At 45.2% G+C, this 72089-nt stretch overlaps 4 protein-coding genes across 4 annotated transcripts; 3 read left to right on the top strand and 1 right to left on the bottom strand.

The window, feature by feature from the left end:
* The first annotated feature begins 35097 nt into the window (after positions 1 to 35097).
* Positions 35098 to 37997, top strand: LOC127321223 (uncharacterized). The gene is made up of 3 exons (XM_051350262.2): positions 35098 to 36828; positions 37405 to 37495; positions 37618 to 37997. The coding sequence occupies exons 1-3, from the start codon at positions 35098 to 35100 to the stop codon at positions 37815 to 37817; spliced, it is 2022 nt and encodes a 673-aa protein (XP_051206222.1). The 3' UTR covers positions 37818 to 37997.
* A 666-nt stretch (positions 37998 to 38663) lies between these two features.
* LOC127321221 (uncharacterized) lies at positions 38664 to 40055 on the top strand. Its single transcript, XM_051350260.2, has 2 exons — positions 38664 to 39776; positions 39954 to 40055. Exon 1 carries the CDS (start codon positions 38740 to 38742, stop codon positions 39748 to 39750), a length of 1011 nt encoding a protein of 336 aa, XP_051206220.1. The 5' UTR covers positions 38664 to 38739; the 3' UTR covers positions 39751 to 39776; positions 39954 to 40055.
* On the bottom strand, positions 39791 to 41748 carry LOC127321220 (F-box protein At3g56470). Its single transcript, XM_051350258.2, has 2 exons — positions 41270 to 41748; positions 39791 to 41172 (listed from the first exon to the last, which is right to left on the bottom strand). The coding sequence occupies exons 1-2, from the start codon at positions 41517 to 41519 to the stop codon at positions 39950 to 39952; spliced, it is 1473 nt and encodes a 490-aa protein (XP_051206218.1). The 5' UTR covers positions 41520 to 41748; the 3' UTR covers positions 39791 to 39949.
* A 6363-nt stretch (positions 41749 to 48111) lies between these two features.
* LOC127321207 (uncharacterized) lies at positions 48112 to 48690 on the top strand. Its single transcript, XM_051350246.2, has 2 exons — positions 48112 to 48299; positions 48388 to 48690. The coding sequence occupies exons 1-2, from the start codon at positions 48138 to 48140 to the stop codon at positions 48433 to 48435; spliced, it is 210 nt and encodes a 69-aa protein (XP_051206206.1). The 5' UTR covers positions 48112 to 48137; the 3' UTR covers positions 48436 to 48690.
* The last annotated feature ends 23399 nt before the right edge of the window (positions 48691 to 72089 follow it).

Below are 72089 nucleotides of genomic sequence, written 5' to 3'. Positions count from 1 at the left end.
TTATCAGGTTCCTCTAGTGAAACTATATTTTTATTCCATCACATCTTATGTACTTTGCTTGGAGCGTCGGTTTGTTTTGTTTTTGTTTTGTTTGAATAAAATGGATCCTAGCATTCATTGTGTGGGAGAGAGACACGCTCCGCTATTGCATATGGAAAAATATGTCCTTAGGCTTTACTCATAGTATTCATGGCGAAGTTTCTTCTTCGTTAAATTGTTATATGGTTGGAATTGGAAAATGATACATGTAGTAATTGCTATAATGTCTTGGATAATGTGATACTTGGCAATTGTTGTGCTCATGTTTAAGCTCTTGCATCATATACTTTGCACCCATTAATGAAGAAATACATAGAGCATGCTAAAATTTGGTTTGCATAATTGGTCTCTCTAAGGTCTAGATAATTTCTAGTATTGAGTTTGAACAACAAGGAAGACGGTGTAGAGTCTTATAATGTTTACAATGTGTCTTTTATGTGAGTTTTGCTGCACCGGTTCATCCTTGTGTTTGTTTCAAATAAACCTTTCTAGCCTAAACCTTGTATCGAGAGGGAATACTTCTCATGCATCCAAATCCTTGAGCCAACCACTATGCCATTTGTGTCCACCATACCTACCTACTACATGGTATTTCTCCGCCATTGCAAAGTAAATTGCTTGAGTGCTACCTTTAAAATTTATATCCTCTACCTTTGCAATATATAGCTCATGGGACAAATAGCCTAAAAACTATTGTGGTATTGAATATGTACTTATGCACTTTATCTCTTATTAAGTTGCTTGTTGTGCGATAACCATGTTCCTGGGGACGCCATCAACTACTCTTTGTTGAATATCATGTGAGTTGCTATGCATGTTCGTCTTGTCTGAAGTAAGGGAGATTTACCACTAAAATGGTTAGAGCATTGCATAATGTTAGAGAAGAACATTGGGCCGCTAACTAAAGCCATGATCCATGGTGGAAGTTTCAGTTTTGGACAAATATCCTCAATCTCATATGAGAAAATTAATAATTGTTGAATGCTTATGCATATAAGAGGAGTCCATTATCTGTTGTCTATGTTGTCCCGGTATGGATGTCTAAGTTTAGAATAATCAATAGCGAGAAATCCGATGCGAGCTTTCTCCTTAGACCTTTGTACAGGCGGCATAGAGGTACCCCTTTGTGACACTTGGTTAAAACATATGCATTGCGATGATAATCCAGGTAATCCGAGCTAATTAGGGCAAGGTGCGGGCACTATTAGTATACTATGCATGAGGCTTGCAACTTGTAAGATATAATTTACATAACACATATGCTTTATTACTACTGTTGACAAAATTGTTTCTTGTTTTCAAAATCAAAGCTCTATCACAAATATAGCAATCGATGCTTTCCTCTTTGAAGGACCTTTCTTTTACTTTTATGTTGAGTCAGTTCACCTATCTCTCTCCACCTCAAGAAGCAAACACTTGTGTGAACTGTGCATTGATTCCTACATGCTTGCATATTGCACTTGTTATATTACTTTACATTGACAATATCCATGAGATATACATGTTATAAGTTGAAAGCAACCGCTGAAACTTCATCTTCCTTTGTGTTGCTTCAATGCCTCTACTATGAATTATTGCTTTATGAGTTAACTTTTATGCAAGACTTATTGATGCTTGTCTTGAAGTACTATTCATGAAAAGTCTTTGCTATATGATTCATTTGTTTACTCATGTCATTTACATTGTTTGGATCGCTGCATTCATTACATATGCTTACAATAGTATGATCAAGGTTATGATGGCATGTCACTCCAGAAATTATCTTTGTTATCGTTTACCTGCTCGGGACGAGCAGAAACTAAGCTTGGGGATGCTGATACGTCTCCGACGTATCGATAATTTCTTATGTTCCATGCCACATTATTGATGATATCTACATGTTTTATGCATACTTTATGTCATATTTATGCATTTTCCGGCACTAACCTATTAACGAGATGCCGAAGAGCCAGTTGCTGTTTTCTGCTGTTTTTGGTTTCAGAAATCCTAGTAAGGAAATATTCTCGGAATTGGACGAAATCAACGCCCAGGGGCCTATTTTGCCACGAAGCTTCCAGAAGACCGAAGAGGAGACGAAGTGGGGCCACGAGGTGGCCAGACACCAAGGCGGCGTGGCCCAGGTCTTGGCCGCGCCGGCCTGGCGTCTGGGCCCCTCGTGTGGCCCCCTGACCTGCCCTTCCGCCTACTTATAGCCTTCGCCGCGAAACCCCCAGTACCGAGAGCCACGATACGGAAAACCTTCCAGAGACGCCGCCGCCGCCAATCCCATCTCGGGGGATTCAGGAGATCGCCTCCGGCACCCTGCCGGAGAGGGGATTCATCTCCCGGAGGACTCTACACCGCCATGGTCGCCTCCGGAGTGATGAGTGAGTAGTTCACCCCTGGACTATGGGTCCATAGCAGTAGCTAGATGGTTGTCTTCTCCTCATTATGCTTCATTGTCGGATCTTGTGAGCTGCCTAACATGATCAAGATCATCTATCTGTAATACTATATGTTGTGTTTGTTGGGATCCGATGGATAGAGAATACTATGTTATGTTGATTATCAATTTATATCTATGTGTTGTTTATGATCTTGCATGCTCTCCGTTATTAGTAGAGGCTCTGGCCAAGTTTTTACTCTTAACTCCAAGAGGGAGTATTTATGCTCGATAGTGGGTTCATGCCTCCGTGAATCTGGGGGAGTGACAGAAACCTCTAAGGTTATGGATGTGCTGTTGCCACTAGGGATAAAACATTGATGCTATGTCCGAGGATGTAGTTATTGATTACATTACGCACCATACTTAATGCAATTGTCTGTTGTTTGCAACTTAATACTGGAAGGGGTTCGGATGATAACCTGAAGGTGGACTTTTTAGGCATAGATGCATGCTGGATAGCGGTCTATGTGCTTTGTTGTAATGCCCAATTAAATCTCACAATACTCATCATATCATATATGTGCATGGTCATGCCCTCTCTATTTGTCAATTGCCCAACTGTAATTTGTTCACCCAACATGCTATTTATCTTATGGGAGAGACACCACTAGTGAACTGTGGACCCCGGTCCATTCTTTTACATCGAATACAATCTACTGCAATACTTGTTCTACTGTTCTCTGCAAACAATCATCATCCACACTATACATCTAATCCTTTGTTCTGACAAGCCGGTGAGATTGACAACCTCACTGTTTCGTTGGGGCAAAGTACTTGGGTTGTGTTGTGCAGGTTCCACGTTGGCGCCGGAATCCCTGGTGTTGCGCCGCACTACATCTCGCCGCCATCAACCTTCAACGTGCTTCTTGGCTCCTACTGGTTCGATAAACCTTGGTTTCTTACTGAGGGAAAACTTGCCGCTGTACGCATCACACCTTCCTCTTGGGGTTCCCAATGGACTCGTGCTGTACGCGTATCAAACTTCCACATCTCGAACAATACCAATTGGAGAGATAGTTTCTCTATTAGCCAGCCGAATAACCACATCTATATCTTCAAGTTCACAAGAACCAATTTCGTGCATAATCTCCGTGTAAAGCTCATAAGGAATAGCACTAATACTTGCACCAATATCTCATAAACCATAATAACAATGATCACCAATTCTAACAGATAGCATAGGAACACTAGCTTGCTTGGACTTATTAGGATGTGAAACAATGTTAGAGGCATCTTCACAGAAAATAATATGACCATCCTCCAAATTTTCAGTCACAAGATCTTTAACTATTGCAACAGCAGGTTCAACTTTTATTTGTTCTTCAGGTTCTATAGGTTTCTTTTCACTTTTATAAACCGCACTATTTATAACAGAGTACTCCTTCATTTTAGCAGGGAAAGGAGTTTTTTCAATATAAGCTTCAGGAATAACATGATCAACAGTTTCAACTACAACACATTTATTTATAGATGAATCAATTTTATCTTTATACGGTTCATGATACTTATCAAACTTCTTCTTAGGCAATTCATAATGAGAAGCAAAAGCTTTATAAAGATTTGCAGCAACTTGAGAATCAAGACCATAAGTAGCACTCATATTACGAAATTTATCAGTATCCATAAAAGCTTCAATGCATTTATAATCATAATTTATACCTGATTCTCTATCTTTGTCGTTCTCCCATCCTTCAGTATTCTCCTGGATCCGATTAAGAAGGTCCCTTTTAAACTCTTCCTTGTTGCGCGTGAATGATCCAGAACAAGAAGTATCCAGCAAGGTCTTGTCTTCAAAAGAAAGTCTTGCATAGAAATTATCAATAATAATATTACCAGGAAGCTCATGAATGGGGCATTTGAGCATTAAAGACTTCAATCTCCCCCACGCTTGGGCAATACTCTCTCCTTCATGAGGCCAAAAATTATATATGCGATTCCGATCTTTGTGAATCTCACTTGGAGGATAGAACTTAGAATAAAACCGGGGCACAATATCATTCCATTCAAGAGAATCCCCATTATCCAGTAATTTATACCAATGCGCCGCTTTACCAGACAGCGATATAGAGAATAGTTTCTTCCTCACTTCATCCATAGCAATACCTGCACACTTGAATAAACCGCATAATTCATGTAAGAACAGTAAATGATCTCCAGGATGGACGGTTCCATCCCCTGTATAACGGTTATTGATGACCCACAAGTATAGGGGATCGCAGCAGTCTTCGCGGGTAGTATAACCCAATTTATTGATTCGACACAAGGGGAGACAAAGAACACTTGGAAGCCTTAACAGCGGAGTTGTCAATTCAGCTGCACCTGGAAACAGACTTGCTCGCAAGAGTTTATCAGTAGTAACCGTTTTATAGCAGTAGCAGTAGTGAAATAACAGCAGCAGAGTAACAAAGACAGCAGTAGTGATTATAGTAAACAGCAGGATTAAAATACTGTAGGCACGGGGACGGATGACGGGCGTTGCATGGATGAGAGAAACTCATGTAACAATCATAGCAGGGCATTTGCAGATAATAATAATACGGTGTCCAAGTACAAAGCAATCAATAGGCATGTGTTCCAATTATAGTCGTACGTGCTCGCAATGAGAAACTTGCACAACATCTTTTGTCCTACCAGCCGGTGGCAGCCGGGCCTCAAGGGAAACTACTGGATATTAAGGTACTCCTTTTAATAGAGTACCGGAGCAAAGCATTAACACTCCGTGAACACATGTGATCCTCACATCACTACCATCCCCTCCGGTTGTCCCGATTTCTGTCACTTCGGGGCCATTGGTTCCGGACAGCGACATGTGTATACAACTTGCAGGTAAGATCATAAAACAATGAATATCATGAAGGAGATATGCCCTAGAGGCAATAATAAAGTGGTTATTATTTATATCTTTATGTTTATGATAAATGTTTATATATCATGCTAGAATTGTATTAACCGACACATTAGTACATGTGTGATATGTAGACAAACAAGAAGTCCCTAGTATGCCTCTTAAACTAGCTTGTTGATTAATGGATGATTAGTTTCATAATCATGAACATTGGATGTTATTAATAACAAGGTTATGTCATTGTGTGAATGATGTAATGGACACACCCAATTAAGCGTAGCATAAGATCTCGTCATTAAGTTATTTGCTATAAGCTTTCGATACATAGTTACCTAGTCCTTATGACCATGAGATCATGTAAATCACTTATACCGGAAAGGTACTTTGATTACACCAAACACCACTGCGTAAATGGGTGGCTATAAAGGTGGATTAAGTATCCGGAAAGTATGAGTTGAGGCATATGGATCAACAGTGGGATTTGTCCATCCCGATGACGGATAGATATACTCTGGGCCCTCTCGGTGGAATGTCGTCTAATGTCTTGCAAGCATATGAATGAGTTCATAAGAGACCACATACCACGGTACGAGTAAAGAGTACTTGTCAGGAGACGAGGTTGAACAAGGTATAGAGTGATACCGAAGATCAAACCTCGGACAAGTAAAATATCGCGAGACAAAGGGAATTGGTAATATATGTGTATGGTTCATTCGATCACTAAAGTCATCGTTGAATATGTGGGAGCCATTATGGATCTCCAGATCCCGCTATTGGTTATTGGTCGGAGTGAGTACTCAACCATGTCCGCATAGTTCTCGAACCGTAGGGTGACACACTTAAAGTTGGATGTTGAAATGGTAGTTCTTGAATTATGGAATGAAGTTCGAATATTTGTTCGGAGTCCCGGATGAGATCCCGGACATCACGAGGAGTTCCGGAATGGTCCGGAGAATAAGATTCATATATAGGATGTCATTTTATGTGAAATAAAATGTCGCGGAAGGTTCTATGGAAGGTTCTAGAAGGTTCTAGAAAAGTCCGGAAGAAACCACCAAGGAAGGTGGAGTCCACAAGGGACTCCACCTCCATGGCCGGCCAGCCCTAGTGGGGGTGGAGTCCCAAGTGGACTCCACCATAGGGGGCCGGCCACCCCCCCCACATGGGAGGTGGGAATCCCACCTTTGGGTGGGAGTCCTAGTTGGGCTAGGTTTGCCCCCTCCTATGGAAGGTTTTGGTTTCGGGTCTTATTCGAAGACTTGGACACCAACACTTGGGATCCACCTATATAATGAGGGGCCAAGGGAGGGGGCCGGCCACCCCAAGACCATAGCTTGGCCGCCCCCCTTGAGTGGCCGGCCACCCCCTCCCAAACCCTAGCTTTGCTCCTCCACTTCATATTGTCCGGTTTGCTTAGCGAAGCTCCGCCGGACTTCTACACCGCCACCGACACCACGCCGTCGTGCTGTCGGGCTGCCCGCTGGAACGGGGAGGTGGACGTCGTCTTCATCAACAACCGAACGTGTGACCGAGTACGGAGGTGCTGCCCGTTCGTGGCGCCGGAACCGATCGTGATCAAGATCTTCTACGCGCTTTTGCAAGCGGCAAGTGATCGTCTACCGCAGCAACAAGAGCCTCATCTTGTAGGCTTTGGAATCTCTTCAAGGGTGAGACTCGATACCCCCTCGTTGCTACCGTCTTCTAGATTGCATCTTGGCTTGGATTGCGTGTTCGCGGTAGGAAAATTTTTGTTTTCTATGCAACGTTATCCTACAGTGGTATCAGAGCCGTGTCTATGCATAGATGGTTGCACGAGTAGAACACAATGGTTTGTGGGCGTTGATGCTCTTGTTATCTTTAGTTTGAGTACTTTGCATCTTTATGGCATAGTGGGATGAAGCGGCTCGGACTAACTTTACATGACCGCGTTCATGAGACTTGTTCCTCGTTCGACATGCAACTTGTATTGCATAAGAGGCTTTGCGGGTGTCTGTCTCTCCTACTATAGTAAAGATTCAATTTACTCTTCTATTGAAAACATTAGTATCAACGTTGTGGTTCATGTTCGTAGGTAGATTAGATCTCTCTCGAAAACCCTAAACCACGTAAAATATGCAAACCAAATTAGAGACGTCTAACTTGTTTTTGCAGGGTTTGGTGATGTGATATGGCCATGATATGATGATGAATATGTATGAGATGATCATTATTGTATTGTGGCAACCGGCAGGAGCCTTATGGTTGTCTTTAAATTTCATGTTGAGTAGTATTTCAAAGTAGTTGTAATAGTTGCTACATGGAGGACAAACATGAAGACGGTGCCATTGACCTTGGTGCTACGCCGACGATGATGGAGATCATGCCCGAAGATGATGGAGATCATATCCGTGCTTTGGAGATGAAGATCAAAGGCACAAGAACAAAAGGGCCATATCATATCACATATGAACGGCATGTGATGTTAATCCTTTTTATGCATCTTATTTTGCTTAGATCGCGACGGTAGCATTATAAGATGATCCTCACTAAAATCTCAAGATAATAAAGTGTTCATCCTTAGTAGCACCGTTATTAAGTCTTATCGTTTGAAGCATCTCGTGATGATCGGGTGTGATAGATTCGATAAGTACATACAACGGGTGCAAGACAGCTTTGCACATGCGGATACTAAGGTGGCCTTGACGAGCCTAGCATGTACGAGACATGGTCTCGGAACACGTGATACCGAAAGGTAGAGCATGAATCATATGGTTGATATGATGAACACTATGAGTGTTCGCCATTGAAATCACACCTTTTCTCGTGATGATCGGGTTTAGGTGCGGTGGATTTGGTTCGTGTGATCACTAAGACAATGCGAGGGATATTGTTTTGAGTGGGAGTTCACCTAGGGTTTTAATTATGTTGAATTAAAATTTGAACTCAATTTGTCATAAACATAGTCTAAACTATTGCAAATATATGTTGTAGAGATGGCGTCCTCAATCAATTTTAATCAGTTCCTAGAGAAAGAGAAACTTAAGAGCAACGGTAGCAACTTCACCGACTGGTTCCGTCATGTGAGGATCTTCCTCTACTGGCGGAAATCTGCAATTTGTGCTTGATGCACCGCTAGGTGACCCTCCTATGAGAAGATGAATCCGATGAAGTAAAAGCTGTTTACGCAACTCGGAAAACTCGGTACTCTCAAGTTCGTGTGCCATCTGTGCGATGCGGAATCCGATCTTCAAAAACGTTTTGAGCACCATGATCCTCATGAGTTGATGAATGAGCTGAAAGCTATATTCGAGACTCATGCGGCGATGGAATGCTATGAAGCATCGAAACATTTCTTGGCTGTATGATGGAAGAAGGCAGCTCTGTTAGTGAGCACATGCTCGCCATGACCGGGCATGCGAAGAAACTTCGGTGACTTGGGAATAGTGATTCCTAACTGGGATTAATCGTGTCCTTCAATCACCGCCACCAAGTTACAAGAACTTTGTGATGAACTACAATATGCGAGAACATGAACAAGGAGTTACCCGAACTCTTTGGCATGCTAAAAGCTGCTGAGATTGAGATCAAGAAAGAGCACCAAGTGTTGATGGTCAACAAGACCACCGGTTCAAGAAACAGGGGCAAGTCTAAGGGAAAATTCAAGAAGGGTGGCAAGAAAGCTGCCACGCCTCCTATGAAACCTAAGAACGGCCCTAAGCCCGATCTTGAGTGCTATTACTGCAAGGAGAAGGGACACCGGAAGCGTAATTGCTCCAAGTATCCGGCTGATCTAAAGAGCGGCCTTGTCAAGAAGAAGAAAGAAGGTATATCCGATATACATGTTATAGATGTTTATCTCACTAGTTCTCGTTCTAGTACCTGGGTATTTGATACTGGTTCGGTTGCTCATATTTGTAACTCGAAACAGGAACTAAAGAATAAACGACAACTGCTGAAAGATGAAGTGACGATGCGCGTTGGAAACGGATCCAAGGTCAATATGATCGCAGTCGGGACACTTCCTCTACATCTACCTTCGGGATTAGTTTTAAGCCTAAATAATTGTTATTATGTACTGCGTTGAGCATGAACATTATATCTGGATCTTGTTTAATGCAAGACGGTTATTCATTCAAGTCTGAGAATAATGGTTGTTCTATTTTTATGAATAATATCTTTTATGGTCGAGCACCACAAAAGAATGGCTTATTTCTCGTTAGATCTCGATAGTAGTGATACACATATACATAACATTGATGCTAAGCGAATTAAACTAAATGATAATTCTACTTATATGTGGCACTGTCGTCTTGGTCATATTGGAGTGAAACGCATGAAGAAACTCCATACTGATGGATTACTTGAATCACTTGACTTTGAGTCACTTGATAAATGCGAAGCATGTCTAATGGGAAAAATGACAAAGACTCCATTCTGGTATGATGGAGCGAGCTACCGACTTATTGGAAATCATACATACCGATGTATGTGGACCAATGAGCGTAGCATCGCGCGGTGGTTATCGTTATGTTCTAACCTTCACGAGATGATCTGAGTAGATATGGGTATATCTATTTCATGAAACATAAATCCGAAACTTTCGAGAAGTTTAAGGAATTTCAAAGTGAAGTAGAAAATCAACGTAACAAGAAGATCAAATTTCTACGATCTGATCGTGGAGGTGAATATCTGAGTTATGAGTTTGGCATGCATTTAAAGAAATGCGGAATACTTTCACAATTGACACCGCCGGGAACACCTCAACGAAACGGTGTGTCCGAACGTCGTAATCGAACTCTCTTAGATATGGTTCGTAGTATGATGTCTCTTACTGATTTGCCGTTATCATTTTGGAGTTATGCATTAGAGACAGCCGCATTCACTTTAAATAGAGCACCATCAAAATCCGTAGAAACGACACCGTATGAATTATGGTTTAATAAGAAACCTAAGCCGTCGTTCCTGAAAGTTTGGGGTTGCGAAGCCTATGTAAAGAAGTTACAACGGACAAGCTAGAACCCAAAGCGGAGAAATGCGTCTTCATAGGTTATCCTAAGGAAACTATAGGATACACTTTCTATCACAGATCCGAAGGCAAAATCTTTGTTGCTAAGAACGGAACCTTTCTTGAGAAAGAATTTCTCACTAAAGAAGTGACTGGAAGAAAAGTAGAACTCGATGAGATTGATGAATCTATACTCGTTGATCGAGTAGCGCAAGATGCGGAAGTTGTACTGTACCGCCTACACCGGCAATGAGAGGAAGCTAATGATAATGATCATGAAACTTCGAACGAGGAAACCATCGAACCTCGCAGATCGACAAGGGAACGTGCCACTCCTGATTGGTATGATCCTTGTCTAAATGTCATGATTGTGGATAACAATGATGAGGACCTGCGACGTATGAAGAAGCGATGATGAGCCCGATTCCAACAAATGGCAAGAAGCCATGAAATCCGAAATGGGATCCATGTATGATAACAAAGTATGGACTTTGGTAGACTTACGATAGCCGAAAGGCTGTCGAAAATAAATGGATCTTCAAGAGAAAAACAGATGCTGATGGTAATATTACTGTCTATAAAGCTCGACTTGTCGCAAAGGGTTTCCGACAAATTCAAGGAGTTGACTACGATGAGACTTTCTCACTGTAGCGAAGCTGAAATCTGTGAGGATTTTGTTAGCAATAGCTGCATTTTTCGATTATGAGATTTGGCGAGATGGATGTCAAAACGGCGTTCCTTAATGGAGACATTGAGGAAGAGTTGTATATGGTACAACCCAAAGGTTTTGTCGATCCTAAAAATGCCGACAAAGTATGCAAACTTCAGCGTTCAATCTATGATGAAGCAAGCATCGAGAAGTTGGAACCGACGCTTTGATAAGGTGATCAAAGACTTCGGGTTTATACGGTGTCATGGAGAGGCCTGTATTTACAAGAAAGTGAGTGGGAGCTCTGTAGCATTCCCGATATTATATGTAGATGACATATTATTGATCGGGAATGATATAGAACTATTAAGCGGTGTTAAGGGTTATTTGAATAATAGTTTTTCAATGAAAGACCTTGGTGAAGCATCGTATATATTAGGCATCAAGATTTATAGAGATAGATCAAGGCGTCTAATAGGGCTATCACAGAGTACATATCTGGACAAGATTCTAAAGAAGTTTAGAATGGACGAAAGTAAGAAAGGGTTCTTACCTATGTTACTGTGCAAGGTATTGAGTAAAACTCAAGGACCGGCTACTACAGAAGAAAGAGAAAGGATGTGTAACATCCCCTATGCCTCGGCAGTAGGATCTATCATGTATGCCATGCTATGTACTAGACCGGATATAGCACATCTTTGTTAGTTTGACTAGCAGATATCAAAGTGATCCAGAATGGAACACTGGACAGCGGTCAAGAATATCTGAAGTACTTGAAAAGAACTAAGGATATGTTTCTTTGTTATGGAGGTGACCAAGAGCTCGTTGTAAACGGTTACACCGATGCAAGTTGGAACACCGATCCCGATGACTCTAAGTCACAATCTGGGTACGTGTTTATATTGAATGGTGCTTTGCATAAGCTGGGCAAGCTCGAAGCGATTGCACGGTGGCGAAGTCTTCAACAGAATCGAGTACATAGCGGCCCGGAGGCTTCATCGAAGCGGTATGGATGAAGAGGTTCATTGTAGAGCTCGGTGTGGTGCCGAGTGCATTGGACCCATTAATCATTTCTTGTGATAACATGGGTGCCATCGCCAATGCACAAGAGCCAAGGTCACACAAGAGGCTGAAGCATATCAAGCTGCGTTACCACTCGATTCGCGAGTACATCGAAGATGGAGAAGTAAAGATTTGCAAAGTATACACTGATCTGAATGTAGCAGATCCGTTGACTAAAGCTCTCCCTAGGGCAAAGCATGACCAACACCAGAATGCCATGGGTGTTAGGTATATTACAATGTAATCTAGATTATTGACTCTAGTGCAAGTGGGAGATCGAAGGAGAGATGCCCTAGAGGCAATAATAAAGTGGTTATTATTTATATCTTTATGTTTATGATAAATGTTTATATATCATGCTAGAATTGTATTAACCGACACATTAGTACATGTGTGATATGTAGACAAACAAGAAGTCCCTAGTATGCCTCTTAAACTAGCTTGTTGATTAATGGATGATTAGTTTCATAATCATGAACATTGGATGTTATTAATAACAAGGTTATGTCATTGTGTGAATGATGTAATGGACACACCCAATTAAGCGTAGCATAAGATCTCGTCATTAAGTTATTTGCTATAAGCTTTCGATACATAGTTACCTAGTCCTTATGACCATGAGATCATGTAAATCACTTATACCGGAAAGGTACTTTGATTACACCAAACACCACTGCGTAAATGGGTGGCTATAAAGGTGGATTAAGTATCCGGAAAGTATGAGTTGAGGCATATGGATCAACAGTGGGATTTGTCCATCCCGATGACGGATAGATATACTCTGGGCCCTCTCGGTGGAATGTCGTCTAATGTCTTGCAAGCATATGAATGAGTTCATAAGAGACCACATACCACGGTACGAGTAAAGAGTACTTGTCAGAGACGAGGTTGAACAAGGTATAGAGTGATACGAAGATCAAACCTCGGACAAGTAAAATATCGCGAGACAAAGGGAATTGGTAATATATGTTTATTGTTCATTCGATCACTAAAGTCATATTTGAATATGTGGGAGCCATTATGGATCTAGAGATCCCGCTATTGTTTATTGGTCGGAGTGAGTACTCAACAATGTCCGCATAGTTCTCGAACCGTAGGGTGACACTCTTTAAGTTGGATGTTGAAATGGTAGCTCTTGAATTATGGAATGAAGTTCGAATATTTGTTCGGAGTCCGGATGAGATCCCGGACATCACGAGGAGTTCCGGAATGGTCCGGAGAATAAGATTCATATATAGGATGTCATTTTATGTGAAATAAAATGTCGCGGAAGGTTCTATGGAAGGTTCTAGAAGGTTCTAGAAAAGTCCGGAAGAAACCACCAAGGAAGGTGGAGTCCACAAGGGACTCCACCTCCATGGCCGGCCAGCCCTAGTGGGGGTGGAGTCCCAAGTGGACTCCACCATAGGGGGCCGGCCACCCCCCCCACATGGGAGGTGGGAATCCCACCTTTGGGTGGGAGTCCTAGTTGGGCTAGGTTTGCCCCCTCCTATGGAAGGTTTTGGTTTCGGGTCTTATTCGAAGACTTGGACACCAACACTTGGGATCCACCTATATAATGAGGGGCCAAGGGAGGGGGCCGGCCACCCCAAGACCATAGCTTGGCCGCCCCCCTTGAGTGGCCGGCCACCCCCTCCCAAACCCTAGCTTTGCTCCTCCACTTCATATTGTCCGGTTTGCTTAGCGAAGCTCCGCCGGACTTCTACACCGCCACCGACACCACGCCGTCGTGCTGTCGGATTCAAGAGGAGCTACTACTTCCGCTGCCCGCTGGAACGGGGAGGTGGACGTCGTCTTCATCAACAACCGAACGTGTGACCGAGTACGGAGGTGCTGCCCGTTCGTGGCGCCGGAACCGATCGTGATCAAGATCTTCTACGCGCTTTTGCAAGCGGCAAGTGATCGTCTACCGCAGCAACAAGAGCCTCATCTTGTAGGCTTTGGAATCTCTTCAAGGGTGAGACTCGATACCCCCTCGTTGCTACCGTCTTCTAGATTGCATCTTGGCTTGGATTGCGTGTTCGCGGTAGGAAATTTTTTGTTTTCTATGCAACGTTATCCTACATATCATGATGAAACAATAACATGTTTAGATCTGAGATCATGGCACTCGGGCCCTAGTGACAAGCATTAAGCATAGCAAGTTGCAACAATATCATCAAAGTACCAATTACGGACACTAGGCACTATGCCCTAACAATCTTATGCTATTACATGACCAATCTCATCCAATCCCTACCATCCCCTTCGGCCTACAGCGGGGGAATTACTCACACATGGATGGGGGAAACATGGCTGGTTGATGTAGAGGCGTTGGCGGTGATGATGGCGATGATCTCCTCCAATTCCCCGTCCCGGCGGAGTGCCAGAACGGAGACTTCTGGCTCCCGAGACGGAGTTTCGCGATGTGGCGGCGTTCTGGAGGGTTTCTGGCGACTTCGACTTCTCCCCGTGCGTTTTTAGGTCGAGGCCGATAAGTAGTCCGAAGGAGGGCGTCGGAGGCCGGCCGAGAGGGCCACACCATAGGGCCGCGCGGGCCCCCCCTAGGCCGCGCCGCCTTATGGTGTGGGGCCCTCGGGCCTCCACCTTACTTGACCTTCAGCTCCGTCGCATTCTGGGAAAATAGGGCCTTCTGCATAAATTCCGAGGATTTTCCCGAAAGTTGGATTTCTGCACAAAAACGAGACACCAGAACAGTTCTGCTGAAAACAGCGTTAGTCCGTGTTAGTTGTATCCAAAATACACAAATTAGAGGCAAAACAATAGCAAAAATGTTCGGGAAAGTAGATACGTTTTGGACAAGGTTGAAAGCTAAACATCACATACTTCCTCATGAGCTATGAAACATAAACACAAATTGGGAAGCATTTTGAAGGTTTTAAAGGTAGCACATGAGAATTTACTTGGAATGGTTTGAAATGCCATGCATAGGTATTTATGGTGGACACTTTGGAACAACTTGGTTTTCAGGTGTTTGGAAGCACGAGCAGCGTTCCCGCTCAGTACAAGTGAAGGCTAGCAATAGACTAGGGAGCGACAAATCAAGAGAGCAGTAACTGTTATAATCATGCTTGCGGCAAAATAAATTAACGGAGGCATAAAAGTGATACAAGAACTCTGAAGCAATATAGATCATCGAGGCTTAATTGACTTTTTGTTCAGTCATATGCATGCGTGAGCATGTGCCAAGTCGATATAAATGAATTATTCAGAGGAGGATACCACAATGCCATACCTACTTATGAATAAAACAATGCAAGCAAACATCCATGACATGCTACTCATATTAATAAATTGGAGTTAAACATGAGAGATCATGAACTACTAGACTTTCTCAAATAACATATACCTCACATGAACCAACTAAGCATGCTCACATGGATGAGTATATGTACAAAAATGAAAACAAATAGAGTTCATACCAGCCTCTCACCACAATCCAATTGTCGTAGATCGTCATTATTGCTTTTCACTTGTGTACCTTGGATAATATGAAATGAAAACCACGCTCCAGCCACCGAAGACCATTGAACTCAAGATGAACTTTACAAACCAAAGAAGAACAGCAAATATTTTTGGTGTTTTCGAATTAGAAACAAGAACAAAAGGAAACAAGCAAACAAAGCAAAATCTTTTTGGGTTTTCTTGTAGCAAACTAGCAATAGCAAATAAAGCGAAACAAATGCAAGAAACCAAAGTAAACAAATTATGAAGAGAAACAACAGAAATATTTTTGGTCTTTTTGTGTTTTGGAAAGGAAAAAAAGCAAAAACAAGAAATAAAAACTAAAAGAAACACAGAAAAGCGAGATGGCAGAAATCTGCCAAAACCTGACAGCAGTAAAGAAATCGATTTTTACAAAAATCTTACGTTGCTCAGCTCGAAAAGTGTTCAACTAATAAAAGTTAGATAACAACCTGGGGAACCTGCACAAAAATTGGCAGCTCAAAATAACGTTCTGGCTGTGCGCACGAATTTTTCTAGTAACAGTCCAGAATCTATTTTCAGGCAGCACTTCCCCAAATATCATCTCCCTCTCATTAGAAAACCACTCAAAGAGACTAAACAAGTATGTGCAAGTATCCAGCAACCATAATATGCAAAGAATGAGTGATGCCGGTATACCTCCCCCCAAGCTTAGGCTTTTGGCCTAAGTGGAGTTCAATCCCATCGAGACCATGAGGTAGTATCTCCGTAGTACGACGAAGATGGATCATATTCCGGGCATGTGCTAGAAGAAGCACCCGGATACGTGACGGTGTAGTCGTGGGAGGCCTCGGCGTCCTCGGAGTCATGCTGCTGGTGGAAGTCTTGTATCTTCATATGTTCATCCACCTCCTCCTTAGTGCACGACCATGATTGCCTGTCAATACTGAACAAACCTGGTTGGGGAAGAGGGATTTCCTTCTCATCCCCGTCAGCAAACAACATTCTATAGACCATATTATCTAAAGTAGAATCAGCGGTAACAAAATGATGACTCTTCATAGCAGCAATATCGAGTCTCCTAGGGGTCAATGGCACATCATTAGGATCAAGAGGAAGTCTTAAATATGTTAAAACGCGCAATGCAATAGTTCCTCCAAAAATAGGCCCCCTATTAGACAGGCGGCGAGCAATAAGAGAACCAAGGTGATAAGATGTCCGACCAGTAAGTGCAATATTCAAGAAAGCAAGATGGTAACTAGAAATATTGCTAGTGTTCTCCCTACCAAGAATGCTAGTAGCAATGTAATATGCATGGCGGGGAGTTGAATGTTCCTTATCTTGCCACGCTGAATGGTGCGACAATCATCATCGGTGATCCCTCGATAGAGCTCCAACAAGTCCCGGGGGTTGTCATCAATCCTCCTTGCTGTACCTACAGGGGCAATATCCAATGCACGACAAAAATCTTCCAATTCCATAGTAACAGGATTACCATAGATCTTGAATGCAACTGTTGGCTCGTATTGCGTGTTGTTGAACCTGAAGCTCTCGACGAAAATTTTGGTGAGCATATAGTATTGCTCCCTTTCGTCTTCCACGTAGGTGGTTAAGCCCGCCCTATTGACAAGGGTGAAGAAATCATCCAATATCCCTGCATTTCTCAGAAAATCATAGCATGGAAAAGATGAAGCATTAGGAGTCCCGTTGTCCTCTTCGGGCGCGAAGCTAGGCGCGATGATATCCTCATTGTACGATCGCCTAAGCCGGGTGGCGGCCCTAGAAGGCCTCCCGGTGCTGGTTGTTCCTTTCTTGAACAACTCTCCAAAGTTGAACTTCTTCATCTCTTCTCTGAAATTTTCAACAAGTGATATAAAATTTGATTTGGTGACATATAAATGAGGGAAACTACCATAGGAACTTGCTAGAGTACTAATCATGCATCAAAACTAGTTTCTACCACTTAGAACAAGCATGCAAGCTCACTAAACATGTTACCTACAGCAGCAAAATATTCAAGATATACTCAACCAAACAAAATTCTACTTGGATAATCGGAGGAGTCACATACCGAAGAGCAAATGTGCCAAATCTCAGACAGAAATCTAGGCTGAGCAAAGAGATCGAGAAATCTTGAGTTCTTGAGCAAAACGCGAGTGAGAGGAACCTGGTGCGAGTTTTTTCGGGAGAGAGAAGATGCTGGGAGGAAGAGATGAAATAGTGGGGCAAGGAGGGGCCCACACCACAGGGTGGCGCGCCCCCCCCCTTGGCCGCGCCGGCTGGTGGTGTGGCACCCTGTGGTGCGTCGACTTTACGTGTCTCAATAAACATTGTCCTAAGGATCACTTTCCCCTCCCAAGGATCGATCAAATTATCGACTCCACGGCAGGTTGCGAACGTCTTTCCTTCTTGGATGCATACTCTGGTTATAACCAGATCAGATTAAAAGAAGATGATGAAGCCAAGACAGCGTTTATTACACCTTACGGCGTGTTTTGCTACAAGACAATGCCCTTTGGTCTAAAAAATGCGGGAGCAACATATCAGAGGATGATGCAGAAGTGTTTAGCAACACAGATCGGGAAAAACGTGCAAGTATACATCGATGATGTCGTCATAACATCAAAAAAGGGGACAACGTTGATCGAGGATCTCAAAGAAACTTTTGACAACCTCGACAAATTCTGCCTTAAACTGAACCCGACGAAGTGTTCTTTTGGCGTCCCAGCAGGAGAACTTCTGGGGTTTCTAGTTTCGGCAAGAGGGATTGAAGCAAATCCCGACAAAATACAAGCCATAGTAACAATGAGAAAGCCAACAAAGTTGAAAGAAATACAAGAGACTAAGCCGGGCGAGTCGCAGCTTTGAGCAGGTTCGTCGCCGAGTTAGGAGAAAAAGCGTTACCATTTTATGCGCTGATAAAACAAGGAGATAAATTCCAGTGGAACGAAGAGGCCGACAGAGCTTTCGAGGATCTGAAGCGAAAAATCTCGACACCACCAATCCTGGTGGCTCCAAAGGAAAAGGAACCTCTCCTGCTATATATTGCAGCCACGCCCCAAGTGGTTAGCACGGTATTAGTTGTCGAAAGAGAAGAAGAAGGGAAAATCCATGGAGTGCAGCGACGGTATACTTCGTGAGCGAAGTCTTGTCATCTTCAAAACAAAGGTACCCTCGGTACCAAAAGCAAGCATATGGAGTGTTCACGACAGCACGAAAATTGCGCCACTATTTTTCGGCACACCCGATCATAGTGGTCAATGAAGCTCCCTTGTCAAATATACTGAATAACCCAGAAGCTACGGGTCGTGTCTCCCTTTGGGGAATAGAACTTTCCCCTCGGGACATCACGTATGAAAAAGAAAAGCAATAAAGTCGCAAATACTGCAGGACTTCATCGCGAGAATGGATGGAGTTGCAAAATACAGGACCTCCAGATTTATCGAGAACTTGGACCATGAACTTTGATGGGTCCAAGAGACTAGAAGGAGCTGGCGCAGGAGTAGTACTCATATCACCTGAAGGCGACAAGTTGAAGTACATCCTCCGGATGACGTTCCTTAACGCATCTAACAATGAAGCAGAATATGAGGCTCTCATACACGGGATGAAGATGGCGAAAGCCTGCGGAGCAACTCGATTAAAAATCTTTGGCGACTCACAGTTGGTGGCTCGGCAAGTTATGAACCAATGTGATGCGATCAATGATAGCATGATGGCATACAAGGAGGTGTACAACGAGCTTGAGAAGTTATTCGATGGATGCGAAGTAAATCATATTAGCAGGTTGAGCAACGACGAAGCCGACGTTCTTGCAAACATCGGGTCACGAGTGCCTTCCAGTCCGCTGTGTGTATTACGGGAAGAGATAACAGAGAGATCCACTAAGCCAACAAAGTCAAAAAAGAAGGAGAAGAAACCCTCGGGGGCTGCCAAAGAAAAGCAAGAGGACGAAGAAGATCAGGACTTGGTCATGATGATACAGATACCGTGGATGCAGCCGTACATATCATATATCCTTCGGAAAGAAATACCTGACGATCCAGTTGAAGCAAGGCGAGTAATTCGACGCTCCAAAGCTTTCACGGTGGTCAAGGGAGAATTGTATAAGCGAAGTATTTCGGGCGTCTTGCAAAGGTGCGTCACACCCGAAGAAGGAAGAATAATTACGAAGGATGTACACGAAGGAATATGTGGCCACCACGCAAGTAGTCGAGCTATTGCAGCCAAGGTTTTTCGGGCAGGATTCTACTGGTTGACAGCAATCGAGGACGCCAAGGACATAGTAAGAACTTGCGACGCGTGTCAAAGGTTTGCCGCAAAACCCCACTCTCCAGCAGCAGAGCTAGCACCAATACCATTGTCATGGCCCTTTGCTCAATGGGGACTTGATATGGTGGGTAAGTTACACAAATCCTGGCCAGGAGGAAAGGAGTACATGCTAGTAGCTGTCGATAAGTTTACAAAGTGGATAGAAGCGAAGCCGATAAATTCACCAGATGGAGCATCCGCGATAAAATTCGTAAAAGGCCTCGTCTTCAGATTTGGAGTGCCCCACAGCATCGACACAGACAACGGCAGTTACTTCACATCCCAGGAATGCCGAGAGTATTGCGAAGTGGTGGGTATTAAGCTGAACTTTGCGTCGGTTGCACATCCTCAAACCAATGGGCAAGTCGAGAAAGCCAATGGCATCATCTCGCAATGGTATCAAGAAGCGCTTGTTAGGACCACTGGAAAAAGCTCGACATACCTGGCGGTAAGAACTACCAAGCGTGTTGTGGAGCATCCGAACAACACCAAACACAGCAACGCAGGAAACTCCGTTTTTCCTGGTTCATGGAGCAGAGGCAGTACTACCAATCGAGATAGAGCACAACTCTCCACGTGTCGCTGAATATGATGAAGAAACGTCGAGAAGAGTGCTAGAAGACGACGTCGACGCACTTGATGAAGCTCGAGATGAAGTATTATCTCGGGTAACCAAATATCAACGGGACTTGAAGAATTACCACGATCGACGTTTGCGGCCAAGATCTTTTCAGGTGGGTGACCTAGTTCTTCGGCTCACGCAAAAAGTCATGAAAAACTCGAGTCACCATGGCTTGGCCCTTACATTGTCACGGAAGTAATTGGAGGAGGAGCATACGGAATAAAGGACAAGAAGACGAGAGGTGGAGGAGCCAAACCCTGGAACGTGGCGCAACTTAGGCGTTTCTACGCCTAGAGTCAAAATATAGTCTTTGTAAAGCTTCAATGTACCGAAACGCCCGCGAGTTTTCAGACGCACTCTTTTCCTTTTTCGGGGCACCGAGTGGGGCCGGAGAAGGTTTTTAATGAGGCGGGCTCGCGGTGCTGCAATATAATAAAGATAGTGACAATATAACTTTTCTTCTTTATCGACATGACCAAAGTCTTCGCTCCGACGAATTTCAATATAGTTCATCGACAAAAGGAAAAACTTGCCTTGGTATTCAAATACCTCGTGAGTCAACAAAAATACAAAATAGTACTCAATAAAAAGCTCGGGGGCTCATATTCGCCTTAAATATATAAATGCCTTGGTTCAAAACCTCGCAAGTATACAAATATAGTAAAGAGTCACCGAAACACTCGGGGGCTAAACAAACAGAGAAATATAATGATTGCTTTACAATATAGTCATGGATTGCAAAGAAAAAATATCTACAAGAAGAAAATAACTAGTCTTGATTCAATATGTCATCAAGAGTAACCCTGTTTTCCTCAGGAGCAGCACCAAGAAAATCGGCATAATGGCCATCGGCAAAAAAGTCGGCATCCATCCGAAGTAGGTCCTCAATCATTTCTTCGGCTATAGGCGTAACCTTCGTGTTAATCCTGTCAACACCAACTCTCCGACGTTTTACTTTTTGGTGAACCTTTTCGACAACCTGGGTAAGGTCAAGCTTCGAGTGGCAGATACGGAGCATGATAAGAGCAAATGCGGCGCCGGCTACCGGTTGAGCTCGACAAAATCATGGATCTGCGAGCATCCCCGAACCTTTCCATCAAGTCGGAAGAGTTTTTGGCTGGACGTTCCGAGGAAACATGGAGTTGTAAACCATGGACAAAGTCTTGGTGCAGAAGTCAAGGAAATCGCGAGTTTGAGAGGCGCGATCTTGAAATCGACAATTTGGCGGGTCCTCTGCGGGGTAGCCCAAAACAAAGAACCATGGTCCAGGGAAAGATTAACAAGGAGGGTTGTCCTAGCATTTACCCTCTCCTCCTCGGCAGCGAGATCGGTAAAGGCACCTATCAAAACAAAGAAGTGGAAACCTCTAAGAAACAATAGCATGAAGATAAAGAATATCAGCGGATGAAACAGGCATACCCGACATATCTGCACTGGCTTCATTCATTAATTCGAGCATGAAATTTTCTCGAGTAGTTGCCTTTTCAGCCTCGGAAGCGGCAATTTCCTTAGCAGCCACGGCTTCGTGAGATTGTTGAAGAGCAATTTTTTCGGCTTCAGATGACTTACGAGATTGCTCCATCATCACAAGTGTTTGCTTCTTCGCATACTGAAGTTGCTGCCGAAGTTCATCCAGTTCTTGCGACAAGGTATCGTCGACAGGTGCAGTATCAGCAAAAGCTCTCCTCGCACGAGAAGAAGGCGATACATTGGAAGGAGCGGAAGTTGGAGTATAGTTATCAAATATCAACTGAAATTTAGACAAGACAACATCAAATGACAGATAAGAGTTTTTCATTAATTTCTTGGAATAATTACAAGGGCACTACAGTGGAGCTAAGGAAATGAATGTCGCCAAAACAACTACTTTGGCAACAAAAGCAAAAGAAATAGAAAAGGAAACAAGGAGGCATGCAACTAGACCTCCGGCCTCGAGGAGCTAGGAGTCGAAGCTGGCTTGATCCCAGATACGCCAAGATCTTCTTCGTGTTGGGCTTGGCTGCCTTGATCAGCGACCTCCATCTCGAATGCTCTATCCGTCTGGTGTCGCCAACCTTCATCCAATCAAGCGTCCGTTGGCTGTCGCAACCAGGGCAACAAGATTTCTCGACAAAGAACCTTCATATTCTCTGACGCATCTTCAATCCCAGGTCTTCCGACGAATTGAAAAGCTTGGCAAGGGCAAGGAAAGTTGAAGGTTCCTCTTTCTTCGGGAAGAAGAAGGGGAACAACGCCGACAAACTCGCATTGGCATTGGCCACGCCTTCACGAATTTCGCGCCCATGGAACTCCAGAAGAGAAAGTGCATCAAGGAGAGGGTCATTGACGGGATTCTCCAGATCAAAATCTTGGTTTGTTTGGGCTGCCACACAAGACAAACCATTAGTCAAAAACCAAGAAACAGGAAGTACAATAGAAGGGGTTGATGATATTACTCAGAGTACGCCGACTTTGCGACTTCAGACGCTTGATGATCTCTTGTTCACGCACGCTTTGTGCAGTTTTACGCTCATCTAAGGCAGATTCGGCATCTTTGAGCCTTCTCTGCAGTTCCTCGACACTAGCAGCTTTCACCTTGGCTTCATCAACCTCGGCCTTGGCTTTGCTAGCAGCAAGTTCAGCTTTCTTGCGAGCCGCCTCACTTTGCTCGAGTTTTTGAGCAAGTGCGTCGACACGTTCGTTGGCCTCTGAGAGTTTTACGTCGAGATATGAAAAAGAAAGAAAAGAAAGATCAAAAAATAGCGACAAGCAACAGGAATAGAAAGTCGATTGCAAAATAGCGAGTATAAAAGTCGTTACCTTCGGCTCGGCGGCATATTCACGGTACCCAATAAATTGGGACCCGATGCGGAGAAGATCCTTGATCATAGGCTGTTCAGCGTGAACACAGAAAAGAAACATCGACATGAAAAAGAGAAAAGGTGGAAAAAATAAAATAAGGAAAATATAGATGTCGGCAGGACTTACATCATCTAAGAGCAGAGTCGACGAACTGCCCAACTGAGGGGCAGGATCAACAATCTTTTCAACCCTTGCCCTTTTTGGTGAAGGGACTCGGGGGCTTGATGGCGGAGTAGTGGTGACGACGTCTTGTTGAGGAGGCGACGTTTCTTCTCCTTCAACTAATGTGTCTGAGGCAAGTACAGTACGTGACGTGCTTGTTCGAGGAGCCACGTCAGTAACTGGTACTTCTTCCTCCTCATCACTGATTGATCAAAAAATCGGCAGTATAAAAAGCACGACAAGATAAATATTTCGAGTACAAAAATATAGCGAGATAGGTGACTTACGAGCTGATGAGGGATTCAACATAAGGATCGTAAGCTGCCTTCGGATTAGAAGGACCAGCTTCTTCAGCCTTAGAAGTGCCAGAATCCTCGGCATCATGCCTTTTCCTTTTGTTCTTTGGGGAAACTGCAGGAGGAAGGGATTGCGTCGATTCACTGGCCTCAGATTCAACTTCCTTTTCATGGGAAGCCGCAGATTTGTGGGAACCCGCAACTTCACTTTCAGGAATAGAAGAACCTGGGGTATCTTCGGCAACGATGCCCCGTTCTTCGACTTCTCCATCCTCAGGAAGAGGAGGAAGGGAAGTCATAGTAGGATGGTTCTGCAAGAAAATAGCGACAAAAGAAAAATTAGAGTGACACAAATACAATGAGATACAGGGCAAATTCGGAACAAGATAGAAACTCGAGAAGGCAAAATACCTCGGGGAGAGGATTGGCGGAGCTGTATGGTTCCACGCGACAAGCGGAAGGAATAGGATCCTTTTTTGCCAAGCGGGAAACTCTTCGGATCAACTTCTCCAAGTCCTTTGCAGAAAGATCGTCGGAGATTCTATTGGCGTCATTTTCACCAGAATACGTCCAAAGGGGATTTTTGCGAGCCTGAAGAGGCTGCACTCTAATCCTAAGGAAGTAGGCAGTAATTTGAACACCAGATAGCTCTTTGCCTCGAGTGTTTTGAAGATGACGGATACGAGCCATGAGCGCCTCTGTCGCTTTTTCTCTTCTTCGAAGCTTCGGCATCCCAGGAACGGCGACGCTGAATCCCGGCACTTCCGTCAAAAGGAACTATGTTGTGCTCCACGAAATTGGCGCTTTCTTCGTGGATGTAGAGCCACTTTTTGCGCCATCCTTGGACAGAATCAGGAAACTTGACGTCGAAATAATCGACATCAGTCCGAACACAGATAACAACGCCACCTATGTTATAAGTGACGTTGTGGGAGCCATTACGGCGGAGGCAGAAAATGCGCTTCCACAGAGCCCAATTGGGAGTGATTCCGAGGAAGCATTCGCAAAGTGTGATAAAAATAGAAATGTGAAGGATGGAATTGGGAGTCAACTGGTGCAGTTGAATCCCGTAAACAAAAAGAAGGCCGCGGAGGAAATCGTGGATTGGGGTTGAAAGGCCGCGGATCAGGTGATCAACAAAACTAACCCGATACTCCATTGGAGGCTTGGGGTAGCTTTCTTCGCTAGGAAAGCGGATGGCGTCCTCCTTCGTCATGAGGCCGAGCCTCTTCAGCGTGTTGATGTCTTGATTGGAGATTTTGGATCTCTCCCACTCAAGATCCTCGGCGGCCATCTTGGATTCCGGCGTGCTGTGGCGAGTCAGACGCGTGCGCGGTGGCATCAACGGCAGTGGGCAGAGCAATGTATGTGCGTACGGAAGATTGGAGAGAGTTGGGCGCAGGGGAAGTTTTGCGAAGAGGAACAGGTGAGCGGCGCAAGCGAGGGGATGAACGAAGGTTGAAGAAGGGTTTATATAAGATTCGAGTGAAGCAGTGTGCCGTTGGATGAAGAAATCGTGTGGTGAGGATGGATCTTCTAGACACAAGGGCAAAAGAGTATTTTTACTGAAATAGGCGTTACCGTACGTGCGCCAGGAAAAGCGGAGGACGTGTGTCCACTACTTGCACGACGTGTCAACGTAGTCGAAGCAATGGACCCACAGGGCAGAAAAATCACGACTATTCGAGGAGGATGAAGTAAATTTGATTAAGGGAAGTATGTCGACAAGAAAAACGGCGACAGAAAGAATTATTCAATACCTCGGGAACCTTTGGTCAAATACAAGTTTTTGCCCAAATGCTCGGGGGCTACTCCAGGAAAAAGTAAATTTTCGAGTATGATAAATATAGAAATTGCGGGAGCCTACAACCAAGCACAAGTCCTTGGCTGTAGCCTCGGGGGCTACTCCCATCGAGAACGCTGTTCGCGCACCCTAAAAAAAAAAAAAAAAAAAAAAAAAAAAAAAAGAAAAGAAAAGAGAGAAGAAGAAAGAGATCATATTGGAAAGTAATGAAAATATAGCGACAAGGTGGACTAAAATGTTGAGCCTACAACCAAGCACAAGTTCTTGGTTTTAGCCTCGAGTTACTCCCATCTGGAACGCTGTTCGCGTGCCCGATGAAATTAACAAAAATAGAAAAACAAGAGAGTATATTTCGAGTTATAATTAACTCTACATATACTCCCATCGGGAGAACAATATAAGTCATATATGACTCGATAAAATGTGCCATTCCAACAGCCGGAAAAGCACTCGACAATATATTCTCAGAACGCCGAAGTTGCGATCAATTTCTGAATGCCGCAAATTTGCGAAGGTAAGACCCCAGATCCGTTCTGCTGGGCGTGGCATCGCCAAAGACTGCGCTCTGCTACTTTTATCCGTATCAACAGATACGAAGAAAAATCCTAACGGACGCGTTAGGTACCCGATAAATTTGACTGGGACTCGACAGAATGGTAAGACCTTAAGCGGCACCTGTCGACGTTTACACCAGTATCCCGAGATCATGTCCGGGGACGTGATTTTGAAGTAGGTTTTTGCGGATTGCCACTAGAGCAGTTAACTAGTACCTGATCCGTCAGATGAACTAGCCCCAATTACCAGTATCCCTGTACAATATAGAATTTTATGTGAAGAAATATAAAAGGTTAAAGCTTTCGAGTAAAAATAAACAATGGAGATTTTCCCTGACTCTACGATTCAAGCAAAATCTCGGGGGCTACTGACATAGGCATCCCAAATGGGCCTGCCGAAGATGGTACCCGGGGTTTACTGGAGGCCCAATACCCGAAGAATAAGAAGATTCGGGAGCCCAAGATTTACTAAGGAAAGATAGAGTTGTAATAGGAAGTGTTGTTTGTAATCTGGCGGGATGAGTTAGAAACCGTCCCGGACTCTGTAAACTTGTATAGCACGAATCCCTCGGCTTCACCTCATATATAAGGGGGAGTCGAGGGACAAAGAATCAACCGAATCATTGTCTGCAAACCCTAGTTTTCACAATCGTCGAGTACTTTTCGGCTGAAACCTTCGAGATCTACTTACCCTCTACTTCTAACTAAACCCTAGCCTACAATCCATAGGCATTGACAAGTTAATCCCTTGTCACCAGGTGCCTCGTCGAAAAATAGGACCAACGGTATAATTTTTGTGAATTTTTGAAAACTTTGAAAAATGCACATTTCTGGGTATTAAGTTTATTATTACTGGCCAGGAATTTTTTTGAAATCTCCAATTAACTAAGGAACTTTGCAAATTAAAAGTGCTACAGCAACTAGAGCAAGTGGAGGAAGAAAGAGATGTTGTTTACCTCTTTTATGCATATAAAAAATATTTGTTAACAAGGTTGATCAAGTCTTGCCACCAAATAAATTTTACATAGCATAAGAAGAAATAAACCTCAAATCAATCATGTTACCTTGAATTGTATTGATATGGATCCAATCACGAGAGTTTGATATTCTTCTTTAGGCTCATATATAGGACAATCAATAGTTCCCACTTTGATAGTTCTCACATTAGAAATAGTATTAACTCCACACGCTTTCTCAATCCTCTTGGGAAAATAAATGGTATGCTCCCTATCATCAACATTGAAAGTAACCTTTCCTTTATTGCAATCAATAACAGCCCCTGCGGTGTTAAGAAAAGGTCTCCCAAGAATAATAGACATATTATCATCTTCAGGCATTTCCAACACAACAAAATCAGTTAATATCAAGCAGTTATTAGTAACTTAAACAGGAACATCCTCACATATACCAACAGGAATAGCAGTAGATTTATCAGCCATTTGCAAAGATATATCAGTAGGTATCAACTTATCTAAGTAAAGTCTCTTATAAAGAGAAAAAGGCATAACACTAACACCGGCTCCCAAGTCACATAGAGCAGTTTTAACATAATTATTCCTAGTAGAACAAGGAATAGTAGGTATACCTGGATCGCCCAACTTCTTTGGAACTTTGCCATTGAAAGAGTAATTAGCAAGCATAGTGGAAATTTCCTCATTGGGGATTTTCCTTTTGTTAGTAACAATATCTTTCATATACTTTGAATAAGGTGGCAATTTAATAGCATCGATCAAAGGGATTTGCAAGAATAAAGGTTTCATCCAATCACAAAATTTATTATAGTGTTCTTCTTCCTTTGATTTTAGTTTCTTAGCGGAAAAGGCATTTGCTTTTGAACCCAAGGTTCTCTTTCATTACCATGTTTCTCAAAGAATAAAATCTTCTTTAGTATACTTTTTATTTTTAGCATGCTTTTCAGGTTCTTCTTCAACATCTTCTTTATCAGAAGCATCATTCTTATCATTATCTTTATCATGTTCATTACCACTTTCAGTTTCAGCATCGGAAATAGAAATGCTATTAGGATCATTAACAGGTTCAGAGGATTCTACAACATTCTTATGTTTCTTTTTCTTTTTCTTAGATGGAGCACTAGTTTTAGTTCGTTGAGAATCTTGTTCAACTCTTTTGGGATGTCCCTCAGGATATAAAGGATCCTGAGTAGAAACACCGCCTCTAGTTGTTACTTCATAAGCATGTTTTTCTTTAGAATTATTCCCCAACAAGTCATTTTGCACTTTAGTGAGTTGATCAATTTGAGTTTGAACCATATGAAAATGTTTAACAAGCATCTTAACATCATTGGAGGTTCTCTCTACAATATCATGCAATTCACTAATAGCTCGAGAATTTTCCATTAAATGATTCTCTACTCTCATATTAAAATTTTCTTGCTTAACAATATAATTATCAAACTCATCTAAGCATTGTGCAGGAGGTTTCGAATACGGAATATCTTCCCTAGTAAAGCGTTGGAGGGAGTTTACCTCAATCATGGATGAAGGGGGAATTATCTCACATATATCTTCTATGGGAGGAAGATTCTTCACATCTTCAGATTTAATACCTTTCTCCTTGAGAGACTTCTTGGCTTCCCTCATATCCTCATCATTCAATTTAATTAAACCCCTCTTCTTTAATATTGGCATTGGAGTTGGTTCAGGCGTAGTCCAATCATCATGATTCCGGCCTATTTTAGCCAATAATTCTTCAGCATCGTCTGGAGTTCTTTTCCTGAAAACACAACCAGCACAACTATCCAGGTATGCCCTAGACTCAATGGTTAGTCCACTATAAAATATATCAAGTAAATCATGCTTTTCTAAATCATGGTCAGGCCGAGCTCTAATAAGAGAGCAAAATCTCGCCCAAGCCTCAGGCAATTTCTCTCCATCTTCCTGGTCAAAATTATAAATTCTCTGCAAAGCAATATGTTGAGCACTAGCAGGAAAGTATTTACGGAAGAAAACATCAAGCAATTCTTTTGGACTTTTAATAGAATCAGGTGGCAAACTATTATACCAAGTTTTAGCGTCATCCTTTAATGAGAATGGAAAGATTTTAGCAACAAAGTAAGTACGCTTCTTAACATCATCAGAAAACAAGCTACTTAGAGTAGATAACTCAATCATGTGTTCAACAGCACTTTCTTTTTCAGTACCACAAAAGGGTGTTTTCTCAACAATAGCTATATGAGATAGATCAAGAGAAAAATCATAATCTTTATCCTTAATGTTTATAGGAGATGTGGCAAATTTAGGATCAGGAGACAGTTTATATCTAACAGCATGTTCTGCAAGCAACTTTTTAATTTTTCTTGCATCAGTAGTAGCATTGCATTTTTCAATAAAATCATCATTAAGCTTCACATAATCTTCATCAGGATCATCACTAGAATAATCAAGTTCAGGTGAATTAACAGGTGTAGTAGCATTTTCATTAGGAGTTTCAGTATTTTCAATTTGTCTAGACCTAGCAATTGTAGCATCTAGAAAAGATCCCAATGAACCACTATCATCAAGCACAGCAGAAATATTATCAATATTATGAGAGTTTTCAGATTCAACAGAAGTACCCGCATGTGAAGCATGTGGCGGTGAAACAAGTTTATCAATCACAGATGGTGAATCAAGAGCGTGAGAGGTACTCAGAGTTGTACCTTTTCTTGTAGTGGATGGTAATATGGCGACCTTAGTATCGCGAGGTTTACCCATGATGGAGATTTTGCAGCGAACAATATCAATCCAAGTGAACTTCCAAATAAAGCTATGCTCCCCGGCAACGGCGCCAGAAAACAGTCTTGATGACCCACAAGTATAGGGGATCGCAGCAGTCTTCGCGGGTAGTATAACCCAATTTATTGATTCGACAAAAGGGGAGACAAAGAACACTTGGAAGCCTTAACAGCGGAGTTGTCAATTCAGCTGCACCTGGAAACAGACTTGCTCGCAAGAGTTTATCAAGAGTAACAGTTTTATAGCGATAGTGATAGTGAAATAACAAAGAACAGAGTAACAAAGACAGCAGTAGTGATTATAGTAAACAGCAGGATTAAAATACTGTAGGCACGGGGACGGATGACGGGCGTTGCATGGATGAGAGAAACTCATGTAACAATCATAGCATGGCATTTGCAGATAATAATAATACGGTGTCCAAGTACAAAGCAATCAATAGGCATGTGTTCCAATTATAGTCGTACGTGCTCGCAATGAGAAACTTGCACAACATCTTTTGTCCTACCAGCCGGTGGCAGCCGGGCCTCAAGGGAAACTACTGGATATTAAGGTACTCCTTTTAATAGAGTACCGGAGCAAAGCATTAACACTCCGTGAACACATGTGATCCTCACATCACTACCATCCCCTCCGGTTGTCCCGATTTCTGTCACTTCGGGGCCATTGGTTCCGGACAGCGACATGTGTATACAACTTACAGGTAAGATCATAAAACAATGAATATCATGATGAAACAATAACATGTTCAGATCTGAGATCATGGCACTCGGGCCCTAGTGACAAGCATTAAGCATAGCAAGTTGCAACAATATCATCAAAGTACCAATTACGGACACTAGGCACTATGCCCTAACAATCTTATGCTATTACATGACCAATCTCATCCAATCCCTACCATCCCCTTCGGCCTACAGCGGGGGAATTACTCACACATGGATGGGGGAAACATGACTGGTTGATGTAGAGGCGTTGGCGGTGATGATGGCGATGATCTCCTCCAATTCCCCGTCCCGGCGGAGTGCCAGAACGGAGACTTCTGGCTCCCGAGACGGAGTTTCGCGATGTGGCGGCGTTCTGGAGGGTTTCTGGCGACTTCGACTTCTCCCCGTGCGTTTTTAGGTCGAGGCCGATAAGTAGTCCGAAGGAGGGCGTCGGAGGCCGGCCGAGGGGGCCACACCATAGGGCCGCGCGGCCCCCCCCTAGGCCGCGCCGCCTTATGGTGTGGGGCCCTCGGGCCTCCACCTTACTTGACCTTCTGGCTCCATCAGTATTCTGGGAAAATAGGGCCTTCTGCATAAATTCCGAGGATTTTCCCGAAAGTTGGATTTCTGCACAAAAACGAGACACCAGAACAGTTCTGCTGAAAACAGCGTTAGTCCGTGTTAGTTGTATCCAAAATACACAAATTAGAGGCAAAACAATAGCAAAAGTGTTCGGGAAAGTAGATACGTTTTGGACGTATCAGTTATCCACTACACGTTCAATAATTTTCATAGGTATTTTGTATGGTATTTCTTCCTCACCTGGCGCCTCATCCACTACCTTTGCAGTAGTAGTAGATTTCCCAAATAAAAACTCAAGAGAAGATCTCTCCATAATGAATTATAGCAGCAGGCAGAAATAAAATCAGCACAAACAGTAGAAGTTTCCCTTACCAATTCCACTTACCAATAGCGCTTCACTCCCCGGCAACGGCGCCAGAAAATAGTCTTGATGACCCACAAGTATAGGGGGTGTATCGTAGTATCTTCGATAAGTAAGAATGTCGATCCCAACGAGGAGCAGAAGGTGTTGACAAGCAGTTTCGATGAAGGATTCACTATAAATGCTCACACACAAGTATTCAGGGGTTTTTGATGTAACAGATGAATAAAATACGAGTAAGTAAAGTGCGAGAATAATAATTGCAGCGAGTGGCCCAATCCTTTTTAGCACAAAGGACAAGCCGGTTTGTTTACTTATAATGACCAAACGTTCTCGAGGACACACCGGGTTTTAGTCTAGTGCTTTCGCTACATACGGCTAATTAATCTTCATTGTTTTGATAAGTGTTGTGTGGGTGAACCTATGCTAATGTACCGCCCTTCCTAGGACTAATACATACTTGTGATTATACCCCTTGCAAGCATCCACAACTACAAGAAAGTAATTAAGATAAATCTAACCACAGCCTTAAACTCTGAGATCCTGCTATCCCTCCTGCATCGATATACCAACGGGGGCTCAGGTTTCTGTCACTCCGGCAACCCCGCAATTGGCAAACGAGTACAAGATGCATTCCCCTAGGCCCATAAAGGTGAAGTGTCGTGTAGTCGATGTTCACACGACACCACTAGAAGAATAACACCACAACTTAAATATCATAACATTGAATATTACTCAACCATACTTCACTACTAGCATTTAGACTTCACCCATGTCCTCAAGAACTAAACGAACTACTCACGAGACATCATATGGAACATGATCAGAGGTGATATGATGATGAATAACAATCTGAACATAAACCTTGGTTCAACGGTTTCACTCAATAGCATCAATAACAAGTAGAAATCAACACCGGGAGAGTTTCCCCTATCAAACAATCAAGATCAAACCCAAATTGCTACGGCGGTGGCGATGTGCAGCGGTGGAGACGGCGGTGATGATGATGAAGATGATGATGATGGTGATGGAGATGATGTCCAGCTCGATGACGGTGACGATGGCGTCGATTTCCCCCTCCGGGAGGGAATTTCCCCAACGGATCTCAGCCTGCCGGAGAGCTCTTTTCTCTCTGGTGTTCTCAGCCCCGCAGAGGCGGCTGTGACTCTTCGCGATGTACCTCTGGAGCTTAGGTTTTCGGGACGAAGGCGTACACGAAGAAAAGGAGGCGAGAGGGGGCTGTGGGCCCCCTCCTCACAGGGCGGCGCGGCCAGCCCTTGGGCCGCGCCGACCTATGGGGTGGGCCCACCTCGGGTCCCCTCGGCTCCCCCTTCTGGCTCCCTTCGTCTTCTGGAAAAATAGGATTTTTCATATAATTTCCGTCAACTGTTGATCTTCCGAAATATTGCATTCTGACGGCGCTTTTTCCAGCAGAATCCTGGCTCCGGTGCGCGATCCTCCAATAATCATGAAACATGCAAAATAGATGAAATAACATAAGTATTATCTCCAAATATGAAATATATCAATGAATAACAGCAAATTATGATATAAAATAGTGATGCAAATTGGACGTATCAACCAGCCATCCAGACGAGATAATAGGCGTGGCGCACCTCTCTCCTACATGCGTCATGTATGACAAGTAGGCACGGCGCACCTAAAGCCAATGCGCCACCGCTATGTAGCCGTGGCGCACCACCCTCATGATGCGCCACAAGTAGGACATCTATGTATAACTGTTTTTTTAGTAGTGTCAATTTATTTAGCAGCAACGTGCCAACACAGTGTTCATAGTATTTTCGAAAGTCGTTGGTTCTCAAATTAAACTAAAGGACATCACGTCAAATTCGTAGTACCCATGGTGCATTTTTAACGCGGTTTTCTCCTCATCCCCTGCCTGTATTCGATTCCCTTGATACCTGCACTCAAGTTCAAACAGGTGAACCATTTGGCACAAGTGAGCTCTTCGATCAGCCCCTCAATGATGGGCATTGGGTATCGGTTCTTCATGGTGATGTAATTTAGGTGCCTATAGTCTATACAAAATCTCTAGGTAAGATCTATTTTCATCACCGATAGAACCGGCCAAGTGAAAGGACTACAACTGGGCCTCATAATTCCTTGTTTAAGCATGGCACCGTAGTGCCAGTTCCACTCCTATGGCTTCTTCTGGCAGATTGTCCGCTACAGATGGTACTCTTCTTTCTACAGAAGAATCTAAACCGGTGTCACCACCACCAGTCCATCGAAAGGCCTCCTCATGGAGGTTGAGCCGGCTACCGTTGTCGGCGTCAAAGGGAGCCACATGCTGGCCATCAGAGTCGGCAGCCAATCTTGGGATACGAAGAATGTCCTTCTGCACGCAGCAGCTTCAACACATCCATGCCGTCCCCAACTCGTTTCCCACCACCAGCTTGATCCCTCCCCCGTATGCACCGAGCTGACATGGGAGAAAGAACAACCCTACCTATTGAGAAGAGTCAGAACACATCCAAAACCATGAACCTTATTTATGGAGGTGTCGACGGTGACCTCCTTCCTCGCCCCCGGCTCCAGCCAATGGAGCTACACGGGACAAGGAATAACCACTAAGTCGCCCCGAAAATCCGTATAGAAGATCCAAAGCTCTACCCCAAACTCCGGTTTAAAAGATCCAAATCTCTACTCCCAAATAACGTCCGGCGCCTCTCCCCCACCATAGCTCCATCTCCGACCAGCTATGCTGCGACGAAGGGCTTTGTTAATGAAGGAGCTGGAGTGGAGGGAACCGAGAGTTTCGAAGAACTGAATTGTTATCTGATGCTAAAATTTATTTGCTCGAGTTTCGGAGAAAAACCGCGGCACGAATGTGTAAGACTAGTCACAATGCATAGTATCATATAGAAGTATCATGCGTATGATACTACTACATGTTACTATCTCCACAATGCATGGTATCATATACTAGTATCATAATCTCCATATATTAATTGTTTTGTAGAATCTCAATGCAAATATGTGTACAAGATTTACTTGATATTATTTTTTCTAGTAGTATGTGCTATGATACAGTATCTATCTATGATACTAGTACACTCTCTCTCATCCTTAATTGCACTGCCACATCAGCATTTTGCATGCATGGAATGCATGATACTACCTATGATACTTCCATTGTGGATAGTCTAAAAGGATTTCATAAACATAAATCATGCAGTTTATCGGAAAGTACCATGTGCACATGAGCACAAGTGCTCCTTGGACTTTTGGATTTTTGAAAATTTTCAAAATCTCGCTCTTTTATGTTTTAAAAAATTATGGCATTAAATATGTAGATAGATTTAGACACGAGGAGTGTAGTCAAAAAAATCCCATTAAAAAATACTTTGTATTTTGAAAAATACAAAAAAGACAAATTTCTGACTTGCATCTCCAAAAATATAACGTATTTTTTTACGAGACTTTTTTTTTATTCCAATCCTCGTATACACATCTATCTACATATTTAATGTCATAATTCTTGAAAGCAGAGAAATATGAGAATCTGAAATTTTCAAAAATCTAAAAGTGAAGGGAGCACTGACTCCCATGTGCACAAAATCCTTGTCCCCAGTTTTTATTCTTTTTTCTAATTCAAGAAGACACCTCTCGAGCCATGTGTGCGTGTGTGTACATCGGTACAGAGAGACGGGAAAACCGGGGAGGAAGAAGAAGATGGCAGCAGCAGCGGTCTCCTCCTCCTCGCCGTGCTGCTCCACCACTCCACTCCCTTCTTCTTCCTCGCGCCCTCTCTTCCTCCTCCTCCTCCCGAGGCCCTCCAGCCTCCGCCTCCCCATCCGCTCCCGCCGGCGACCTATCCGCTCCACCAGCACATCCTACAACGGTTGGGCCGACCTCCCCGCCGCCGACCCGGACCCCGCGTTCTTCCGCATCGCCGCCGGCCCCAACGCCCCGCTCCTCCTCCTCCTCCTCCCCGCCGTCGCCGCCCTCTCCCTCTCCCGCCTCCCGCCCATCCCGCTCCTCGCCGCCACCTTCGCCGCCGGCTTCGCCACCGCCAGGCACCTCTCCCCTGCCCCCGCCCCCTCCCACCACCACCGCCTCGCCGCCCTCCTCGCGGATCTCGACGCCCGCCTCCTCTCCTTCAAGGACCGCCTCCTCTCCAGCACCCCCGACGACGACGAGGGGATCGCCCTCCAGTCCCTCGACCGCGCGCGGGATGCGGTCCTGGAGTGCGCGGCCGCCGTGTATGGAGGCACCAACGCCAACGGCGCCGCGCCGGAGGGCGACGCGCTGCGCGATGTGGCCAGGGAGGTCGCCGGCTACTTCGGGACCTGGGCCAAGGACGCCCTGCGGGAGCTCAGCTTCAGCTCTCCGCGCAAGAAACCCGTCGTCCCCAAGGTCGTCGCCCCTGCTGCTGCTACTGCCGTGACCGATTCCAAAGTTGATCCAGACGCTGCCGGTGTAGCTCATGCTCAGCAAGGGGACGGGGATAAACACACGGGGTCGATCCGTGCAGGTGCGAAACGCACCGGCATTGGTGAAGACAAGCAGTTGGGTTCAGCGGTCGTCGGGACCGCAAGGCCGCTCGGCATGCTGCCGTTCGACGGACAGGATGCCGATGATAGGGCGGACGATGCAGGGTTCAGTTCTGAGAGTGGGCAGGGAGACGACCGGTTGGAGAGGCTGGTGTTCAAGCACAGGCACGGGCGCGGTGCACGGAACGACGACCCCTTCGCATTTGAAGACGGCGGTGGGTTTGCAACTGAATCCACCGAGTCCTCTTTGCTCGAGAGGACGCTCGAGATCCGGGACAGGTCCTACCGGTTGAAGATTGAGCGCCGCAACGGCGGCGAGAGCCGAGCAAGTGGAGCACAGAAGAAACCAGCTGATGAATTCACTGCCAGTGCTGATGAACCTGCACTTGCAGAAGATGGGGCCATCAGTTCAGACGCTGAAGAGTTCAGCCGCAACGTGAAGGAGGCTGCGGAGATCCTGAGGAAGGCGAGGGAGTGCATGATGGCCAGGGATGACGAAGAAGCCGCGGACGCGCTGCTGTACAGGTCAGCAAGCCTTCTGTCCACAGCTGTAGCGTTGAGGCCGACGAGCTTGGCAGCGGTGGGTCAGCTAGGGAACACGTACCTCCTCCATGGAGAGCTCAAGCTCAAGATCAGCCGCGAGCTGAGGACGCTGTTGGCCAACAGCGGAGCTTATCTGAGTGGAAGAGAGCGTGTCTCGCGGTCCAGGAAGCTGGACAGAAGGATACTGAACAGAGACAACATTTCGTCGGCGCTGGTTGATGTTTGCGAGGAGTGTGAGAGCCTCCTTGTTGAGGCTGGGAGAAGCTATAGAATGGCTGTGTCAATTGATTCGGGTGATGTCAAGGCGTTGTACAATTGGGGACTGGCGCTTACTTTCCGTGGCCAACTGCTCGCCGACATCGGACCGGTATGAACATCCACATACTTGGATCAACTATGCATGCTCACATAACAAGCTGATGTTGTTTTTTATCACCTAGCTAATAGTTTAAATACTGTATAGCATCTCCTATTGTGTCTATGGTATAAACACTGTTACATAGGGGTTTGTTTTTTTGCCATGAACTGTGACGCAACAGCCCCACAGCAAATTTATTCCAACTCACAAAAAGGTTACAATATTTACATCATTTGCAAGGGAAAGGGGAAAAGAACTACCTGTATACAGCTAAGCTATGGCAGACTACCTATTCATGCCATAAGATCATCAAAGTGTTTATGTTTAGTCCTATAAAACTGTTGCATAGTTACCCTGTGATGTTGGTAAAACGAAATTATGAACATCTATGTTAGTTTTCTTGCAATAATTTAACTCAGTGTGATGTGAACACCCTAGAAGCTCAAAAGCTAAGCATTGATCAACATATTCATACAGAATAGCATGCTGCTAGGTGTTTAAGTTGATTCATGGTTTTTGTTATATGTGTATTTGACTTGGAACTTATATTCTAATTACACTTACTGGAAAAAATAACTGGTGCAGGAAGCGGCAGTTGATGCAGATCGGGTGTACTTGGCTGCGATCGATAAGTTTGACGCCATGTTATCCAAAAGCAACACCTACGCTCCAGAAGGTTGGATACCGCTGTATTTTATTTACGCTCCAGAATTTTCTTACGATATTCAACACGATCTTTCATTCTCCTACCTTTGGTTGTGTATGGTGCTCTAATGTGTAAGTTGGTGTGCGTTGCAGCTCTCTACCGATGGGGCAGCACGCTGCAGCAGCGATCCCAGTTGCGCTCTCGGAACAACAAGGAGAAGATCAGGCTTCTGGAGCAGGCAAAGAGTTTGTTTGAAGACGTCCTGTACGTAGAGGGCAACAACAAGATGGTCAGGGAAGCGCTGTCGTCGTGCATATCGGAGCTTAACTACCATGGACGATGGCTGCAGTGAATCGGCATGGGGGAAGCCACTAGGTATATGTTGTATTAGCAATTTAAGATTGAAAATATAGCTGAATGAAATACTAAGATAAAGCAAGCTGTATGAAGGTTAGAGAAATAATTTACTGCGGTGAGAAAGTCGCTACTGTAAAATGAGAGGAAATAAAATGACTTGGCATTTCAACAGGAATTACTAGGAAGAACCGTCACACATGAGCTTTCCATATGAATAACAAGGACACCAGAATTTAGTTTCACATGCTGCACATGTTCCAGATGGTTGACGGTGTTCTGATGCTGATCGTCATGGTGACAATGGAATTTATCTTTGCAGTAGCTGTTATGCATCTCAGTCAGATGTCAGTAGTCAGACTATGCAAACTTGTTCGTATGCATTTCGAGAAGAAAGTTGCTTAATCTCAAAAAATTCTTTTCTTTTCTTTTTTTCCTATACTGAATTCATACTAAGTGAGTAAAAGGGATGGCATTGGCATGTGATACGGCGCTGCTGGCTATTTTTTTGGTGTTTTTGTTTGATCTTAAGAAAGAAGAAAAGGATGGAGAATTCTGATGTAATACTGAAATGCAGACACCTCCAGCTTTCGAAATCGATTTTAGTGTTACATTTTCTTCTTTGGAGGGAATCCTCTATGTGTGTCTCTGCTAGAGTGTTAGTACTACCATTTGCCCAGCTGTACTTGTGGGCAGTAACAAGGAAAAAAATGTTTTTTTTTTCTGTAATAAAGAGCAAGAACTAAAAGAAAATACTCCGTACTTAAGTCTAGACCAGGACAAGTTATTTCAAGCAGTTGGAGGCTTGGAGCAGGAGGCGGCCAAGTGGCTGTCGCTCCACCCACCAAACCGCTCAACTACCAACTCCTCTACCTTTGGATGGAGTCTCTAGGGAAAGGGGATCGACAAGGATTGCAGCCATGGCCGGCCTCCTCTGTCCTCCCTCCGTCGTCTTCTCGCCACCACAGTACTGCTCTCCTCCTCCATCACGGTGGTCACCTCGTCGGCCAGCAGCAATCCGCCACCGCGCCCCAAGAATTAGAAGCAGCACCAGCAGCACGAGTGAGTCCTCCACCACCATCTCCCCAACTGAATCGACGACGACGACGACGGTGAAGCTGACGTACCTGGAGTTCAACGGGTGGGTGTGGGAGCTGGACGGCGGCTTCCGCATCCTCGTCGACCCCATCCTCGACGGCAACCTCGACTTCGGCATCCCCTGGCTCTTTGACGCCGCCAAGAAGACGCTCAAGAACAACGATGGACTCGACCTCGCCGGCGTGGACCTGCTCCTCATCACCCAGAGCCTCGACGACCACTGCCACCTCCGCACGCTCACCCGCATCTCCGCCGCCACGCCGAACCTACCCGTCGTCACCACGCCCAACGCCCGGCCCATCGTCTCCGCGCTCCCCTTCACAAACGTCACCTACATCGAGCCAGGTGAGTCCACCACCGTTGGAGGCGGCACCATCGAGGTGCTCGCCACCGCCGGCCCCGTGCTCGGCCCGCCCTGGCAGCGCCCCGAGAACGGCTACATCATCACCACCACCACAACTGGGCATAGCCTCTACTACGAGCCGCACTGCGTCTACGACGCCGCCTTCCTGCGAGACAGGGGCCTGCGCGCCGACGTGCTCATCACGCCCGTCGTCAGGCAGCTCCTCCCGGCAAACTTCACCCTCGTCTCTGGCCAGGAGGACGCCGTCGACCTCGCCAAGCAGCTCCGGCCGAGCTACGTCGTGCCCATGAGCAACGGCGAGTTTGATGCCAAGGGCCTCCTCACCGCCATCCTCACGAGGCAGGGCACCGTCGAGGCGTTCAAGGCTCTGCTCCGGGAGGCGCTCCCGCAGGTGCAGGTCATGGAGCCCACGCCCGGCGTCCCACTAAACATCAACCTCAACCGCAACACTTCATCGTCATCATCATAGATCAGTTCCACTCCAACAACATCAGAGTAGGATCAATTTTCAGAAGAACTCGATTATAGATATATTGTTATGTACTGCTAGTATTCAAATCTTAGTCAATAACTACGGTATACTATATTTACAATGTAATCTTCATCGTTGGTACTACTACATGAGAATATGACATGACTAATTTTGATTGACGGTTCTTCCACGAATGTCAGCCTATAACCATTAAATCATTCCTGGGCGAAGCAACACGGCCGAGATGAATCCACACATGCTGCAGCAGATTCTTGCACGAAGCTCCTGCAAACGGCCTATGGGAATCCAAATCCAGGTCGTAGCACCAGGCGCTGCCGCCGCCATCTTCATCCTTCTTGGGCATTGCCTCCTTGGCCACGAAGAAGAGACGACCGCCAGAGCTTGCGAGTTCTGCATGGATCACCTGAGGACGCCCGTAGAACCTGGGAAGGAACACCTTGTTTGCCATGGATTGGGGCGGCCTGGCCATCGACAGCGACGATGTGGTTCCGGTGAAGAGGGAGCGGCCACCCAAGGACTCCACCCTCTCCCACTTCATCTTCTTCTCGTTGAGCCTCAGCACATGAATAGCAGCAGGCATCCCGCTGTTGCCTCCCGCGAGAGCAGCGAGCAGCTCCCCCTGCGACTCGACGAGGTAGCAATTCTTGTACTGAAACTCTGAACCGAAACTGGCTGGTTTAGGAAGCACTCTCCATTTGACTTTACCGGGATCATACACCCCTAAATTCCCCGCTTGACCCAGGCAGTACAGCTTCCCCCGGTGCATCACCGGGTTGCAGCTAAAGGACGTTTTAAAGAATTTTCCACTATTGTGAAAGCTCCTCCAGCTTTGCCCATCCCAGCTCTGAATCTTGATGGCGTCCAATTCCGGGTAGACGGCGAAAACCTTGGGGTCGTTGCAGTAACTACCCTCATCATCGTGTTGCGGTGGCGCGCAGCACATGAACCCTTCGTCGTCCTCCCTTTGCGGGCTCTCGAACACGGAGCTGCCATCGTCCAGCAGAGGAGCGAACAGGACGGTCTTCCTCGGCGTCCTGAGCATCAGACATCCGTCAGCGGCAGCCGAGAAGACCCTGCTGCCTTGAGGCAGACGTGTTTGGGGAGGAGTTGCGAGGACGAACATCTTGTGCAGGCAGGGATGGTAGCACCGGACCGACGAGCCGTTGCCGGTGACCACGGTGCTGAGAAGGACGGGGGCGGTGTCGGCCGGGTAGACCGGGAACGCGCACGAGCTCCAGTGCCTGCACACAGCGGCAAACCGGGGGACGTCGGCCAGCGGGAGCCGGCCGCATATCAGCCGGAGCATGTCCGGCGTGAAGCTCGACCAATCACGGCGCGGCCGCCGGATGCTATTACTAGTGTCTTCCATATCCGTTTCATCGGAGCAGATCTCCAACCCTGCAATGGATGTAAAGTCGAGAGGTGTCATTGGATTGCCTGATTGATGTGAAAAGTGGTTGAAACGAGTGGAGAATTTGATTTGGTGCGTGCGTACCTCGCATCCGGGCGTGTAGTAATTGGGCTAGGGCATCGTGGTGGTGGTGGTGACGCGGGCGCTTGAGGGCGTGGTGGTCATCGTCGGCGACGGAAGAGCGGTGCCGCTTGGCGACGGAGAGCGACGAGAGGAGGGAGGAGATCTCTGGTACAGTGGCGGTGGTAGGAGGATTGAAGGCGCAGCATGGCTTCTTCGTCTTCCTCTCGTCGCCCGTCGGCGGCCAGTCCACCGCCCTCTTCCCCCGATCCATCGTTCTTCCGATCTTTTAGCTTCTTCTTCCCCTCTTGGCTACGTATCTATCCATTGAAAATTTGTTAAACCTAGATCGGGAACGGCCACAATGTATCCGGAAATCAGGATCCAAAATCAAATCCCATCCAAATTAGACCGCTCTTCACGTACGACACTTTTATGTCCGACATTGCTACGACACAAGGTAAAAAACATCGATCGAATAAGGCATGTACAACAATTTTTGTCACGACATATTTAGGGATATCTTTTACAAAAGACTATAAAATATACTTCCTCCGTTCCTTTCTATAGTGCCTAGCATATAGATTTTTGGCATTTGTTTCAGAATATAAGGTTGTAGCTTAGCTTTTTTTCAATTACCCCCTCCCCATTCAGCTCCCAAATCGTCCAGCTCCCAAAATTGTTATGATAAGTTAGGAAGATATGGATTTCCCAAATTTTATGTTGATCTCAAATCGTTCATCTTGGGGTCTTGTGTAAAAAATACTCTTGCGCTAATTTCCGTGCCAAAAAAACAATAGGCACTATAGAATGGAACAAAGGGAGTATAACTTAGGGCTCATTTTTCATAGGATAGGAAAATCATAGAAATATGAAAAGCATAAGATTGAGATATCATGGGTAGTTTAATCAAGATGAGTTGTGTTTGATTATGCCAAAGGAAATTTTCCATGAGCTATAATGAGCTATGATCTGATATTTTATTTATATAAGATCACTACAACATTTCTATAGGATTAATTTCTATATGATATGTTACTATAAAATAAACAACTAGTGTAGAAAAAACTTCTCATAGGATCTAAATCCTACACAATTTCTATATCTTATTTGTCAAAGAAGCCCTTATTATGCACCATGTGTTCTTGTTATATCTAGATTAAGTGGCGATATTAAAATAAAACGATTTGTACATGCCATAAAAAGCGTGGACTCCAATCCAACCATTGGTTGAAGGCATCGTAGCACAGTCGGTTAGATCAACATCGTGCGCGCAGAGGCTTGGATATTTTGTTGTTGTTAAGTGAAGAGGACCCTCTACCCCTTCGCTCGTGAGGGGATCCTCAGGTGATTAGGGTTTCTCTGCCTCTCATCGACGGCCGCCTCCGATCTAGCTGCCTCTGTGGCCTTCGGGCCATAGAGGTGCGACATATCGTGGCTCTCGTCGGCGGAGGGCTCCGGTTCCCAATATTGAGGGCTTTGTTCCCCGTCTTTAGGGTTTTTGTTTGTATAGGCGGCGCTCAGGTGGTGGTGGTGTCTCGTGCAATAATGTTTCCCCGGCTTCAACCCTATCTCGATGGTGATGTCGAGAAGCTTGTGGGTATGGTGTGGTCTTCGAGGATTTTGTCTGGCTGTGGGGATCTTCGGATCGTCAACGAGCTTCATCGACAGTTCATCCTACTTATTCGTGTCCGAGACGGATATGGTCTTTTCGATCAGTTCGGCGACTTCCCGTCCGCAACCAACAACACCAGGCCGACTCAGGGAGGAGCGGCAGCGGCGGCACACCGTCGACACGGTCTAGAGTTTGAAGATGAAGGGCTTCTCAAGGATCTCGTTATAATTTTTGTTTTTCTTGATGTTTTATAATGTTCGATGTTTCTTTTAATGCCAGTGTACTATTCGGAAAAAAAAGTAAAGTGGACTCTGAATGTATCCGGTGTACCAAGGCTTGTGGTTCACCAACGCCACCTGAATTTTTTTAGAAATTTTGGAAAAAGATGGCTATATTTTTTAAATTTTTCTTTAACTCCATAAATGTTTTGCATTTTTAAAATTTATTATGACAGTACATGCTAGAGAATCCGAAAGGGACCTTTTGGGTTGGGCTAACCCGACAAGGCAAGATTCTTTAGGCCCTGCCCAATGATAGAACGGGTTGAGCTAGACGAACCAGACTAGCTTGGTCAGTAGGGCCGAACTCAACTAGACCACATCGCCACCTGGCCCACCTACCACCACCCTTGATCATTGATCTTGCCCGTACGATCGAGCAGATCCAATCCACAACAATGCATCAAGCGACGGCAAAGCCTATACACCGACCGGGTTGGCGCCTGGTCGGCGCCGCACACCCCCCATGCAGGTGTGGGCCTTGCCTAGGTAGGTCTTTTTCCCTTTATTAGTATTTTCTTTTTCTTTTCCGTTTCTTTTTTGTTTAATTTTATTTTCAGATTTGAATAATATTAAGTTTTAATTTTTTCAAATTGGAAAACTGTTCAGATTTAAAAATGCATGAATTTTAAAAATGTTCAAATTTAAAAAGTACTTCAATAATGTTTAAATTTGAAAATTGTTTAAATTTTAAAAATCAGCAATTTTGAAAATGTTCATATTCGAAAAAAAACAGTATTACCTATTGGGCCACTCATACGCAAGGGTGTGCAGCACCCCGCGTGCTGCCGACTAGGTCGGCGGAGAGGAGCGCCCGCAAGTAGCCGCCCTTCCCGTGCGCATTGACCGCTTGCACCGCCTCAAGTCGAGTCAGGCCAGCCCAACCAGTCCAGTCGGGGTTCGGCCAGCCCGACTAGGCCTAGTGGGGTTCAGCCACCCCAACCTGTTCCGTCGTTCATATTCAAAGGAATATCATTAAGCATCCAACCAGGCAAGTCAACTGCCTGTTTGGTCAAAGTGGCTCCGGCAAGTCAACCATCATCGTTTGGCTTATAGAGCGGTTCGATGACCCACTTCGGGGAGTGATAAAGATTGATGGCAGGGACATGCAAACATATGACACATGGTGGGGTGAGAGAGGTGTTCAGCTGTCCTCCGGAAGAACCCAAACTATCTTGCACTGGATGAGGCTGCATGTGCACTCGACAGCCAGTCCAAAAAGGTCGTGCAGGAGGCACCGGAGCGAGTGATGGTTGGCAGGACAAGTGTGGTGGTGGCACACAGTCTCAGCACGATCCAAAACTGTGACCGGGTCATGGTGCTAGACAGAGGAATTGTGGCAAATTGTCTCTCTGGTGTCAAAGTGTCCCTCTGATGCATATTATAGGTTGGTTCGTTTGGAACAATAAGGACAATAAGGTAGCCAGAGCTTTGTATTTTCATGAAAATACAGTCCTGGATTTGAAATTAGAACCGCAAGCAAGGATGATGACCAAATCATTCTTTTTTTTTTTGCTTGGCATAGTAATTTGCTGATTTTCTATCTCCTTAATTCACATCGCGCAGCAAGTTGTGGAGCTGCCATGAGCATATCCTAAAATATACAGAAACTGTGAAAACATTTGCGTCCTGATGACTCAAGCAACAGTAAGTAACTGCATCTTTGTATAGTCCATCTAACATCAAAAGAGTGTTCGAGATTTCATACTGGCAGTTGAACAGAAAAGCGTAAATTAATTTGTCATGGTACATGAATGCAATTGGTTCTTTCGTAGACCGAATTTAGTTGCTTCTTGTGTTTCTCAAGAGTGCTTGCTATGCGACTCCCATTTGTTTAAGATTGAGGCAATCAAAACTTAATATTGGCAATACGGACTTAGTTTTCTAATTAGAATTGCAGGCAAGGATGATGACTAGACCATTGAAATTTTCTGCAACAATGGACTTCTCCTCCAGTTGCTATGTCGGCCTATAGAAGCTTACCAAGCTTGTATTTTTTATTAATAGTAGTACTAATGTGCCTAGTGATGCAAAGGTCATGAATATTAGGTTTGTTTTATTCTTCTGTGGCGGATGTGTTCGAACCCACTATACTTATTGACCATGCAGATTAGTATCATCATGAGCGAACCATCACAATTCACAACTAGCAGAACAAACATCAATTGAAGTGTTATATTTCGACCAAGTTGTGGATTCACAAGAAATTCAAGGAAGAGCAAATAAGTGAGATCTGCATACCGTAGAATGGTCAATAACACGCCAAAGCGACAATAACGGATCAAGGAATCTTTTCTAGGCATGCACCTGGCTTGCAATTTTTCTATCTTAGCAACACCATGTTAAAAATTCATCAACTTTTGTGCGAGTGGTCAACAAACAATTGATAGCTCTACCGGTCATCATTTAGCAGATGCAAGCCATATGTAGACTTGGTGGCGGTATCAGTCTGAGGTTTGTGAGTAGAACAACTCATAACCTACCAGTGTGATTGCCGCAAGAAATCATCGACATGTCGGTCAGGATTGTTGTCCTCTGCAGCACCACTGATTGGCTGGGCTGAGGTCGGTGAGATTTGTGAGTCCGGAGGCCCTCAAATTGATAGTCTTATTCAACAATTTTCAGTTGACCTCATGGGTCTTTACCGCGCTGTATTGCGTTTTGTGGACCTGGAGATGAGATAGAAAAAACTATCTTTTGTAGAGAGTAAGTGGGATAGAAAATAGAAATGCTATCAAGTCGCACTGTCGTGTGTTGAGTTAAGTCACTGAATGTGAAAATGGCAAAGAGAAGGACCACTGGCCATTCCCAAATCCCACGATGACCGCAACAACCTAGGGGCATCTGCATCGGTTGAGATGTTTTGTGTAATCCGCCTCCACATCATCGGAAAAAGTTAGCATAGACAACACCAACTCATCTGTTTGGCCACCTATTTAAAACATGTGCGAAAACTTGATGTGGTCGCCACGACGATAGACATGGTTGAACATAAACAGAGCTTGTCGTGTACCTTGCACCGATTCATGCTATCATGAGATTAATTGGCCGAAAATGTGAGAGACTTATGTATCTTTTTTCTCTCACTTGTTTAATTAGTAATCACCTCACGAAAGTTACAGAAATATAAACTTTCATTTGCAGTTTAATTAGATACAACAAGGTGAATTATAATGATGCACTGATGCACGCATGGAAAAGGGAGGTGTCTATTTTCCTTTTGTCTTCGTCCGAGAAATTTAAGAAGATGTAAAAAGAGGGAGTGTCCATTCCCATTTTCCACACGGGCCTAAAATGCTAAGCAATGTCCTCATGCAGTCATGCATGGGCCCAAAATCCAAATTCTTTTTTCTGTTTTTATTCTTTTCTGTTTTTTCTTTTTTTGCGTTTTTTAAAAATTCAAAATTTTAATCTGATTTTTTCGGAAACCAAAAAAATTCAAAATCTAAAACGTTTATAAATTTGAATTTTTTTATAATTTGTATATTTTCTATAATTCGAAAAACATTATTTATTTTTTTTAATTATTATATGAACAATTTCCGAGTTTGAACAATTTTTGAGTTTGAAAATTTTTCGAGTTTGAACAAATTTCAATTTTGAACAATTTTCGAAATTGAACAAATTTTATATTTGAACAATTTTCGAAATTGAACAATTTTCATATTTGAACAATTTTTGATTTTGAATAATTTTTCAATTTGAACATTTTTAGAATTTTAATAATTCTAAAATTTGAACTTTTTCGAATTTGAACATTTTTCGTGTTTAGACGTTTCCAATTTAAACAGAAGAAAAAATAAATAGAAAAGAAAAAGAAATAAAACAGAAAACAGAAAAAGACATAAAAAGAGAAAAGAGAAAACGAAAACGAAAAAAGCTAAATGGGCCAGGCCCAATACCCGACCAGGGTGTGCAGTGGCTGGTAGGCACCGACCTGTTCGGTGTATAGGACTGGCCCCGTTTGGCACCGTCTTCTTCGCCCCATTCCTCTCTAGCTCAAACTCCATTGGTCCACTTCCCCAAGCCATCGCAAGGATCGTCCGCCTCCTCCTCCTCGACAAGGTGCGCGCTCCTCCCCTCCTCCTCCTCCTCCTCCTCCTCCCGTTGTGCTCGTCTCGATCATCTGCTCGCCCGTGGCGCCGTCCCCCGATCCGTACATTTTTAACCCCGGGTCGATTCTCAGGCGATGTATGCGCGAATAGTCGGATACGATCTCGGTGGATCTCTGTCTCGCGCTTGTGTGTCTCTGGCTAGGAGCGTTCAGAATCTGATCGTCTGCGATTCGATTCCCATACATGATACATCTGCGCATTGTCCATGGGACTCTTCGGAAAAATAGAATGGATCGACACACTATGATTGTTTTTTCTACAGAACACATTATAATTGTGAATAACTTTGTTATTATATGATAATGTGTCTCTGTGTGTGAATCACATAAATGTTAATACTAGTTGAATCTTTGTTATTTTGTTTCGATTTAATTCCTCTTTATAATGTATGCCTGATTCATTGAACACATAAGACATTTATTTTCTTTTGACGATTTTAGTGTTACCTCTAAACGTTCTAGCCATGATCCAGATGATCAATGTGAGCTTTGTTTTTCTTCGTTTTTTGTTCCATTCGGAATGGTAGTTTATGTAGTATGCATATTGGCATGCTGCTTGCTGTTTGGTGATACCTTTACAAGCTATTTATTAGTATTTCATTCAAGTGCAGATTGTCAATGCTGTACAATTTCTCGAATTTGATCCACACAGAAGTGTTTGCATATGTGCCAAATACCTATGGACATTTGAAAAGTGTTACCGACATCAAGAAGTGATGGGCTGATTTCTGTTCCATTAACACTTTGCAACATCGGTACCATGATAAAAGTGACTATACTAGAACGCTCATTAGACTGCTCACTGCTCAGTTCTCTATGAAAATGTGCATTTTATTTTCCATCCTACTACAAGTTGGCTTAATTTCCTTCTATTGCAATGCACTTATGCAGATGACTGAAGCTCCATTTTTGCCACGTGAAAGGCTTTTTAAGCAGCAGCAGTATTTCCAGAACCTGAGCAAGCACACTCACCTGAAAGGGCGTTACGACGTCATCACCTCTGTCGGCATCCCCCTCGCGCTTGCTGCCTCCAGCTTGATCATGATTGTATGTTTGCAGCATCTGTTATATCTGTTGCGTGATTTTCTGCCTGTGTTCCCGTTCAGTCAGTGACGCTGTCTTGTTTTGCTAACAGGGTCGTGGAGTCTACAACATGTCTCATGGAATTGGTAAGAAGCAGTGAGCTTCAGCTGATTTGCTATTGTCGCGGCACTTTTGGCACGGGAATAATGATGCTTTGGAAGTTACGAGCCTGTGACAGCATTTTTTAGTTGTAAAAATAATGCCGTCGAAGTTCCATCTGAATACATTTCTAGTTCTCCTTTTTGTTGGTTTTTTTTGCGCGTTGCTGACGCAAGTAAATCCATAGTGAACCTACAGAGACGATGTTCTCAAGGATTGCCAATGTTGCTATTTCGCTTTAACCTCATTTGTCCTACTTCTTCCGATCCATAATACCTATCGCGCGTGGTTTAAATCTGAATTTGTCTAAAAATAATCTAATAACATGACATTTATTGTGGATCAGAGGGGAGTACTATGTAATCTCTTTTAACCTTGTGATGTAAGCTTCCCACTCTGTCGTTACATGCAACTCCAAAATTACGATGTGGTAAAAAAATCTGCCATATCCCTTAATTTCTGGGTGTAGAGAGGTGGCATGCACCTAGACTATGAGTAGACGCCACGCATGTCGACAGGAGCACCGACCAGAGGCAAGTCGCGTCCTCTAACGTTGCAAGTATGGAAGGAGGTACAAATCAGGGTCGATAGTAAGCATTAATTCCTTGTTTAAATCGCGGTTTCCACATATGCATTTCCTTCTCGGCTGTCTACCCAAATCCGTCTTCTTCGTCCGGCGCGGACAACTTCTCATAGAGCGTCCGAGGAAACAGAGGACGGCCGGAAGAGCGATCGAGAGGAAGTTTCTGCCGCATTATGGGGAAGAGCTGGGCGGAGAAAGGTAAAGCCTCTCCGGCACCGCGCTCCAACGACGAAGAAGAGGTCTGTGCCTAATACGTCCGTGTGTGCATGTCCTTCGTTTTTTTTTAAACATAGTACAAACGTAGACGCTTGTATACACGCGCATATATTCACCCTTATGAATACACATACGCACACCTTATCCCATGAGCACCTTCAGAAAACTGAGCCGGCGGATCGAATCTTGAAATTGACGAAGTCACGAGAGACGTCTCGCTGTCGACGTCAGCTCCCACTGAAAAAATATTCCGTCATTATGAGGTTTGCATGTTCTTCGTTTTGCTCTGGCGTTTACCTTGCGTCTTATCATACAAGTTCTTGCGATTGACATTTCACTACTCCATAGTACTAGATATACTAGTACACATCGATCAGACGGAATCCGACCTTGGATCAATACGTTCCTAAATGCACACCAAAATAAATAAATCTACATTAAAGGCAAAAGGTTTTACAGAGTAGTGAAGGATCGGAGTTGTACTCTTCATGATCCATTAATTCACACTGGCCGGCGCCGTAGGCAAGAAGAATACATGCATGCATGCATGCATGCACATAAACTACTTATTTAGACACGTTTACACTCGGGGTAGAATACAAGTTTGGAACAACATCTATTCATGTTGTCGGAAACTTAACAACCTCAATTTTGTCTTGCAGGATCACGACGTTTTACAGGCGAGACTCTATTGCACCAGGCTGGAGCTGCAGAAAACGCTGGCCCTGTCTGCCTACGCCGACGAGACAATCTGCAGGCTCGCTGTGGTCGCGTGCAGGGTGAAGCAGGAGAGGGACGAGGCGTACATGAAGCGGAACGCGCTACTGGCGGAGCTCCAGGAGAGAGCGAACGCACAGGTGATGATGGCAGTGGAGGGAGATTCTGTCGTTCCGGCCAAGAGCACGGCCACGGGGAGCGGCGTGCCTGGCGTGGCGGGGAAGAAGAGCTCTGGAAGTGAGCTCGGTCTCGTCGCTGAACAGATACTTAGTCTCTCGCGGAGGAAAGAGGAGGTGGCCGAAGCCAAAGCTCCGGTACATGCTGCCGACGACGCGGGGACGTCGGCGGAGGACACTGTTGCAGATTCTGAATCGGCCGAGGTTGAAGGTTCGGTCGACGAGAAAGATGAATGTTGCGGCGGAGGTGGGTGTAGCCTCGCTGACGTGGTTAGCTCTGCTGGCAAGAAGCGCGGTGACGATGCTTAGGCGAACGTCCAGTTCGTTGGTCACGATCTCTGTGACTTTGAGGTGCCAGATTAACCCCATGTGTTGATGACTACCGTGTTTATCTCTGAATATATTGAAAATAATGTGTTTTTATTCTTATCACAAGTTAAAGTGGTTCTCTTCTTGGTATCTTATTACTATCTTCTGCCTTTAGTAAATTTCGCCTGAACCAGTCACCTCAAATTGCACACCACCAAGAAGCTAAAAAAATTCCTCTGTATTAGTACTATACAAAACTGCATCGAAGGTGCTTGCACTTTGGTTAATTCAGTTGAGACCAGTGTTGGAGGAGATTATCTCGAAGGAGCAGAGTACGTTTGTCCCTGGTCAGTTAATTACCGACAAATGTCATTACGGCCATTGAGAGTATTCACTATTTCAAGATAAAGGAAGGTAAGAGTGGAGCATGTGCTATAAAACTCGATATGGCGAAAGTCTAGTGAGCTGAGTTTAATTTGCAGTGGCCGAGCACACAAAACTCTAGTGAGCTGAGCTTAAACAATACTTTCACTGTTTATGCCATACAGCTTGTATAACACAATTTCTGGAGCACAAACGCGAGCCAAACCTTAAACAATTACTATGCAAATGATAACTGAGTCTTCATAGTTCATACCAAGAAAAAATATACCTAGAAGCCGAAACTACCATATCCGTGAGTCGAAGTAAAATGATGCATTTTTTGCTAAACAAAACCATATTAAAGCTAAGGAACATATATTCTAATCAGTTGATTCTGTTCCAGGTTTCCGCTAAGCGCCAAGACTTGAACATCATGAGCCAAGAAGCACTTGAAGTTTAGGGCATGTTCCTGCACTTTCACTTCATCCTGCAACATGAACATGTACATATTTTATATTAACCTCAATTCTATCAACTAGCGCAGACAGCAAAACTAGTAGTTATTACTACTAATAAGTAATAACTCTGAATTTGCTAAAGTAAAAAAAAAACGCCCAAGTGAAACTTTCTATAGAAGGGTTAGTTCTGAAGTTATAAATCCAGTTTTTGTACCGGGGCCCCAAATTCTGAAGGAAGCTGACATTCGCTATCAACATTATGTTGGCATATTGCAGCCACTTGACCAAACCAAGCTCTTCACATCAGATCAGGAAAATGGAACTGAAGGAAGAATTGAATAATAATGTTTTCATCTTAGGAAAGTGACAAAAAGGAAAATCACACTATCTAGAATATGTGTTGTCATCCACAGTAATATGTCAGAATTACCCTTTGTCTACTTCATGCTTGAACAAGCAGATTATGAATCCAGTGTGTGTAACTACCCAAACAAAGATCTGTTATGAGTAGCATCAACATCCATATCAGAAGAGAATGGAGGGATTACCCTCACCCTGATACACATCTAAATAAACAAATACAATTAAAATGCAACTCTAGTATTTGGATGCTTGGAAAGAGACATTAAAATGAAACTCTAGTATTTGGATGCCTGGAAAAAGGCATGCATTAATCGAAAGAAGGTGCCATGATGTTGCTCTCCTAGGTGTGACAGCGACAAATGAAACTTTAGTATAACGGACAGCAACGCAAAATCTGAATGTCTCATCGACAACTGAACTTCGAACGTGTACAACATTATTGTAAGTCAGTGATCTCATCAGATGCCCAATCGAGCATTAATCTGACAGGACTCGCGTGCATCATACGTACTTCTATTTATAAAAAGAAATGCAAAAAATTCTTAGAAATTCACATAAAACAAAAATATATACTACAGATTCATAAAACCTCTACTTTTGACCAGGTTGTACAAATGTTGGTATGAACTAATATCAATAACCACTGACTATCAAGAATAAATAGAGTTGGAGGCAAAGAGAACATTACTCACATTGAGGCAACTGAGATCCAAGCTTAGCCACTTCCTTCTTCAACCACAAACCACGGAGTCTTGATTCATAGCACAGAAAAAGTTCTCGAATTTCTGCATCCTTCAGAACATCGGAGGCAAGGACCTTGGTCTCATCAGACACATCATCCATGCCATGTAACACCTCCAAGCATCTTGAGATCGAGTACTGCTGTCCTTGCTGTGACGCTTTCTGTCCCATGAACATGGTGTCTTCAGTGGCTGGTATGGGTGTGGTAACCTTATGTTTCTTCTTGGATCTTCCACCATTCACACTCCCTGATTTTGCATGATCTTCACTTTTTTGTGTCATTGCATCTCCTTCACTGTCTTGAACGGGACATCGTTCATGACATTGTTGCAGTTTCAGATCCAAATCGTCAAGGTATTGCTGCATCGAGAGGGTCGGCATGTACTTCACAGAGGTACTTGCCCTCCTGTAGTAATGTAGTGGGGCCTCGTCATCATCATTGACCAAAATAGCAGAATTCACACCCCAGGTCCTGTTCTTCACATGGGTAGTTGCCTTCTTGAAGGATCTTGGGGCCTCATATTCACCATTGCCAACAGCAACAGGATTCACAGCCGAGGGTCTGTTCCCCACATAGGTACTTGCCCTCTTGAAGGATGATGGGGCGTTGCAATCATTGTTGCCAACAGTAACAGGATTCTCAAGCCACTAGTGGAAAACAGGGCTTTCGTGGGAGCCTTTTGTCGCGGGCGCGCCTGCACCCGCGACAAATGGCCTGGCCACGTCGCCCCGAAACCATGTGGAGCGCGCGGAGGCTTTTGTCGCGGCCTTTTGTCGCGGGCCGTATTACGACCCGCGACAAAAGGGGTAGGAGCGACGTGGCCACCCCTTTTGTCGCGGGTCGTAATACGGCCCGCGACAAAATGTCCCCCCTATATATATATATAGAAGCAGCCAGCCACCCCCCCACCTCATTTTTTCCTTGGTGGTGAAGGTGGAGGTGTATGCTAGCTCATTTTTTCTACATGTGCACAAGAGGTGTTTGATGGAATGCTTGTGAGAGGGATGCCACTTGGTTTTATTTGATAAGATTTCTCCTCTTTTTGATCCAAAAAGGTTAGCAACTATTTTCTCGACTATATATATATGCATAGTCCGTACAATATTAATTTTAGCAAGGTGATTGCATCGATACATATATAATTGTGCTTATGATGCAGATGAGTCATCCATGGATGTACGGTAACCGATGTGCTCCCGCTTTCGAGAGGGCGTGAATTCTTTCTGCTTGTGGCCGAGGCCAACAAGTCGAAGCAAGGTTTTATGTGCTGTCCATGTCTAAAATGTAAGAACGAGAAGGATTACTCTTGCTCAAGAGATATTAAGAGCCACAGCTTCGGTTTGGGTTCATGTCCAGTTATAATGTTTGGACCAAGCACGGAGAAGAAGGGGTTATGATGGAAGACGGCGATGAGGAAGAAGATAATGATGAGAAGTATTATCGATCTATGTTCTCTGAATGCTTTGATACCGCAATGGACGACAATGAAGAAGAAGGAGGTGAAGAACAGGCATCAGATGATCCTGTTGATGATGATCTTCGTCGGGCCATTTACGATGCAAGAAGAGACTGTGACACGGATAAGGAGATGTTGCAGTTCGACAAGATGTTAGAGGACCACCACAAAGTGTTGTACCCAGGTTGTGAAGATGGGCATAGAAAGCTGGGTAGCATATTGGAATTGCTGAAATGGAAGGCAGAGGTCGGTGTGACTGACTCGGGATTTGAGAAATTGATGATAAGATTAAAGAAGCTGTTTCCAAGAAATAAGGAATTGCCCGTCAAGACATATGAAGCAAAGAAGCTTGTCTGCCCTCTAGGATTAGATGTGCGAGAAGATACATGCATGCATTAATGATGTATCCTCTACCGCGGTGAGAAGTACGAGAATTTGAATAAATGCCCGATATGTGGTGCATTGCGGTATAAGATCAGAAAAGATGACCCTGGTGATGTTGAGGGCGAGCCACCCAGAAGAGGGTTCTGCGAAGGTGATGTGGTATGCTCCAATAATACCACGGTTGAAACGTTTGTTCGAAAACAAAGAGCATGCCAAGTTGTTGCGATGGCACATGGAAGAACGTAAGAAAGACGCGTTGTTGAGGCACCCCGCTGATGGTCGGCAGTGGAGAAACATCGGGAGAGAGTTCCCGGATTTTGCGGGTGAGGCAAGGAACTTATAGTGTGGTCTAAGTACGAGATGGCATGAATCCTTTTGGGGAGCAGAGCTGCGATCCACGGCACTGGCCCGTGACTCTATGTATCTACAACCTTCCTCCTTGGTTGTGCATGAAGCGGAAGTTCATTATGATGCCGGTGCTTATCCAAGGCCCAAAGCAACCGGGCAACGACATTGATGTGTACCTAAGGCCATTAGTCGATGAACTTTTGGAGTTGTGGGCCAAACCAGGTGTACGTGTGTGGGATGAGCACACGGAGCAAGAATTTGACCTACGAGCGTTGCTATTCGTAACCATCAATGATTGGCCTGCTCTCAGTAACATTTCGGGACAGACGAACAAAGGATACAATGCATGCACACACTTGTTTAGATGAGACTGAAAGTAAATATTTGGGAAAAAGCGAGAAAAGTTGTGTACCCGTTCAATCGTCGTTTCCTTCCGCGCAAGCATCCCTTAAGGAAAAAGGCAAGCATTTCGATGGCGAGGCAGACCGCCGTCCGAAGCCTGTCCCCGTAGTGGTGCTGATATATTTGACATGGTCAAGGATTTAAATGTTATCTTTGGAAAGGGTCCAGGCATCGACCTGTTCCGAAAGACGATGACGGACACGCGCCCATGTGGAAGAAGAAATCTATTTTCTGGGAGCTAGAATATTGGAAAGTCCTGGAAGTCCGCTCTGCAATCGACGTGATGCACCTGACCAAGAATCTTTGTGTGAATATTCTAGGTTTTCTGGGCGTGTATGGAAAGACAAAAGATACACCAGAAGCACGGGAGGACCAGGAACTTCATAAAGGACGAAACGGCAATCATCCAGGGCAGTTTGTAGGGCCTGTCAGCTACGCTCTTACCAAACAAGAGAAGGAGATCTTTTTGAAGCCCTATTCAGTATCAAGGTTCCGTCTGGTTTCTCGTCGAATATAAAGGGGATAGTAAATATGAAGGAGAAAAATTCCAGAACCTGAAGTCCCATGACTGTCACGTGCTTATGACACAATTGCTTCCGGTTGCATTGAGGGGACTTCTACCGAGAAAATGTTCGACTAGCCATTGTGAAGATATGTGCATTCCCGAACGCAATTTCTCGAGAAGGTAATGGATCCAGAAACTTTGTCGGGATTACGGAAGATGTGGTCCAATGTCTTGTCAGCTTCGAGTTGTTGTTCCCACCATCCTTCTTCAATATTATGACGCACCTCCTCGTTCACCTAGTTGAAGAGATTAGAATTCTCGGTCCTGTATTTCTACACAATATGTTCCCCTTCGAGAGGTTCATGGGAGTCTTAAAGAAATATGTTCATAACCGAGCTAGGCCGGAAGGAAGTATCTCAAAGGGCTACGGAACTGAGGAGGTCATTGAGTTTTGTGTTGACTTTCTTCCTGACCTTAAGCCGATTGGTGTTCCTGAATCTCGGTATGAGGGGAGGCTGACTGGAAAAGGCACACTAGGAAGGAAAGCAACGGTGTGGAGGGACAAGATTTCTTTCAATCAAGCGCACTACACAGTTCTATACAATTCCAGCTTGGTGGCTCCGTACATCGAGAAACATAAGAATGTTTTACGAGAAATAAACCCGGGCCAGCCCGAGTCCTTGATTACACGTCAACACATGAATACCTTCGGCAGTTGGTTGCAAAGACATCTCATTAATGACCCATCTGCGGTGGAGCAGCTGTACTTGTTGGCCAGGTTACCATCTTCAAACATATGTACATTCCAAGGGTACGAGATAAATGGGAATACATTTTACACGATCGACCAAGATAAAAAGAGCACCAACCAAAACAGCGGTGTCCGCTTTGATGCAACAGACGAGAATGGGCAGACCACCACATATTATGGATACATAGAGGAGATATGGGAACTTGACTATGGTCCCACTTTTAAGGTCCCTTTGTTTCGGTGCAAATGGGTGAAGCTCAGCGCTATACATATTGACGATAAGTACGGTATGATAACAGTGGATCCCAACAATCTTGCGTACCTGGACGAGCCTTTTGTCCTAGCCAGGAGGTGGCTCAAGTTTTCTACGTGAAGGACATGTCTAGCAAATCAAGAAAAAGAAATCAACAAAAGAATACATCAATCGAGGAGCCAAAGCGCCACATAGTTCTTTCGGGGAAAAGAAACATCGTGGGAGTGGATGACAAGACAGACATGTCAGAAGATTATAATAAGTTTAAAGAAATTCCGCCCTTCACGGTGAAAATTGACCCAAGCATCTTGCTAAATGATGAAGATTCTCCATGGCTACGGCGTAGAAGATCACAACACTAGATGGCGATGTAATAATGTATTCTTCATATATAGTTCCCAAGACAATCTCTACATTTATGTAATAATGAAGATTAAACTGTGCTTGGCTTGTTGATCTGCTTGGCAAGGCGTATCGATGCTCCTTTTATAGGCACGGCACCGCTTCTACTTTGTCTTATTCCTTCGACAGGCCGTTGTGCGCTACATGCTTTATCTCATCGAGCAGTGCGTCCACCCACGCGTCCTTATCCTGCCGACACCTTTAGTCGCGGTTGCAGCCACCAACCGTGACAAAAGGTTACCGACACATCCTTATCCTGCCGACAACTTTAGTCGCGGTTGCAGCCACCAACCGTGACAAAAGGTTACCGACACATCCTTATTATCCTGCCGACATCTTTAGTCGCGGTTGCAGCCACCAACCGTGACAAAAGGCCCTCCTAGATAAGCCTCCCCCAGTCTTTTGTCGCGGTTTGAGCCTCCACCCGGGATGAAAGTTTCGCGCGCCACTTCGTTCCCGCCTATTTTCTTCCCGCATTCCCGCCATTTTTCCACTATATATATGTAGGCTTGGACTCTCATATCGCAAACCTCATCACTCTCTCCCATGGCTTCCATCGTATGTCTAACACCCCGGGAGGCGGAGGCGCTTTGCGCCTCGAACTACCCTGCCCGCCCGGCTACCGCGTCCCGACCGGCTGGTTGCCGAGCGTCGGAGGCGTACCGGTCCCTCCTATCCCTGTAGGTGTGCCACGCGAGATGGCCATCACGAACCACTACTATTTCGAGCTCACGCACGAGCAGCGGAGGAATCCCCGGTGGCATCCCGACTACAGCCCGACTTGGGACAGCTTCTTCATCAATCGGCGTGAGAGGGCGGTTGCTGTGTACGAGGAGGACGGCCCGCCTCCTTCGAACTTCAACGAGGCCGGCCGTCGGATGTGGTGGCGCGGCCGGACTCTCGAGCGTCCTGGCCTATCGTGGCCCCCGCTGCGCTACCCTCAATCCCAGCCCACGCGTGGTCATCCGCCGAGGTTCGACAACCGCGACCCCGATGCTAGCGACGATGACGTCGGCGACTTTGATGACTACGGTGGCGACGTGTATAGGACTAGGCACGACTATGATTGAATGGCTCCAACATTCGAATACGGCCATGTATCTTATTTTTCGATTGAGCTACGTACTTTAATTTCAGTTCAATCGTAATAAATTTCGTGTCAACCACTTTATTGAACAAAAACAACCGACAACGACTTTATAAACTAAATTTAAACTAATAGAACCGACAACGACTTTATTGAAATTACAATAAAATAGATAAATTACTAGTCTAGTCTCTACTCGTCGTCGGAGGTTGTCTCCGTCCAAAGGTCATCCCACCGAGGGTCGTTATCGGTCCAAGTTGTATTCGAGTTCTCGAGCACGAAGGCGGCCACGGCCCGACGGGGGCGCCTGTTGGACATGCGTTGTGCCCTAAGGTTAGCAAAGAACGCGTCGGGGACCGCGCCCTCCACCGGCGCATCAGCGCTCGTCGCGCTCGGCGATGGCGATCCTGCGCTGCACCTGGCGATGCCGGTGACGGTCCTCGTCGGTGACGAGGCACGGCGGTGGCGCGAGGAACTCCGCCTCCTCTAGCGATTCAACATCCGGGAAGTTTATGTCGTGCCCTGGCCGCCGAAAGCGCCACGCCGCCGCGTCAGAAGCGCGCGCGCCTCTTCCGGCGTGTTGTACGTGCCGAGGGTGAGGCGGAAGCCACCGGCGCGTATCTCGGCGGTGAACCTACCGCTCGGATGCACTCGAACGCCACGGAAACCGGACGCCCCTCGACGACATGGAGGCATCCCGGAGATGAATGAGCGGAGGCGGTGGCGACGTGTGGTTGCGCCCGCACTCGTCGCTCTATAGAGCGCACGCGGGGCATGGCACGTGTCAGCGGTGGCTACACGTCGCACGCCGGCGTCGGCGGGGTGAGGCACGTGTCAGCGGTGGCTACACGTCGCACGCCGGCGTCGGCGGGGCGAGGCACGTGTCAGCGGTGGCTAAACGTCGCACGCCGGCGTCGGCGGGGTGAGCCACGTGTCAGCGGTGGCTACACGTCGCACGCCGGCGTCGGCGGGCGAGGCACGTGTCAGCATTTATATATGCGAGATGCAAATAGTTCTATGGATGTCATATTCATGTTCATTGGATTTTTCTGATCAATTTTCATATATAACACTTTTCTTTTTGAGTTACCATTTAAAAGTTATTGAAATAATAGTTTTTATTTAAAAAAAACAGAAAAAAAAAAAAAAAAAAAAAACAGAAAAAAACATTAAAACAAAAACCGTCCAGGCCTGATCCGCGTCCAACGGCTCCAGGCCGTTGGATTCAAACGGCCGGAGCCGTTGGATGCGCTTCACGCGGATCGGCCGCCTCCCCCCTCCCACCCCCCTTTGTCGCGGGTCGAGCCACGGCCCGCGATAAAGACCCCCTTTTGTCGCGGGTGGGGGTTTGACCCGCGACAAAGGGGGTCTTTTGTCGCGGGTCAAGCCCCCACCCGCGACAAAAGGCCCTAGGTATAAATACCTACCGCCGCGGGCGAAGCCCCCACCCGCGACACCCGGAGGCCATTTTCCTTAGCAAAAATCGCGCCGTCAGGCTGCCGAAATCCACCGCCGCCGCCGCCGGCCATCTTCCTCGCCTCCGGCCGCCGCCTCTGCCACTTCTGAGCCGCCTCTTCGCCGCCCCGCCCTCGCGCCACCTCCGCCACTCTGCGCCGCCTCTGCGCGCGCCGGCCGCGCCCTCTGCGCGCCACCTCCGACGAGATCTCGCGCGCGCGCCACCTCCGGCCGCCGCCTCCGGGGACACCCGGCCGCCGCCGCCCTCTGCGCCACCCTCGAGAAGCGGTAGCCGCCACCCTCCGCCGCCCGCGCGTGCTGTGCCGGCCGGCCATGCCCCGGCCTTTTTTTCGTTAAGTTTTTTCATTAAATTTTTTAATTAAGTTAGTTAGTTTAGTTTAGTTAGTATTAGTATTTAGTTTTAATTAGTATTAGTTAGTTAGTATTAGTATTAGTATTTAGATTAAATTTAGTATTAGTTAGTTAGTTTAAATTTTTGTAGATAGTTAATTCAAATTTCGTAGTTACTTAGTTTAAATTTTGTATTAATTCAAATCTTGTAGTTAGTTAGATTAAATTTTGTATTAATTTAAATTTTATATTAGTTAGCTTGTAAACAACCGACGCAAACACTCTCGCGAACAACACTCGCCGACACCGCTCTCCCTCTCGCGAACAACACTCGCCGACACCCCTCTCCATCTCGCGAACACTAGCCGACACCCCTCTCCCTCTCGCGAAAACCATCGACGCCGCAACTCCCCTCTTCTCTCCCTTCTCGCGAACAACACTCGCCGACACCCCTCTCCATCTCGCGAACACTAGCCGACACCCCTCTCCCTCTCGCGAAAACCATCGACGCCGCAACTCCCCTCTTCTCTCCCTTCTCGCGAACAACCGACGCCGACACCCTCTCTCTCTCTCTCTCTCTCGCAAACACGCGTCGCCGACACCCTCTCTCCCTCTCTCGCAAACACGCGTCGCCGACACCCTCTCCCTCTCGCAAACACGCGTCGCCGACACCATCTCCCTCTCGCAAACACGCGTCGCCGACACACTCTCCCTCTCGCAAACACGCGTCGCCGACACCCTCTCCCTCTCGCAAACACGCGTCGCCGACACCCTCTCCCTCTCGCAAACACGTGTCGCCGATTAGGGTTAGGGTTTGGTTTGTGTTTGATTAGGGTTAGGGTTTGGTTTGTGTTTGAACATTTACTTATCGATTTAATTCTTTTGCAGAAACAATGGATCAATTCGAACGGGACTTGGAACAGGAAGACATATTCGCGGACATAATCCGCGATGGTACAGAAGCCGACCGAGCCGGCTCCGGTGATGGAGAAGCCGACGGCTCCGGTCATGGAGAACCCGACGGCTCCGGTGATGGAGAAGCCGACGGCTCCGGTGACGGAGAAGCCGACGGCTCCAGTGACGGAGAAGCCGACGACGGCTCCGGTGACGAGGTATTAATGGATTTCTATATGTACATATGTATTGAGGCATTAGTATAGAGGCATTAATGCAATTCTATATGTATTCTCTTAGGCCTCCGAAGATAAGATAGAGAAACGAGGCCCGGCAAAGAAGTTGACCAAGAAAGACCACTTCACAATTGAAGCTATATCACCGGAAGGCCAACCGGTGGTACCCGAGAATGTCGGAGTGAAGTTCAAAAATCAGTGCGGAGTTGTGGTTAGAGATCGTGTCCCGATCACTGTCAGAGAATGGAACAAGACGAAGAATCTGTCCGAAAATCAGGTTGCCGATAGGTACAAAGACACACTTTTCAGAGACCTGATGGCACATTTCACTTTGCCAGATTTGGGATCGGAGTCTGAGAATGCTAAGCAGCGAGAGCTAGTGAAGAAATGGGCTCTTAAGAAGATGGGGGAACTTTTCCGGGCGTATAAGAACCGGTTATGGAAAAATTATAAGAAAGACAAGAAGCCTCCATTATTCGAGAACTACCTAGCGAAGCAGGAGCATAATCGGGAAGAATTTGTGAGGTACAAAGAATCGAGAGGAGGCTGTGAACCTGTCAGCGAAAAACAAGAAGAATGCAAGCGAGAAGAAATATCACCATCATACGGGGCGAGGGGGCTACGGAAGAGCCATGCCTAAGTGGGATGCACAAGAGGCTGAGATGGAGCTGAACGGGATCACTCCAACCCACGCGAGAAGGATGGGACATAAGGGCTCGAAATTGGTTCCTCGCATGGCTGTGAGTATGACATGAAGACAAGGAACATTGTTGAAAGTGACACCAGGGTTAGGGTACCCAGGCAAAAATGGATTGAAGTGACGACAGATATAAAGGCGGGAAAACTAAAGTTTGCTCCCGATAGAGAGAAAGACTTGCTGACGCTTGTCCTCGGTAATCCTGAGAAGGGAGGACGAACAAGAGGCTTCGGCCCTAGTGTTCCGTGGTCGCTTGGGTTTCCGGCCGACGCGGAGACTTATAGAAGCCGAGCGAGAGCTAAACAACGCCACCGGAGGTGCAGAATGACCGGATGGCCGAGTTCCAACGCCGACTTGACCAGCAGCAGCGGGAGCTTCAGCAGCAGCAGCGGGAGATAAATGAACTAAAAGGACAACGCCCGCGATAATACCGCTGAACTATCTGTGCATCGAGACCGCAGCGTGGGCGACTCGGAGGCCCCTCCTACACGGATGATGATAGATGCCGGTCTGGCGACCCTTGGATGGAATCAAGGAGACAACACCTTGTGATCTCCATGAGGTGTTCAGGAAGGTTTCGTTAAGGTGGCGGTCGGCTATGTCTTACCGGCATTTGGACCTGAAGGTGAGCCGGCAACATGGCATGGCAATCCGATTCCAGCTGGCTATGCTCGTGTCGGGGTGGATTCGGTTGTCCCGCAGTGGGAGACATTGGAGCTCCATATCCCCGGAGGTGATGTGGGGCTTACACTCGAGAGGTGCTGGGAGAAATCATTCTCTCGGGAAAAGAAGAACATCAGGCTGCCAGGCTGGGTAGCACCTAGTACCGGTCGTCCCAAAGAGTCACCATCACCTCCTCCAGGGTGATCGCAGGCCACCATCACCTCCTCCTACTGATCACATGTCGCCACCATCACCCCGTGGGTACGACGTCGACCACGACATCGGTAGTCCATCTCCATCTCCAGCGCCGCCGCCTCCGCCCACTAAGACTCGGAATGCACCCAGCCGGAAGCGTTTCAAGAGTCCTATCCCCAAGAGGTCGCCCCTCCCAAAAGTACCAAAGGTTCCTCCCCCCCGTCCTTGGGATCTTACTGTCGAGGAAAATGCGGCCGCTGTTGCGAAACACAACTATGATCATTTCCATAAGCCAAAACCTCCAGCGCGAGAGCCATACACAGAGAAGCAAATAGAATATGCTACTAGTTTTCCGAACACACCATCGCAAAGTATGAGTTACACGAGAAGAAGGATGACTATACACGCACTCTTGCGAAGGTAATTGACCAAAAGAAGGATGAAAAGGATAAGGAGAAGGACATTGCTGGCACGAGCAAATCATCAGCTAGAAGTGCAGATGAGAAAAGGTCAAGTTCAACAAGTGCACCCCTCAAGGCCAAGCAAACGACAAAAGGCAAAAAGAGAAAGGAAGTTCCCTCCTCGGTGCTCAGCCCAAACAATCGATCCCAAAGACTCAAAGTGCTTAATGTTCCCAAGCTGTACCAGGAACATCATGGTGGTATCGATATGGAAGAAGCTGCAAGGCTAGCGGCTGCTTGTTCAGTTACCGTGGAGGAATTGCTGTCTGCAGCAGATGCTGACATACCCACTGCTGATATAGCTCCTAAATTTGTCTACGGGGCCGACTTGGTCAGCAGAGAGCAGCTGCATAAACTGCCAACACATATGCGGAATTTGCATCAGTGGTACCTTGATGCATGCAAGGAGAAAAAATGTACATCGTGGCGAGTATACCATGGGAATATTACTACCGAAAGGAGGAGATCCATATTGAGATGAATGAACTCTGGCAGTTATTCAATCTAGAAGCCCTCGACAAATCTCTCATGAGTTGCTATTGCTTGTAAGTTGTTAACTACATATAAGTTCATTTTCATTCAGTTCATGTTCGTTTTCATTGCATATATATACTCATTATATCTTATGGGTTCTCTTTTGCAGACTGAAGATCAGTGAGTGCAAAAGTAATAATATTATCAATGTTGGGTTTGTTGACCCAGATAAAATACATGTTGAAACGGTGAAGCATAAACGCGAAGAAACGGGGGGAAACCTACTAAGGTTTTTGGGGCAGCAATATTTCTGTGATTCAATATTGTTTCCTTACAACTACGAGTGAGAGTCTTAATGATCTTTTATATATGCACATTCAATTTTTCTTACTCGATGTTAAGTGTAATTCCTGACGTATATGCATAACATGTGCAGCTTCCACTTTGGATTCTACTAGACATTCAACCTGATAAGGGAATAGTTGAAGTAAAAGACCCATCGAGTCGAGGCCTGGCCGGGTTCCAGGACTTGCCTAAGTGGCTCCAAGTGTAATTTCCTTCATCGCCGCGCTTTATCTTTCGTGAGATATCAATTAATTATCCACTCATTCAATCATTCTTTTGCATGGCAGGGCTTGGCAAGCTTTGAAGAATGTTCATAAGGAGATTACCTTTGCAAAGAAGCTAACATTTAATCCTGTACCGTGCCCCCAGCAGCCACAAGGGACGAATCTATGTGGATACTACGTTTGCGAGTCCATTCGCATGTTAACCACTGAGAAGCAGAACAGAAATAAATTCGACGTAAGCAATAACATTCACAACTTTATTTATTATCATCAATATTTCGTTATCAAGACTGATATAGTCATACTCATCTCATTTTCGTATATAGGTCGACTTCATGCGGGACAGACTCCAACCAAAGGAACACGCACTAGGAATCGCGGAGGAACTGGCGGGACTTTTGGTTAGAGAAGTCATAAACAACAAAGGCTTGTTTAGTCCAGATAGTTGTTCTACCTCCAAATAGACGGTCGTTAGTACCGTTTGTCGATCGTGAGCTCCATGTATATATGTAGGGAACCTACGAATATGTGTAAGGGGAATCGACTTGTGCTTCCAATATTTGTTTGATCGATCTATATATATATATAATGAATGAATGTGTACAACTTCTAGTAGCGTACAAATATATGCAACTTTTATTTTCGAACGAAAAAAATGAAATAACAGGCGGTCGGTGGCGGGGGGGAGGGGTGCTGCACCCCTCAAACCCTAAAGCAGAAGCGTTGTGCGCGCGCCACGTAGAGGGCCTTTTGTCGCGGGTGGTAATACCGCCCGCGACAAAAGGGCCTGTGCCCTGCGCGCCCCGCGGCTGCCACGTGGTGGACCTTATGTCGCGGGTCGTAAGTGACCCGGGATAAAAGGCCACCCTTTTATCGCGCCTTGCTTGTCGCGGCTGGCCGCCCGCGACAAAAGGCCCTAACCACCCGGATCAAAAGGCCTGTTTTCCACTAGTGAGCGAGGCCCTGTTGTTCATAGTAGTCCATCGCGGAAGTATTGGCTCCTCGTCATCCTCACTCTCAGAAACAAGATGCCTCCGCCTCGGAAGCGACATTGCTTCCTCACGGCGGCGGGATGGTGAGCAGCCACACACCTGCGAGTTCAGACCACCCGTGTAAGCAAACTGTAGGTGACACACTGTGCAATTTCAGAACAACGTACACGCACAAGAATGATACAAAGAAAGCAGCTGTGGGTTCAGATTCATATCAACGGTGTCAAATTCTATGAATTTAACTACACTCATAACTAAATTACAATTTTTTTTTACTATGGCCATCCATTGGTGTCAATTGACCCCGCCCTCGTCCGTGAATCATACAGTCCCACGGAGTAGTTCTTTTCGCCGCAATTATACCCACCCTACTGAGATTTCCCATCAGATCGACGACACCCCTCGCCGGAAACGAAACGAGAACTTAGAAGAGCCAATGAGAGAGAAGTTGACGCACCAAAATGCCGGGCGAACGTCGGCGTTTCCGGCCCCGGAGCGGAGCGAGGCGTCTCGCGAGTTCACGATCCACACTCCGGCAAGGCGGCGGGCTCTGTTTTCTTTTGGCGAATTGACGCGAGTTAGGGCTCGCGGCTGACTCTGCTATGCTTTTTCTAGACTGGACCAAAGGCGGTTCAGACTCTAGGTATTTTCTTTTACAATCAATACCACACATATTTATAGTAACAAAAAGTACATCGTATTATAGATGTTCATATTTTTATCTGTATGCTTGCATTAATTTCGTAAAATTTGTCTTCGATGAAACATAAAATTCAAGGTAATTATGGATAGCGCGAATAAGTGCCAACAACAAATTTGCACCATATTTTCTTACAACACACCATATTAAGTTTAGATGTCCGGAGAAAGAAACTATTTAGCCGTCTTGACATCAAATGGTTCAGTATTAGGTGTAGGATAACGTTGCATAGAAAACAAAAAAATTTCTACCGCGAACACGCAATCCAAGCCAAGAGGCATTCTAGAAGACGGTAGCAACGAGGGGATTATCGAGTCTCACCCTTGAAGAGATTCCAAAGCCTACAAGATGAGGCTCTTGTTGCTGCAGTAGACGTTCACTTGCCGCTTGCAAAAGCGCGTACAAGATCTTGATCACCGGCGCCACGAACGGGCAGCACCTCCGTACTTGGTCACACGTTCGGTTGTTGATGAAGACGACCTCCACCTCCCGTTCCAGCGGGCAGCAGAAGTAGTAGCTCGTCTTGAATCCGACAGCACGACGGCGTGGTGTCGGTGGCGGTGGAGAACTCCGGCGGAGCTTCGCTAAAGCACGCGGGAGCTATGGAGGAGAGGGGGGCGGCTAGGGTTTGGGAGGGGGTGGCCGACCACTCAAGGGGGGCGGCCAGGTTGTGGTCTTGGGGTGGTCGGCCCCCTCCCCTTGGCCCCTCATTATATAGGTGGAAGCCCCAAGTGTTGGACTACAAGTCTCCGAATAAGACCCGAACCCAAAACCTTCCATATGATAGGAAAACCTACCCAAGCTAGGACTCACACTAGAGGTGGGAGTTCCACCTTCCATGGAGGGGGTGGCCGGCCCCCCTTGGGGAAGTCCACTTGGGACTCCTCCCCCTCTAGGGTTGGCCGGCCATGGAGGTGGAGTCCCGGGACTCCACCTTCCTTGGTGGTTTCTTCCGGACTTTTCTAGAACCTTCCATAGAACCTTCCGCATCATTTTAATTCACATAAAATGATATCCTATATATGAATCTTATTCTCCGGACCATTCCGGAACTCCTCGTGATGTCCGGGATCTCATCCGGGACTCCGAACAAATATTCGAACTCCATTCCATATTCAAGTTCTACCATTTCAACATCCAACTTTAAGTGTGTCACCCTACGGTTCGCGAACTATGCGGACATGGTTGAGTACTCACTCCGACCAATAACCAATAGCGGGATCTGGAGATCCATAATGGCTCCCACATATTCAACGATGACTTTAGTGATCGAATGAACCCTTCACATATAATACCAATTCCCTTTGTCACGCGATATTTTACTTGTCCGAGGTTTGATCTTCGGTATCACTCTATACCTTGTTCAACCTCGTCTCCTGACAAGTACTCTTTACTCGTACCGTGGTATGTGGTCTCTTTATGAACTTATTCATATGCTTGCAAGACATTAGACGACATTCCACCAAGAGGGCCCAGAGTATATCTATCCGTCATCGGGATGGACAAATCCCACTATTGATCCATATGCCTCAACTCATACTTTCCGGATACTTAATCCCACCTTTATAACCACCCATTTACGCAGTGGCGTTTGGTGTAATCAAAGTACCTTTCCGGTATAAGTGATTTACATGATCTCATGGTCATAAGGACTAGGTAACTATGTATCGAAAGCTTATAGCAAATAACTTAATGACGAGATCTTATGCTACGCTTAATTGGGTGTGTCCATTACATCATCTTTTATCTCTAAATAGGAAGCCCCCACTATGTAATTTTCCTGCATTCTCCTTGAGCTACGTCACCTCCTTTTCTTACCTCTGTCTCTGTGCGGTGGCAAACGTTATGGGCTCGTCGCCACACCTTGCTTTTCCAGCCTTCGTCCCCTCTATCCAATTCTACACATGTGGGCTTGGCCGACCTGGGCTGGAATTTCTTTCCTGGCCTGACGTCCCGCTCCACGCTGCCGTTCCTAGAAAAAGAATCGTATTCCACTTCGTTGACAAACACTAGCAGTAATTGCTCCGCCGCCGCGACCGTCCGGTCTCCTAGCCACGATTGTTCCACCGGCATCCAAAGGACTCCTCCTCACATAAATCCAACATTCAACGCGAGTGGAAACTGCTCATGAATCTCATCCGCCGCTATCGCTTCCTCGAGGTTAAATATCATGCCATGAAGCCGTCCACATCAACCAAACCAGCGTGCTCGCGCCACCACCGCTTCCAGCGGCCTCCACACTGCTACCTGAGCGCTCCCCGTTCTAATTCCCCCTTTATTTTTTTTCCAATTCGTTAATATGTCTTCCCAATTTCGCAGGTTGAGGTCCAGCTGGAAATCTGCTCGATGTTTTGCCAAGGATTCTGCTCCCTGCTACCTCAGCCCCAGATTTCTTTTGATTTATTGGCTTCTCCGTCGGCTGGCCGGAGCTAAGAGCCACCGGCCATCAGCGTCTGTGCCATGCCTTCAATCAATGGGTTCCTCCTTTCCTGCTACTCCTACCCATGCCGGTAAGTTTCGATGACACTCCTCGCAGTTAGTTTACCTGCACTTCTCTCTTGGATTCCTGGTTGCTCTGTTGTGAGTGTACGTATTCTATGTATTGCATTTCAGCTGGTCGATAATTTTCGGTTTGCTCATGAATGTTACATATAACAATACCAAATCAATTAGTCAAACTATAATTGTTGTGTGTGACTTTGGCTAGAACTGTACATGCTTTGAATTACGACTGAGCTTTCTCTAAGTTTTGGCAACTGTAAGGTTAATGTTCCATCTATTATTCAGTTTGGTATCTATATTGGAAATAAACATTTTTCTACACAAAAAAGCCCCCCCCCCCCCCCCCCCCCCCCCAATTCAGGTTAACTATCACTTTGGTGATAGAAATACTTTTTTTGTTTCTGATATTTTATTGTCTCACTACTGCTTTCATTTATGATTTATTGCAGACTGCATCTCTCCACTTTGCTGTCATCATATTCTTATGTTCTTTGTGGTTAAGGTTCTCCAACGGTGAGATGTCTGAAATTAAACCTCATCCTTTTTCGTATTCTTATTTATGACAGTTTCCAGCAAAGGGGAAAAACACCATGGGTACAGATAAGTGATTATTTGTATGATATGTTTATTAGTTGCATTCACATGGCTGATACTCAATAGGCTTTTGCATCTCCGTATCTTGATATGATGAATATTATACTTAATTATCTTGCAGTTTGACCTTTTTAATTTCGTATTGTTTCAGCTTCCAATTTTCCATCGTATCTTTTGGTAAATTTCTTCTACCTCACAATCTTAAAATATTAGAGTAATAGAAAAGGAAACATAAACCAATGCGAGGAGGTTACTATATAGTTTTTATGTACATATAATGCAAACATTATGTGGTGTTTCTTGATAGTACACAAATACAGAACATCTTAGTTATTTTTTTTTAGATGCATCAGTAGTTCCTGTGAAGCGGAGGATGGAAGGAAGACTGCATCCGGGTGGTTTGAACCGGCGAACACGAGCCTGCAAGGTGCAAGTCATGAAGTCAACAAGGGATTGTACCGTGCGAGCAAAACCAAAAAAAAAATACTACTTAGATGGAACACTATGCTTGGGAACGAGGTAGGTACGCTATTGTGGCGGCACTTCGATCCTCGACGAGCTATGAGTGTAATGATGTTCTGCAGTACGGGCATAGGATCATTGTAAGAGGGAAGAGGAAGCTTTTGAGGACCAAGCTGACGAAGGGGAGGAAGAAGCTGGTACACCACGGCGCAGCTACCAGTCCACGTTCGTCAAATCCATCTGTTCTAACGGGTTACTAATAGAATATATACTCCTCTTATGTTGATCTTAACGCCGCTGCAGGGTCAGGATACAAGTTCATCTGTGCTCCAGATCAAAAGCAGATTTTCATATAATATGGTGTATTATCCAATAAAGTAGCTCCACAAATAAATTAAGCTAAAGATAAATATATTATCTCATTTACTATCTTCCCTAATACACTAATATGCAGGTGTGGATGGTACAAGTTCAAAAGTTGCCTTCTATCATGGCACTTCAATAATACGAGGTTGGCTAGAAGCCTATCTTATGAGACAAATATGTATGTAGCGTGAATGTTCTAAGTGCAATGCATCGTGGAATGCCAGTTTACTTAACATATGTATTAACTGAACGAGTTATTGGTATTTTTTAAAGCCTATTCTGACAAGTGTTTTCCAGATGTGTAGCTTAGTCCACAAAATTCTTTTCTCCGTTCCTTTTTTCCTTGGATGCTCATCTCCACATAATGGCATATTTTGAATAAATATGCCAATGTAAAATTATACAAGATGCACAACACAGTGCCTTTTCTCCACATAATGTCATATTTTAAATAAATTCGAAAACGTTTATTTTATGTTCATTGAAATCCCGCCGCAACGCGCGGGATGTCATCTAGTTCATACAATGACATAACCTTGTTATTAATAACATCCAATGTTCATGATTATGAAACTAATCATCCATTAATCAACAAGCTAGTTAAGAGGCATACTAGGTACTCTTTGTTGTTTACATATCACACATGTACTAATGTTTCGGTTAATACAATTATAGCATGACATATAAACATTTATCATAAACATAAAGATATAAATAATAACCACTTTATTATTGTCTCTAGGGCATATCTCCTTCAGTCTCCCACTTGCACTAGAGTCAATAATCTAGATTACATCGTAATATACCTAACACCCATGGCATTCTGGTGTTGGTCATGCTTTGCCCTAGGGAGAGCTTTAGTCAACGGATCTGCTACATTCAGATCAGTGTGTACTTTGCAAATCTTTACTTCTCCATCTTCGATGTACTCGCGAATCGAGTGGTAACGCAGCTTGATATGCTTCAGCCTCTTGTGTGACCTTGGCTCTTGTGCATTGGCGATAGCACCCATGTTATCACAGTAAATGATTAATGGGTCCAATGCACTAGGAATCACACCGAGCTCTACAATGAACCTCTTCATCCATACCGCTTCTGATGAAGCCTCTGAAGCCGCTATGTACTCTGATTCTGTTGAAGACTTCGCCACCGTGCACTGCTTCGAGCTTGCCCAGCTTACTGCAGCACCATTCAATATAAACACGTACCCAGATTGTGACTTAGAGTCATCAGGATCAGTGTTCCAACTTGCATCAGTGTAACCACTTACAACGAGCTCTTGGTCACCTCCATAACAAAGAAACATATCCTTAGTTCTTTTCAAGTACTTCAGGATATTCTTGACCGCTGTCCAGTGTTCCATTCCTGGATCACTTTGATATCTGCTAGTCAAACTAACAGCATGTGCTATATCCGGTCTAGTACATAGCATGGCATACATGATAGATCCTACTGCCGAGGCATAGGGGATATTACTCATCCTTTCTCTTTCTTCTGCCGTAGCCGGTCCTTGAGTCTTACTCAAGACCTTGCCTGGTAACATAGGTAAGAACCCTTTCTTACTTTCGTCCATTCTAAACTTCTTTAGAATCTTGTCCAGATATGTACTCTGTGATAGCCCTATTAGGCGTCTTGATCTATCTCTATAAATCTTGATGCCTAATATATACGATGCTTCACCAAGGTCTTTCATTGAAAAACTATTATTCAAATAACCTTTTACACTGCTTAATAGTTCTATATCATTTCCGATCAATAATATGTCATCTACATATAATATCAGGAATGCTACAGAGCTCCCACTCACTTTCTTGTAAATACAGGCCTCTCCATGACACTGTATAAATCCGAAGTCTTTGATCACCTTATCAAAGCGTCGGTTCCAACTTCTTGATGCTTGCTTCAGTCCATAAATTGAACGCTGAAGTTTGCATACTTTGTCAGCATTTTTAGGATCGACAAAACCTTTGGGTTGTACCATATACAACTCTTCCTCAATGTCTCCATTAAGGAACGCCGTTTTGACATCCATCTGCCAAATCTCATAATCGAAAAATGCAGCTATTGCTAACAAAATCCTCACAGATTTTAGCTTCGCTACAGGTGAGAAAGTCTCATCGTAGTCAACTCCTTGAATTTGTCGGAAACCCTTTGCGACAAGTCGAGCTTTATAGACAGTATTATTAACATCAGCATCTGTTTTTCTCTTGAAGATCCATTTATTCTCGACAGCCTTTCGGCTATCAGGTAAGTCTACCAAAGTTCATACTTTGTTATCATACATGGATCCCATTTCGGATTTCATGGCTTCTTGCCATTTGTTGGAATCTGGGCTCATCATCGCTTCTTCATACGTCGCAGGGTCCTCATCATTGTTATCCACAATCATGACATTTAGACAAGGATCATACCAATCAGGAGTGGAACGTTCCCTTGTCGATCTGCGAGGTTCAGTAGTTTCCTCGTTTGAAGTTTCATGATCATTATCATTAGCTTCCTCTGTTGCTGGTGTAGGCGGTACAGGTACAA

The sequence above is a fragment of the Lolium perenne genome, chromosome 6 (assembly GCF_019359855.2).
Source record: "Lolium perenne isolate Kyuss_39 chromosome 6, Kyuss_2.0, whole genome shotgun sequence".
NCBI classification, from domain to species: Eukaryota; Viridiplantae; Streptophyta; class Magnoliopsida; order Poales; family Poaceae; genus Lolium; species Lolium perenne.
Note: the sequence above shows the minus strand (reverse complement) of the source record. Positions and strands in the feature narration are given on the sequence as shown.

Excerpts from the sequence above, each read along its gene's own strand:
- LOC127321223 (XM_051350262.2), top strand. The coding sequence starts at position 35,098 with ATGGCAGCAGCAGCGGTCTCCTCCTCCTCGCCGTGCTGCTCCACCACT. Across the intron at positions 36,829-37,404 it reads TGCTCGCCGACATCGGACCG|GAAGCGGCAGTTGATGCAGA; the intron begins GTATGAACATCC and ends TAACTGGTGCAG. Across the intron at positions 37,496-37,617 it reads CAACACCTACGCTCCAGAAG|CTCTCTACCGATGGGGCAGC; the intron begins GTTGGATACCGC and ends TGTGCGTTGCAG.
- LOC127321221 (XM_051350260.2), top strand. The coding sequence starts at position 38,740 with ATGGCCGGCCTCCTCTGTCCTCCCTCCGTCGTCTTCTCGCCACCACAG.
- LOC127321220 (XM_051350258.2), bottom strand. The coding sequence starts at position 41,519 with ATGGATCGGGGGAAGAGGGCGGTGGACTGGCCGCCGACGGGCGACGAG. Across the intron at positions 41,173-41,269 it reads ACTACACGCCCGGATGCGAG|GGTTGGAGATCTGCTCCGAT; the intron begins GTACGCACGCAC and ends CATCCATTGCAG.
- LOC127321207 (XM_051350246.2), top strand. The coding sequence starts at position 48,138 with ATGCAGATGACTGAAGCTCCATTTTTGCCACGTGAAAGGCTTTTTAAG. Across the intron at positions 48,300-48,387 it reads CCTCCAGCTTGATCATGATT|GGTCGTGGAGTCTACAACAT; the intron begins GTATGTTTGCAG and ends TTTTGCTAACAG.